We start from the raw sequence: 72,089 nt of genomic DNA on the forward strand, positions 1-72,089 counted from the left end.
AGCTGTTGCTTGAGCACCTTAATGAGAGATCCACATGGATTAGCTTTGACTCTTATTTTTGTGTTGCAGTTAAATACATGCTCCCTGCAGCTTTTCTTAGTGGTATGCAAAATTGTCGTAATAAAGGAATGTATCTGTTCAGGTTTGAGCTCTAGATGATAACTCTGTATTTTGTTGCCCAGTGAATAGGTAGCTTGGAGCGTTGTACTGTATGCTGGAATCATAGTAATCATTAGAGCCATTGAGTTTGTAGTATAAGGGAAACAGACTCGTGCTACAAGTTGTACAGAAATGGTCTGGATGAGAAAAAGTTGTCCACCTTACCGCCAGTGTGATAATCATACCTTTCCAATCCATTCCTCACTTGTGACACTTTTGTAAATAAAACTGAGACAGTTTGCTTTTTGCATGTAAATATGCCATAAACTGCCAGATGCTATAAGCACAGGAATTGTTTCTGTATACAGCTACTTGTGACCAAGTATATGTGCATGCGTCTTTAATGCTATGTTTCTGAATTTAAAAGATAATAATGCACGCTCTTTATATAAAACATGTAAAAGTCCCAGTCTAAGGCCATAAGTCCTGTTATTCAAAATTTCAAAGGTTGCTGCTGCATGTGACAGCTTGAAATGTGCTGGTTTGTCTTCCTCTCAGTGCTCCCATCAATAATGTGGACAGAGCTCTTATTATGTGAAGAGTGATCAACCCAATTTAATTGAATCCAGTCCAAGCCAACCTCGCCCTATCCATATCACCCACCGTCCTTTGTAAGAATAGCTGCTTTGAAGAAAGGTAATCATTTGTGCCCCACTTTGCTTAGCATAAGGTTTTGCCTACCTCACCCTGCCAGAATTTAAACGTGTAATTTTAATCAGTCAGGATTGCCTAAGGGCAGCAGTTTTAAGTAAAGTGCATTGACTATGTCCTGTTTATCCAGGACTAGAACAGTGTATGATTTTGATGAAAATCTATTTGCATCTATCGAAAATCCTGGTCCACTCCAAGTTACATGGGCTAGACTAGCCAATGGGCATTATACTGCTGGTGTCCTGTCCCTGTGAACTTGAATCCAACACCCGGCATTCCTCACATTTGATTCCACCCCCAGTTATTCTAAGTAATTGAATGCTCTGTATAATGCTTTCTAGTACTAAAACTGTATACTACTTCTGGCTGGGCAGGTTGTGCATCAGGTGAGCCCTGTTCGGTTTATATGAAATTAGATGTATTGAAAGAATCTACGTGGATCCACATTTTGCCCCTCACCCTGGCTGTTTCTCAGTCACTTTTAGCAGCACTTTCTCTTTTATCTGAAACTGTGGTAGGGTAGTCCAGAGTCTAAAGTTAGTGATTGGAACTTGTGACTTTCTAAGTGAGAGCTCCAAGGCTGCTACTTTTGACCCAAAGCATCTATTTCCCTGCAAACCTGAGATCTCACTTTTGTCATAGTGCATTTGATAAGGACACGGGAGTCCACACCGAGTGAGAATAAAGAACTTTGGATTATTTAGTTACATTATATACTACTCTCGGTAAATCCCAACCGGGTCTCTCCACGGTCGGTGCCTTGCTGGTTAACTTTTTGTACGTAGCTGAATGGAATTCCCCGTCCCTCAGCGGGGGAGCTAGTATTCTGCATGAGCTATGGGGAAGATAATCATTCCCACCCCGTAAGTTCCATGAGAGATATGGCAGTACGGTTGATTATTGTGGGGTTATTTATGAACTTTTGTCTGTATGGCTACGGCACACCACAGCAGGAGGCCAGCAACCTCCAGTGACGTTACTTTGCATATCGGGAACCACCTTCGGGGGAAGGGATCCATTGAAATGTCACTGGTGTTAGACCCAGCAATGTTTCCCAAATAATAAAAACACTTTTAGAATAAACAAGCGTATAACTAGAATGGATCTTTCCCAGCATATATCAAATGTGCAATTCCAAAAACTACAGTTAACAATATTTACTTTGAGGAAGCATGTATTAGATTTTTACAGTCTTCCTTTTTGTATCCTAACAAAATCTTTTGCTGTCCATTTTTATATTTTGTGCTAGATTTATTTCATAATTCACCTTTGCTCTTTTTAATACTTTTTTTGTAACATTTGTTTGGTCTTTAAAAGTTTCCCAGTCCTCCAGCCTGCCGTTGACTTTTGCAGTATGGTATATGCTATTGATTTTGCCTTTGTGTAATCTTTAACCTCCATGCTTAGCCATAGATGTATTTTCCCCCTCACAATATTTCTTCCTCTCTGGAATATATTTTAATTTGGAGAAATGAAATATCTCCTTGAATGTCTGCCACCATTCGTCAACTGTCCTACCTTTCAGTCTTTCTGCCCAGTCGACTGAGGAAAATTCTGTCCTCATGCTTATGTAATTACCATGGTTTAACACCACAACATGTATGTGGGACTCAAGTGTATTGCCCACAAACTGAATTTGAAATTCATGCATGCAGTGATCACTCTTCCCGAAAGGAACCTTTAGTACAAGGTCATTAATTCATCACATATATTTACACAATACTAAATCCAAAATATCCTGCTCTTTTATTGGTTTATTGGTTGGACAACATATTGTTCCAAGAAACAATATTTAATACACTCTATGAAATTTCCCCTTAATGTCTCTTAGGTTAGCAGGGTTATGTGGATAGGGTAGGGGAGTGGGCATAGGTAGGGTGCTCTTTCAGAGAGTCGGTGCAGAACTGATGGGCAGAATGGCTTCCTTCTCCACTGCAGTGATTCTATGATCTAGGATGATAGATTGGCTATAGCAGTCAAGAACACAGTTCACCACTGCTTTCTCAAGGGCAATTAGGGATGAGCAACAAATGCTGGCCTTGTAAGCAATGCTCACACCCCATGAAAGAATATGAAAAATTTGCTCATTAGATTGTCCTTGGATCACGCGATTAGGATAAATAGACATATCTGAGGTGGATAGCTTTAGTTTCCCAATGGTCAATTAACCAGTCTCTTGCCTCTTAATATAATGCTGGTACCTGGATTACCATACACTGAGTGCATCATGGCAATTGTCAGGGAAACTAGCATTGACATGCATGCTCCACTACTATCAGGGATCTGCTGTAAATTCTAAGAGTGGAACCAACTTTTCTTCATGGAGAGAGCAACACTGAGTTAGGAACTTGTATGCTCACATGCAGGCACTCAATAATGCCCTGCTCTTTGGAAAATTGTAATCATTGTTGCGTGACACTGCGTGTATTGCTACGTGTTTTCCATGTGGAACAGATGTGTTCTCTGTCTCAGGCAATGATCATCCGCCTGCCGGAGAATCACAGTTCCCGATCAAATCGGGGGAGGCTCCGCTTTCGCGATGCTCCGCCCCTCCAAAACAACGTACTCTTTGAGTACTCCACGCGACATATCGACGGCCTCAGGACATTGCCTGAGGCCAGCTCCCGATGCTCCACCCCCGACCGCCGAGTTCCCGATGGCATCGGTCGCGTGTGGTCTCATCCATCGGGAACTTGGCATGGCGGATGCGGAATCAGTCCGGCGCTGCCACAGTCGGGGGAGGGACGATCTGCAGGCAGGGGGACTTTATCAGGGGCTGGGGCATTGTGGGGTGTGGTCCGTGGTAAGCAACCGGCCAAAGGGGGGGGCACTATTTTGTGGGCCGGGTCTGCGAGCGGCCGCCACCATGTAGCATGATGCGGTCACGGACTCAGCAATTCTACAGGCCGTATCGGCAGCTAGAGCCAGGTGCTCTATGCTGCCGGCATGCTAGCCCCCAGCCAAACGGAGGATCGATGGCCATTTTACACCATGTTTTCTGTCATAAAACACCACCATTCCCACGCCAGCGTGGGGACATAGCCTCAGAATCGTAGAATCCTGCCCCCTGCATTTTGGCTTGGGTGGTTTTGGCAGATAGCACTTGGTGTCCTCTACCATAGAAACTGCAAATTCACTGTTGCTTAAAACTTTACAAAGAAGTTCAGGGCTTACTTTGTATAAATTCACCTTTGTAGCATAAAACTGATGTTAGATGTCAGATTCCTGCTCTGGAAACTGCTCAATTCTCTTTCCACTGACATTAACAATGCTTTTGCTGTTTGTTGAAAATTATCCAAGAGCCTCGTCACTGAGAAAAACCTAAGAATAAGGATTTCAGTAACCAAAATACTTTAATGTGGTTAGTGGTATGAATTTGATCATATTCTTTCAAATAAAGTTTGTTCAAGGCCAGTGTGAAGTAAAGCATATATCACTGCGAACAAAGTCTTGTCCAAAGAACACTCCCTCATGTAATCTGTCTCAATGGTTTCATACATCAATATTCTAGTTTTAGCATTGTAATACTTTATTATTTTGACATCTTTCTTCACACCAAATATGTTAAGTTCAAAACTAAAAATGTAACTAAGCCTTGTTAAACATTGCCATTCCTTTGAAAACTTCATGCAAAATTGAAATCAGAAAATCAAGGAAGTGCCATCGTAAAAGACTTTATTGATTTAATGAACTAATATGATGTACAATGTCAAGTTTATTTAAACAAAAATCAACAAAATTGTTTTTTTATGATTATTTCAAATATTGGCTATTTCATTTATTGACCCACTGAGAACTAGATCTAAAACCAAAAGTACGTTCAAAAGGGCTGTTACAAAATAAGAATTGTTGTATATAGATATATAATATATATATATATGTGTGTGTGAAGCTTACTCTGGATATAAAAGAAACCCTGTAAAAGTACTATCATCGTCATTGCTGGCAAAAATACCATTCCAGTCTCGAGTTATCATCAACCAGATTTCATCATTGGGTTCTAATTTAAGAATAACCATCCCAGATGCCTGATCTATATCTTGACCAAAAATCGCATCTCTGCTCTTCAAGGTCCGATTACCATTTTTTACCAGACTAACTCTTATAGGTCTACTTCTCACAGTCAGATGGTATGAAAACAAATAAACACCTCCAATACTGCAGTGGAATTTTCCAGTTTCTGGTTTGTAGGCATTTTGGTCATTGTAGAACATTTTTTCAAATTTTATTGGGGTACCAACTGGAGGAAAGGACTTATTTGGCAATAATCCCACGCTAAATGCAGATGGTATGACCTTTTTATCCTCACCTTTGTTTCCTGGCAAACCCCTTAGTCCCCTACCACCCTTTCGCCCACGAGGACCTCTGCTGCCATCTTTTCCTTTTGGCCCGACTGATCCTTTTGGTCCCAATTGCCCACTATCTCCATTGTCACCTTTTTCTCCTTCATTCCCCTTTTCCCCATTCAATCCGTCATTTCCATTAATACCATCATTCCCTGGCTCTCCTTTTTCTCCTTTGTCACCTTTCTCACCTCCTTCCCCTGAATCTCCATGATCACCCTTCTCACCAATATCTCCACATTCTCCTTTTTCTCCTACATCTCCTTGCTCACCTTTCTCACCCTTTTCTCCGGTAAACCCCACTTTGCCAATATCTCCCTGATCCCCTTTGTCTCCTTTGGTGCCATTTTCACAGGGGCCTCCCTTATCTCCTTTATCTCCTTTAAATCCTGGAAAACCAATGTTCCCTTTATCGCCTTTTGCTCCTTGCTCACCTGAAAACAAAGCAAAAGCATAAGTTAAGCATATTTCTGACCATTCATTTGCTTTTTTTATTCATAGAATGTGACACCACTGATAGGGCAAGCATTTATGACCTGCTGCCCTTGTCCTTCTAGATCAGACCCTGACAAACCACAATCCACAAGAACTTTTAATCCCACCACTGCTGCACAGGGGAAAGAATACAAGGTGTGCAGCTGCCACAATGAGAGCCAAGTACACATAATTGGGTACTCTAAATTTAAAAAAAAATATTTGCTTTTTGGTTTTGCAAGTATATGCAATCTAATTTTAAAACTTCAACCTATTTTTCACATAGGTTTTAATACTCATTCTGAAAAGTCAAGTCAAGTTATATAGTTTAGTTTTCTTTATTTATCATATTCTCTCACTAATGGTTCTAATTCTTGCAGAGATCTGGTCTCTGGTGATCTGGTGATGGAAGTCCTGAATTTGAACCTGGGACCTTCAGGTTTGCATTAACCTAGTATTACACTGAAGAGTTCCATCACTCACTTGAATGGCTATGCATCTATAATCTAGGAAACATACCTTGTGACTGTGTATATGTCCTGTCAATCTTTTATGTGGCAAATTGCTATAGAAATATTTAGAATGATACCAGCGATGTGAAACTTCAGTGCTATGCTCAGCAAAGGCATGTCATATTTGTAACTTTACACATGGGTTGAGGTTTGTACAGAAGCGTCTGGAACTTTCTTAGTCATTTAAAATGGACACTAATGATCTGCTAATATGGCTGCCAAATGGTCAAATAACCTTTACTTATTCAACACAGCCTATCAAGCTTCCAGAAAATTCTAAGTTGAAAAATCTGGAATGGGATACAATCTGGTTGGGCCTATGAATATTATCTGTGGAATTCACACCTGCCAGCATTTGTAGCTTACTCAAAAAAGTCAGTGGACTTTTCATTTAATTTCATTTCATGTCTCCAGGTTTGCAATTCAACAAAAGGAATTAATCCAGTTATCCACAAGTTCCACAAGTTAAGTGTGAAAGACCACCAACTCTCTCCTATTGTACATCACTGAACTTTTAGCTTAAAGCCACTCTGAGTAAACAATGGGTGTTGACCATGTGACTGAAACCAGCTTCTGATATTGAGATCCTTTATTATCCAAATACCCAGAGGAGACCTGGGCAGACTGAAGAAGAATGCCGGCAACTACAGAGGAAGGCTGTGCCATCATTGTTTTTTCAAAGCCAGTCTCCAGCCAGCCTGAGAACCAAACTCTGAAACTTGTTCCAGTTTCAAAGTTCACCGGAGAACCAACCTCCTAGATATTCAACTACAAACAATTTTACAAACTACTTTGGATGCTTCATTTTTCAAGGTCACCATTTTAACTTTAAATCAAGGAATTCAATCAAGAAACCACAGACCTGTCATGTAGGAGATGAGAAAACATAAATTATAGACTGAATTAACTATAATCTGTAAAAGCACACTGGGCTGGATTCTCCCAAAATGGGACTATGTCCCCACACCGGTGTAAGATCACTGGCGTTTCACTCTGGAGTTTCCTATAAAAAAGATTCACGCACCTGTGGGGGGCTAGCAGGGACCCGGAATGTTTCACGCAGCTTTAGCTGCGGTTACGGACCCCCGCACTTCCGGTTTTGAGTCCGCGCATACACACGGAGGCGGCCTCCAGCGGCCACGCCAAGCGTCATGGCGGACTCAGACCACGGAGGCAGCTGCAGAATGTAGGCCCCAGATCGGCCGCTCGCCTGAAGATCCGACTGGCCCGATTTGTCCCCTGGCCACCCATAAGCACCCCCCCTTCCCCCTGTGTCCGATCCCCCTGCCCCCCACCAGGGCAGCCGCGGACTGAGTCCGCAGCCGCCACGCGAGCTTCCCAAACGCGATAGGTGGTTAGAACCACGCCGTCGGGAACTCGGCCGGTCAGAAGTGGGGGATCACAGGGCGGGCCCCTGGCAATGGCTCCCCCAACAGCACGGAGTGCTCCGCGAACGCGTCGATTCTCGGGTCTCGGAGACTCGCCGGACACCAGGCCCGATTTTGGCGTGAAATTGGATTCTCCGCCCCCATGCTAAACGACAGAGGTTGAGGGGCGACCTGATAGAGGCCTACAAAATTATGAGGGACATAGACAGAATGGATGGTCAGAGACTTTTTTCCAGGGTAGAGGGGTCAATTACAAGGGGGCATAGGTTTAAGGTCCGAGGGGCAAGATGTACGAGGCAAGTTTTGTACACAGAGGATAGTGGGTGCCTGGAACTCGCTACCGGAGGAGGTGATGGAAGCAGGAACGATAGTGACGTTTAAGGGCCACCTTGACAAATACATAAATAGGATGGGAATAGAGGGATACGGACCCCGGATGTGTAGAAGATTTTAGTTTAGACGGGCAGCATGGTCAATGCAGGCTTGGAGAGCTGAAGGGCCTGTTCCTGTGCTGTACTTTGCTTTGTTCTTTGATTTTGGGGCGGGGTTACGGAGAATCCAGCCCACTATCTTTATCTGTATCAATCTTTGTGTGTGATGTGTATATTTGTATGTGAGCGTGAAACTGAGTGGATTACCTTGCGTTAATTTGTGGTAAGTGTGTGAGAATGATCAACCTTCCTTATTTTAAACTCGCAAAATCATACTGCCGTATTATTTGATTGGAGTACGCACTCCAAGGGGAAGAAAAGCCACAACTGTTTCCATACAAAAGTACTGATTAGAGCCAGTAAGAGAGCAAACACTTGTCCATGACATCAGTGAAATTGGAGGTGATGAAGCTGGGTTATTCTCCTTAGATCAGTGAAAGCTAAGTGTAGATGTAACAGGAGTTTTCCAAATCATGAAGACTATTCATTGGGTAAATAAGGAGAAATTGTTTCTGGTGGCAGAAAGATTGGTAACCAAAGGATGCCAATCTAAGGTAACTAACCAATGAATGAGAGGGTAGAGGGTTTGTTGACCCAATCAAACATGGGCGGGATTCTCCATTAGCCAACAGCAAAATCAGGGAATACGATTGGGCAAAGAATAGCTTCCGGCGCCAAAATCGTGGCAGGCGCCGATTTGACGCCAAATCACGATTCTCCGACACCTCTAAAATGGAGTCAATTTGTTTAACTCCGCACGTACAGTAGGCACCATTTGAATATCATTTGCGGGTCTGACCCGGTATTCTCCAGGGCTTCCGCGATTCTCCGCCTCCAATGGGCCGAGTTCCCAATGGCGTGGTGGCTGCTGAGGGAGAGAGAGGGAGTATGGAAGGTGCCCAACATCGCCATAGTTTGCAGACTGTTGTGCCACTGGCCGGGGGGATTCTGCCAGGGCTGCGGGAGTAGTGGGGGGTGGACAGGGGGTGGGCTATGGGGTTGGAGTGAACAGGTATGGAACACCATTGCTGCAGCCAGCAAGGCAGCCATGCAGCTGCGCATGCCGCTGACAGCCCACTGTAAACTTGATGCCACCATATAGGTGTCCCCCAGCGCAACCCCTGAGTGCCCTCTGGCCCCAGATGACACATCAGCTGTCTGGTTACACTCCAGCACAACCAGTGCCATCTTTTTGGCTGGGATAAGTGTGTGTGGGGAGTGTAATGTGTATATGTGGCTGCAGCTTGTCCGCAGCCAGATTGTCAATTCACGGACCCGGCGAATCCCGCATCGTTTTTCGTTGGAATCGATTGTGATCCACGCGACACTGGTACGAGCCCCTCAACAGTAGCGGAATCGGTCCAGGTGCGGCGCCAATTTTTCTATCAATGGAAGTCCACAGATTCTCTCTTCGTGTCAGCACTTAGGGCGGGATTCTCCATTTTACGACGCCGATTTCATAATCGGCGATCGGGCAGAGAATCTCATTTTACGACGAAATAGGGGCTGCGCCTGTTTGACGCAGGTTTCGCATGCTCTGCACCCTCCAAAACAGCGCCATCGCGGCACGCGCTACACGCTGTTGGGACGGCCTCATGACGTCACCTGAAGGCCCTCCCCTGATGCTCCGCCCCGGATGGGCCGAGTTCACGACGGCACGGGGAACCCGACGTGGCGGCTGCGGACTGTGTCCAGCGTCACCACATTTGGGCGGGAGCCGTGCTGCTGGCCGGTGGGGGGAGGCTCGGGGAGACTTCCGCGAGGGTTAGGGAGACTTGGGGCGGGGGGGGGTGGCGAGTGGATGTTCAGGGGGTCACTATCTGGCAGATCGGGTCCGCGCACGGCCGGCGCCATGTTGTATGGCGCAACTGCTGCAGGTGGTCGCTGTGCATATGCACATCCACGGACCCAGTAATTCTCCGGCTGTTTACTTCGTAGAGCTCGGACATTTTACCTGGCACGACTGCTAGCCCCTCACCGGTCGCAGCATCGGTGAGGGGATGGCGTTGATTTGTTTTGGCGTAAAACACCACAGATCTTCCGCAGTTAGCCTCAGAATCAGAGAACCTGGCCCTTAGTCTCAGAAATGGAGAATCCAGCCCGTAATCTATTAATCTGCAGGTGGGCAAGAGATTGAAATATCGAAACATAAATGCTACCACATGTACAGTGTCTTTTTAGAAAAAGGGGGTGAATGTAATAGAAAGTGTAGAGTGGCTGGTTTTACATTAACATCTGTGCTTTGAAAAAATTGTAAATTCTTCCAAGGATGTGCAGGTTAGGTGCATTAGAGCACTAAATTGTCCCTTCGTGTCCAAAGACGTGCAGGTTTCAGGGTTATGTGGATAGAGCGTGGGAGTGGGCTTAGGTTGGTGCAGTCTCGAAGAGCTGAATGGCCTCCTTCTGCATTGTAGGGATTCTATGTTCTATTGTAGGCACGTTTTCCCCAAGGTGGTATACAGTTAATGAAAGCACTCAGTATTTTACAGATTATTGTGACAACACAGGATTGTAACAGAAGAGTTTGCTTCTTCTCAAAAAATAAACTATTATACAGGTGCAGAGTGCTGGAAAACTGCCCTTTACTCGCTGATGCTGTCGAATCACAATTGTTTTACATTGTAATCTAATCTGAAGCAGTGGAGTTATTCTTCAATGGTCTGTTGGTCCCTGTGCTCGCCTGTGTTTATTTCCTGTGAAAGAAATGCTTCATGTGAATTTTTTGTTTCTAATGAGCAAAGTAAATCCAATAATCTGTGGATTTTCTTGAATTAAATAAAAGGTAAGACATTTTTTCTGAAGCTCTTAAGCTTTGTTGACTTTTTCCACATTGGCTTCCATCTAATACAAATATTTACCATTAAGGATTTGCATGCTTCTTCATTAATTTAGTATCCCAGAATCACAAGTTACGCTCAAAAGGAAGGGATAAGCTGTTATTTTCACATTGATGCAATTAGTTAAGGTGGCTTTGACTCCGTGGTAGCACTCTCCTCTGAATTAGAATGTTGTTGGTTTGCACATCACTCCCGAGATTTGAGCATGTAATCTAGGCTGACAAGTCAATGCTGTCCTTGAGGGAATGCTCCACTCTGACATTTTGTGCCATCTCTTGCATAGGACCTGTCAGCCTCGGGTTCATCCAGGTTCAATTCTGAACTTGGGTGACTGTCTGTGTGGTGTTTGCACGTCCTCCACTTGTCTTCATGGGTTTCCTCCGGGTGCTCTGGTTCCCTCTCATGGTCCATAGATGTGCAGGTTATGTGGATTGGCCATGATCAATGCACAGGGTTATGGGATTGGGGCAGGGTATGGGCCTCGGTGGGGTACTCCTTCCTAGGGTTGCTGCAAACTCGATGGGCCAAATGGCCTCATTCTGCACTGGAGGGATTCTATGATCAAGTGTGTAATAGATTCCAGATACACTTTGTGGCAGCTTTTTAAAAATGTGCTGTGAGGTTATTAAATTTCAGCTCCAGGAATGAGGGGTAGAAAGTGAAGAATTCTGCTTCAGATACCATGAAGTAGGCGTTGTAGCCTTGAGTATATAAACAGCAAGTCTTTATGAACAATTGATATTTACTGTAGAGGGTACAGGTATGGAGCTGACTCCAGTCTATATTTCTATCCTACTCTGCCCATCTCTAGACTGACTCTGGTTCTGGGCCTTCTTGTATTCCTGCATGGGTGATTCTATACTCAGTTCCACATTAAACCTTTATGTACCAGACTCTTATACTACACTACCCTCCCCAAGTCTTTGCCCCATGGATGTAGAGTTACTTTAGTTTACTCGAAAGTCTTCCCTTATTGGGCGGCCTGGTAGCACAGTGATTAGCACTATTGCTTCACTGTGCCAGGGACCCGTGTTCAATTCCGTCTGTGTGGAGTCTTCACGTTTCTCCCCGTGTCTGTGTCGGTTTCCTCCGTGTATCGGTTTCGTCCCACAAGCCCTGAAAGACATGCTTGTTAGGTGAATTGGACATTCTGAATTCTCCCTCTGTGTATCCGAACAGGCGCCAGAATGTGGCGACTAGGGCCTTTTCACAGTAACTTCATTGCAGTGTTCACAGAATCATAGAATTTACAGTGCAGAAGGACGCCATTTGGCCCATCACGTCTGCTCCAACCCTTGGAAAGAGCATGCTACCTAAGCCCACACCACCATCCCATCCCTGTAACTCCAACTAACCTTTTTTGGGGATATTAAGGGCAATTTAGCAAAGCCAATCCACTTAACCTGCACATCTTTGGACTGTGGGAGGAAACCGGAGCACCCGGAGGAAACCCATGCAGACACGGGGAGAAAGTGGAAACTCTGCACTGACAGTGACCCAAGCCGGGAATCAAACCTGAGACCCTGGAGCCATGAAACAACTGTTTAACCACTGTGTTACCGTGCTGCACAATGTTAATTGTAAGCCTACTTGTGACACTAATAAAGATTATTATTATTGTTATAAGCCTTGTGCTTTAACCTTATTGTGACAACCTTTTGTGCTATTCTAACGTTATTACTATTAAAGTATTAACAACGTTCTCATTACCCCATCTTCCCCTTTCAAGTCCTTGACGTTCGAGGTTTAGGTGGTGTGAAGGCCTTATAACCCTTCCACACCTTGTTGTTGTTCTGTCAGGTGAGTGGTGGGCTCTGACCTTGCTTGTTCTTGTTGTTGCGTGGAGGTTGGACTGGGGTTTAGGTATGGTTCATCTATTTCTTTTATTGCTTGATGTTAAACCACACCGGGTTGGTCTGACTGGCTTTGTGGGGTATGATTGCTGTTACTCTTGATCGATTCTTGCAGGGTAGATGAAAACATTATTCATCTACTTGGCGGTGTTTTTTCGATATAGGTCTTCTGGAAACTCTCTCAAGCTGAGGAAGAGCATTTTGTGGTAAGAAGATTGAGTAACATGCTCATTTCTGTCTTTTGTTGTTGATGGCACGCAACTGCTACCAGGTTCCAGAATCACTTATTTGGGCATGCTGGCTGGAAGTTGCTGTGAGTCCACCAAATGTATCATCATCATAGTTAGAGATAGTGCGTCCTCAGATTGTTGATCCTTCTTCGGTGTCACTTCCACCAGAGCTGCAATGGCAATGTGTGAGGTAGGTTGATCTGACCTTTGGGGACATTATGGGGTCTGGAATGATGACAGTCTTTAATAATTGCTACACAACGACTCTGCTGGGTATTCTAATTGGGGTTTCACTTGACTTCTCGCACCATTGCAACAAACCGGTGTTTCATGTTGGGGTACCCTTGCAGAGACATCAGCGTGGTTCATGAAACTGCACTCACATTAAACAATTCTTAGTTTGTCTCTGATCTTTGACCTGTAGCTCTTTCTTTCCCTTAACTCTCTTTTATTGTCCGAATGCTAAAAGGGAGGGAACATTTCAAACTCACTTCCTGCGTTTTGAGTATGTGTAAAATAAAGAGTAATCACAGGGGATTGAAAGATACGAGATGAAATATGCAATTATCTTCCTTTAGAACATTTTGGATTACAGGGCAATTTAGCAGACTATATTTTTCCTATGAGATTGTATGAGCATAGTTAATGTTAATGGAGATTATTTTGTTGATTAACTTTGCATAAGCTATACGTGATCTGCTAATGTGCAAATGCTTGTGCGTGGGTTGAGGAAAATATGCCACCACTTATTAAGGGGAAGTCAAAAATCAAAACATCTTTCAGTTAACAGAATGGTGGTGAGGGAAGAAATCAGAGCTGTTTTAAATTAAACCCCTCCCTGTCCATAACAATATGATACAATAACAATGATCATTCAGAAATTCACTATAGAAAGAATAATTTTACCTCCGTTACAAACAAAAATGCATATAATTTAAGCTGAAGTAAAGGAGCAGTAGTAAGCTATTCAGTCACACACCGTTGGTTGAATGTTTATTTACATTAATGCTCTAATTTAATTTTTCACTTACCTACATTATCAAAAATTGCACTAGAGATCTGTGGCATTAATAAAGGAGAAAACAATATGACAGCAAATACAACACTTAAACTATGGATATAATTATTTTGAGACAATGTTAGGTGGGAAGGAACAATTAAATGAAAATTGGAGAGAGAAAAAAATAAACTTGCACGGAAGCACATTTTGTTTAACTGTTCTCTATGACGGTACTGTTGAAATAATATTAACCAAGTCAATTTTCTTAAGGGGGCTTTTTTGCCTAATAAACCTTGCAGATTTTTTTATGTCTGTTGATTGGTCTCTAATTTACTGAGTTGCTTTTTTTCTAAAGGAATTCCTAGAATATAAAGAAATTACTATTACATATTGTTAACCTTGCTAGTTGGTATGTCTTGTTTGACACACTCACAATGCTGTTGAAAGCATCCATTACTGATTCTAACAAGAAACCTTAGGTTAATCATTCTCGAGCATTTTCACTTTAGCAGAGCATTTTCAGTTTATACAAAGTTAATCAACAAAATAATCATTCATTGTGGTCAAGTATAGTCCACTAAAAAAAAAAGTATAGTCCACTAAACTGCCCTGCAATTATAAATATTCTAAAGGAAGATAATTGCGCCTTTCATCGAGTATCTTTCAATCCCCTTTGGTTACTGTTTTTATGCTTCAAAATCTGCTTCTTGTGTAAGGAGCCCTGCAGAAATGCTATCCTCTTTCATGATGCCGCTGAAGCAGAACTTACTGTTGTTGAAACTGGGGAATCTGTGCGGATGTGGGTCCTAAACAAAATGTCCGCTTTCAGGGCACCTCTCACCAGCAGTTGTATCATTGGCATCATAGATTATCATAGAATTTACAGTGCAGAAGGAGGCCATTCAGCCCATCAGGTCTGCACCGGCTCTTGGAAAGAGCACCCTACCCAAGGTCAACACCTCCACCCTATCCCCATAACCCAGTAACCCCACCCAACACTAAGGGGCAATTTTGGACACTAAGGGCAATTTATCATGGCCAATCCACCTAACCTGCACATCTTTGGACTGTGGGAGGAAACCGGAGAACCTGAGGGAAACCCACGCACACACGGGGAGGATGTGCAGACTCTGCACAGGCAGTGACCCAAGCCGGAATCGAACCTGGGACCCTGGAGCTGTGAAGCAATTGTGCTATCCACAATGCTACCGTGCTGGTAGCACTGGCTTTCTCGGTGAAAGGATACATTGAACTTTCATTCACTTGTATTTCTTCACAGTGTTTTCAAAAGTATGATTCCAGATCACCATTTTTGAAAGTTTAAAACGATTTAAGTTAGAAGACCAGAATAAAAGCGAATTGCTGCGGATGCTGGAATCTGAAACAAAAATAGAAAATACTGGACAATCTCAGCAGGTCTGACAGCATCTGTGGAGAGAGAAGGGAGCAAATGTTTTGAGTCTGGATGACTCTTTGTCAAAGTTAGGAGATAGCTTCTCTTTCCAGAAAGCTGGGGCGTCATTTTCCGACCCCCCCCCGCCGGGTTGGAGAATCGCCGGGGGCTGCCATGAATCCCGCCCCCGCCGGTTGCCGAAGTCTCCGGCACTGGATATTCGGCGGGGGCGGGAATCGGGCCGCGCCGGTTGGCGGGCCTCCCGCTCGATTCTCCGGCCCGGATGGGCCGAAGTCCCGCCGATAAATTGCCTGTCCCGCCGGCGTGGATTAAACCACCTTTTGAACGGCGGGACAAGGCGGCGTGGGCGGGCTCCGGGGTCCTGGGGGGGGCGCGGGGCGATCTGGCCCTGGGGGGTGCCCCCACGGTGGCCTGGCCCGCGATCGGGGCCCACCGATCCGCGGGCGGGCCTGTGCCGTGGGGGCACTCTTTCCCTTCTGCCTCCGCCACGGTCTTTACCATGGCGGAGGCGGAAGAGACTCCCTCCACTGCACATGCGTGGGAAACTGTCAGCGGCCGCTGACGCTCCCGCACATGCGCCGCCCGGGGATGTCATTTCCGCGCCAGCTGGCGGGGCAACAAAGGCCGTTTCCGCCAGCTGGCGGGGCGGAAATTCCTCCGGCGTCGGCCTAGCCCCTCAATGTTGGGGCTCGGCCCCCAAAGATGCGGAGCATTCCGCACCTTTGGGGCGGCGCGATGCCCGTCTGATTGGCACCGTTTTGGGCGCCAGTCGGCGGACATCGCGCCGTTTCGGGAGAATTTTGCCCCTGGTTCTTGTATAATGTGCTTGTTAAAAAATCCAGTTTTGCTGCCCTTGGTTGCATTCAAGCTGTGATTTCCTACATCTCATTTCAGTTACTTATATCAATAGATAAATTTAGGTGATTCTCTTTCTCCCCTAAATATACTAACCGGCACAAATTAATGATGTTAAATAATTGTAGTTAATTGTTTAAATACCTATGTGGAAGCCAAATAGGTTGCTCAAGCTACCAATAACATCATAATTACACATGCATATTCTGAAATGTATCATTTTATATAGAGGTCATTAAGGAATACATCCTTACATAAATAAAATAGCTTGAATCTATGTAATGTTAGAATCTAAGGTGTTATATGTGGTGTTTAGATCTAGAAGTAATATTTTCACTCATCTTTACTGATAGTTCAATACATAAAAATTATTAAGCTGCTCTTGAATGTTATTAAATGTTAGTCCACCAGTTGAGATTCATGTTTTCTTTAACGTTGAATCTAATACCTTGAGGAGTCTGGCCTTACACATGAACCCAAAGCATCATTGAAGTTTTAGCTAACAGTCAAACAAAAAGTCAAGGTGCTGATACTGGAAAGATGAGGATGCATCCAGCTATCCCACTGAAGCCGTTCTGTCAGTGTTGGTGTTCCTAACACGTGGCTGAATTTTAAATGCAGGTTGGGATCGGGATCAGAGGACAGGCCCACAATTTTGTACCACTGAAGGTGTGCCAGATCCCAACCACAAACCTTTTTTGGAGAGGCCAGGTTTGGTTTGGAATCATTACTCACCTGCAAGCAGTGGTTGGCCAGTTAAGAGAAATTAGAATAAATAGGTCACATTTCCATTCCAACTGGGATTTCCAGTCAGCAGTGGGGGCAGGAGATAGCATCCTGGATCAGGGCATCAAAGCCATGCAGGGAGGGAGATCGTTATGTGTGCTAGGAAGGAGGCCCTGTGAAGAATGTTCCAGAACTGATTCACCTGGTGCTTCTGTAATCTGCAGCCCAACAGTGTAACTGAGAGTCATTTTGGATAATTGCCAGCAACTTGCCCCAACACTATGGACAGTTTTCAGTGCAGAGTTTCCACTCCTTCTACCTCCTGCAGCAAACCTTCTGACTCCATTGCAAATGAAAAACAAGATGGTAAGGAATGCGTTCGGAACTACAATGAGACTTTCCTTGTGTATGTGTTCATGAGTGCTTCAGACAAATCTGGAGAAAGGCTTAAAATGCCTCATTCATCTCAAGTGCTGCGTAGCAAAAGCATGAAGCCAAATAAGCTTCAGCAACACTTGGAGATCATTCACAAGGATTATATCTGGAAACCACAATTATTTTTCCAACATCGAAATGAGGAGCTTTTGCAGCAACACATTCAGTTTAAGAGGTGCTTACCATCTCTGAACAAAGTGAGTTTTCAGAACGCATAGGCAAAGAAGCCGCACGCCACTGCAGAAACTTCGATTTTACCTGCTCTCATCAATATAGTTGAAATAATGTTTGGGGAGGTGGAGGAAAATAGATTTTCAGCTGTGCCATTGTCAAACAACACCATAAAGCAAAGAATCGAGGCAATTACCCAGTTGTTCATAAATCCTTGCTGGCGGAGCGCCTGAGATACACAGCTGCTTTTGCCCATCAAGTTGATGTGAGCACTGAGGGATGTGGTGCACATTGCCTTTTATGCTCTACATGTGGGAGAATAGTATTCTTGAGGACATTCTCTTGTATCTCCCACTACTTGATCACAAAATGGTGCAGGGAATATTCAGCGTGTTACAGGGGCAAATGGAGCCCCCTCAGCACCAAATACAAACAAAGAACAATGAACAAAGAAAAGTACAGCACAGGAATAGGCCCTTCGGCCCTCCAAACCTGTGCCGACCATGCAGCCCGTCTAAATTAAAATCTTCTGCACTTCCGGGGTCCGTTCCCCTCTATTCCCATCCAATTCATGTATTTGTCAAGATGACACTGAAACGTCACTATCGTCCCTGCTTCCACCACCGCCTCCGGCAGCAAGTTCCAGGCACCCACTACCCTCTGTGTAAAAAAACTTGCCTCGCACATCCCCTGTAAACCCTGCCCCTCCAGCTTAAACATATGCCCCCCAGTAATTGACTTCTCTATCCTGGGGAAAATGTCTCTGACTATCCACTCTGTCTATGCCCCTCATAATTTTGTAGACCTCTAACACGTCGCCCGTCAACCTCCTTCGTTCCAGTGAGAACAAACCAAGTTTATTCAACCTCGCCTCATAGCTAATGCCCTCCATACCAGGCAACATCCTGGTAAATCTCTTCTGCACCCTCTCTAAAGCCTCTGCATCCTTCTGGTAGTGTTGCAACCAGAATTGAACACTATACTCCAAGTGTAGCCTAACTAAGGTTCTATACAACTGCAACATGACTTGCAAATTTTTATACTCAATGCCCCGGCCAATGAAGGCAAGCATGCTGTATGCCTTCTTGACTACCTTTTCCACCTGTGTTGCCCCTTTCAGTGACCTGTGGACCTGTACACCAAGATCTCTCTGACTGTCAATACTCTTGAGGGTTCTTCCATGCACTGTATATTCTCTACCTGTATTAGACCTTCCAAAATGCATCACCTCACATTTGTCCGGATTAAACTCCATCTGCCATCTCTCCGCCCAAGTCTCCAAACAATCTAAATCCTGCTGTATCCTCTGACAGTTCTCATCGCTATTTGCAATTACACCAAACTTTGTGTCATCCGCAAACTTACTAACCAGACCAGTTACATTTTCCTCCAAATAGCAAAGTTCCCAGCACTGATCCCAGTGGAACACCACTAGTCGCAGCCCTCCAATCAGAAAAGCACCCTTCCATTGCTACTCTCTGCCTTCTATGACCTGGCCAGTTATGTATCCATCTTGCCAGCTCACCTCTGATCCCATGTGACTTCATCTTTTGTACCAGTCTGCCATGAGTGACCTTGTCAAAGGCCTTACTGAAGTCCATATAGACAACATCAACTACCTGCATCAATCATCTTTGTGACCTCCTCAATAAACTCTATCAAGTTAGTGAGTCATGACTTCCCTTTAACAATATGCCTCTCACGAATGCAACCTCTTGCTCCAAATGGGAGTAGATCCTGATGTGTTGGGTGTTCTGGATCACATCCAGGTCACCAACACTTGAAATAGTGCAACACTATTTTATTAAACTATTAACTGTTTAAACATACTCAAACTGTTGGTTAATACAATACTAGCTTTAACTAAAGACCTTTGCCTTGTCCTAACGAGTTGATGCACTCAGCACATGGTGAATGTCTGTGTTGCAGGCTATGAGCTCTGTCCTCCTAGCTAGCTGCTACTCGAATGAGCGGGAACTCTGATGCCCCCTGTCTTTATAGTGCGTGTGCTCTCACTGGTGATTGGCTGCGGTGTTGTGTATGTTGATTGGGCCCACTGTGTCCATCAGTGTGTGTTTGCACCATGATATACTGGTGTATATTATGACATCCCCTCTTTTATAAAAAAATGTACCTGCGTGACAATAAATAGTGTATGGTGAATGTTCCTGACTATGTGTGTGCAAAATATTTACAGGACAATGTACATAAAAACTAAGCTATTTACATGGGAAGGTGCCTGGTGCAGAAAAACCATGTGTCACAAGAATAACAAGATGAACACTATATACAAATCACTTGAACGATTGAATGGAAGAACAGAACAGATCATAAAGTCCATAAGTCCACAAATTTAGTCTCTGAGGTGGGCGACAAATTCTGGTTGACCGCCTCAAGGGTGGGTCGGGAGCCGCCGGCTGAGGAGCGGGCTGGACTGCGTCAGAGTGAGGAGGATGCAGAGTGACTGGAATCTCTGCATAGTCCAGGTCAGTGGCAACAGGCGGGCGTGGCAATGGTGGAGGATCACGTAGCGAGCGCGGAACGAGACGAAGGGCACGTCGATTGCGGCGCAGAATGGAGCCATCCTGCAGGCGAACCAGGAACGAGCGGGGAGCCACCTGATGAAGAACCACAGCGGTTGCAGACCAGCCACCATCCGGAAGATGGATGCGGACGTTGTCACCTGGAGCCAGAGCAGGGAGATCAGCTGCATGGGAGTCGTGAGCTGCCTTGTGCTGTGCACGGGACAGTTGCATTCCTTGAAGGACCGGAACGTGGTTGAGGTCTGGGACGTGAATGAACGGCACCATCATCCTCAGGGTGCGACCCGTGTGCAGCTGGGCTGGCGACAGGCCAGTGCACAGTGGGGCCGAGCGATAGGCCAGCAGGGCGAGGTAGAAATCGGACCCAGCATCGGCAGCCTTGCAGAGGAGCCATTTTACTATGTGGACGCCCTTCTCCGCTTTGCCGTTGGACTGGGGGTACAGGGGACTGGATGTCACGTGCACAAAGTTGTACCTCCTGGCAAAGTTGGACCATTCCTGGCTTGCGAAGCAGGGGCCATTGTCCGAATCACAGTGAGTGGGATGCCGTGTCGAGCAAAGGTGTCCTTACAGGCACGGATGACTGCAGACAATGTGATGTCGTGTAAACGTACCCCCTCCGGGTAGTTAGAAAAATAGTCTACAATCAGAACATAGTCCCTGCCCAGCGCATGGAAGAGGTCGATGTCGACCTTGGACCAAGGGGACGTAACCAACTCATGGGGCTGTAGGGTCTCACGTGGTTGGGCCGGCTGGAAACGCTGACAAGTGGGGCAGTTGAGCACTGTGTTGGCGATGTCATCATTGATGCCGGGCCAGTACACTGCCTCTCGGGCCCGTCGGTGGCACTTTTCCACGCCAAGATGGCCCTCGTGTAGCTGTTCCAAGACGAGCTGGCGCATGCTGTGCGGGATAACAATGCGGTCCAGCTTCAGGAGGACACTATCGACTACCGCCAAATCGTCTCTGATGTTGTAGAACTGCGGGCATTGGCCCTTGAGCCACCCGTCTGCTAGGTGGCGCATGACACGCTGTAGCAGGGGGTCAGCCGCTGTCTCGCGGCGAATTTGGACGAGGCGTTCATCCGTGGCAGGTAAATTGGAGGCCACGAAGGCCACATGGGCGTCAACTTGGCAGACGAATCCCGCTGGGTCACATGGAGTGTTGACTACCCTGGAGAGAGTGTCGGCAATGATTACGTCTTTGCCCGGGGTGCATACCAGCTGGAAGTCGTATCGCCGGAGCTTGAGCAGAATGCACTGGAGGCGAGGCGTCATGTCGTTCAAGTCTTTTTGTATTATATTGACCAGCGGGCGATGGTCGGTCTCGACAGTGAATTGGGGAAGGCCATACACATAATCATGAATCTTGACGACACCGGTCAACCGGCCCAGGCACTCCTTTTCTATCTGCGCGTAGCGCTGTTCTGTGGGGGTCATGGCGCATGACGCATATGCAACGGGGGCCCTTGATGAGGCCTCATCGCATCGCAGGAGCACTGCCCCAATACCAGATTGGCTGGCATCGGACAAAATTTTTGTCTCTTTCGCTGGATCAAAAAACGCCAATACCGGGACAGTGGTGAGTTTCGTTTTGAATTCTCTCCATTCACGCTCGTGGGCAGGAAGCCATTGGAAGTCTGTCATCTTCCTGACTAGGTTCCTGAGAGCCGTGGTATGAGAGGCGATGTTAGGGATTAACTTCCTTAGGAAGTTGACCGTGCCCAGAAATCGGAGGACCGCCTTCTTGTCCTCTGGCGTTTTCATGGCTGTGATGGCAACTACCTTGCTCGCATCCGGCTGCACACCCAACTGGGAGATGTAGTCCCCGAGGAACTTGAGTTCCGTCTGACCAAAGGAGCATTTGGCTTTGTTGAGGCGTAGGCCCTGCTCCCGTATGTGTTTGAACACGTCCTGGAGGCGACTGACATGCTCCTGAGGGGTGGTGGACCAAATGATTGCGTCGTCAACATAGATGCGAACACCTTCAGTGCCTTCCATCATTTGTTCCATGATCCTGTGGAACACTTCTGAAGCCAATATGATCCCAAACGGCATCCTGTTGTAACAATATCTGCCAAAGGGGGTGTTGAAGGTACACAGTTTCCTGCTGGATTTGTCGAGCCGGATTTGCCAGAATCCTTTCGAGGCGTCAAGTTTGGTGAAGAGCTTGGCGCGAGCCATCTCGCATGTGATCTCTTCGCGGATGGGGATTGGATAATGCTCCCTCATGATATTGCGATTCAGATCCTTGGGATCAATACAAATTCGGAGCTCGCCGGTAGGCTTTTTTACGCACACCATGGAACTGACCCAGTCGGTTGGTTCCGTAACTCTGGAGATCACTCCTTGGTCTTGGAGGTCCTGCAGCTGCTGCTTGAGGCAGTCCTTGAGGGGTGCTGGGACTCTGCGAGGTGCATGCACCACAGGCGTGGCGTTCTGTTTGAGTATGATCTTGTAAGTATATGGGAGCGTGCCCATGCCTTCGAAGACGTCGTGGTGCTGGTCGATGATGGCGTCGAGTTGCGCCCTGAAGTCAGCATCCTGGAAGGCAAACGTGTCATCAGGAGAGAGAGAGTGGACTCTTTGAACGAGGTTCAGCAGCTTGCACGCCTGTGCGCCAAGCAGGGAGTCTTTCGAGGAGCCCGCGATCTCGAAAGGAAGGATGGCTTTTCGTGATTTGTGCGTCACTTCAAGTTGGCACGAGCCGGTAGCAGGAATGAGGTTGCCATTGTAGTCCAATAGCTGGCAGGCCGATGGAAGGGTGGGTGGTTTGACACAAAGGCTTTGGAAAGCGGACCACGCCATGAGATTGGCGGAGGCACCAGTGTCCAGGCGGAATTGTATTTGGGACTGGTTGACCGTCAGGGTGACACACCACTCATCGTCTGGATCGATACTGTACACCGACAGCGGCTGGAGTCTTTGCTTCGGGGACAGCCTGTTTTTCGTTACGACACCGACTCGAAAAGGCGCCTTCGGGTCCTCGGTGTCACTGCTATGTGGGAGGTCCGCATCGGATTCGGTGACCGTGGGTTGAATTGCCCGAACATTCCTGCGAGGCTGGCTGAAGCGATATCAGTTGGCAGGCTGAGCTGCTCGACAGCAGGCAGCATAGTGGTCAAGTCTTCCACATCGTAGGCATTGTCGAGATTTTGCGGGGCATTGCCGCTTTAAATGGGCGGAGCCACAGTTGTGGCACGTCGTGATGTCAGCACGTTCATTGCGCCACCGCGCATGCGCGGTGCGGTCGTGCGTGGTGCGCGCCTGCGCATTACGTTCCTCAACGTCGCCGTCCTCTCGTTTGGTGCACGCAAGCGCGGGAGTCTGCGAAAAGCGCGCGAAATGGCCGCCCGCATCCAGGCTGAGGCCTTGGAGGTACTCAAACACATAGACCCGTTCCGCCTCGTGGGGACCTTGCCGCGCCGTTTCAGCCGCTTGTATATAGGAATACCGACTCGTGGCGTTTTCATGTAAGACACAGGTCTCGATGGCGGTCGCTAGGGTGAGCTGCTTTACTTTGAGGAGCTGCTGACGTAGGGGGTCCTGCTGGAACACCAAAAACGATCTGGTCGCGTATCATGGAGTCGGAGGTGGGCCCGTAGCTGCAAGATTGCGCAAGGATGCAGGGACCTTCAAGCAGCTATTGGATAGGTACATGGATTACGGTAAAATGATATAGTGTAGATTTATTTGTTCTTAAGGGCAGCACGGTAGCATTGTGGATAGCACAATTGCTTCACAGCTCCAGGATCCCAGGTTCGATTCCGGCTTGGGTCACTGTCTGTGCGGAGTCTGCACGTCCTCCCCGTGTCTGCGTGGGTTTCCTCCGGGTGCTCCGGTTTCCTCCCACAGTCCAAAGATGTGCAGGTTAGGTGAATTGGCCAATGATAAATTGCCTTTAATGTCCAAAATTGCCCTTGGTGTTGGGTGGAGGTGTTGAGTGTGGGTAGGGTGCTCTTTCCAAGAGCCGGTGCAGACTCAAAGGGCCGAATGGCCTCCTTCTGCACTGTAAATTCAATGATAATCTATGATTAATCTAGGACAAAGGTTCAGCACAACATCGTGGGCCGAAGGGCCTGTTCTGTGCTGTATTTTCTATGTTCTATGTATGTATGATGCGCAGGTGCATTAGCAAGGATTGGAAAGGTTCATCCTTACCCTGGAAACACTGCTGGAACACGTAGCGTTCAAAACTTTCATTCACCTCTACGCTGCAGTGAGTGTCAAACTTGAGGAGGACCGTCTTGAACTTCGTCTTGTCTTTGTCATCTGCAAAGGTGAGAGAGTTGAAAATGTGGATGGCATGGTCCCCGGCCGTGGAGAGGAGAAGAGCAATCTTTCTGGTGTCTGAGGCGCCCTCCCTGTACGTGGCTTCGAGGTAGAGCTGGAAGCGCTGTTTGAAAATCTTCCAGTTGGCCCCAAGGTTGCCGGCGATGCGGAGAGGCGGCGGCGGGCTTATGTTGTCCATGTTGCAGGATGACGGAATGCTGGCGGAAGGCAGATCACTTGCAGCTAGGTCTAAGAAGTGCTAGTATCCCACCACCCCTGGTATCATGATGTGTTGGGTGTTCTGGATCACATACAGGTCACCAACACTTGAAATAGTGCAACACTATTTTATTAAACTATTAACTGTTTAAACATACTCAAACTGTGGGTTAATACGATACTAGCTTTAACTAAAGACCTTTGCCTTGTCCTAACCAGTCGGTGCACTCAGCACATGGTGAATGTCTGTGTTGCAGGCTATGAGCTCTGTCCTCCTAGCTAGCTGCTACTCGAATGAGCGGGAACTCTGATGCCCCCTGTCTTTATAGTGCGTGTGCTCTCACTGGTGATTGGCTGTGGTGTTGTGTATGTTGATTGGTCCCACTGTGTGCCCATCAGTGTGTGTCTGCACCATGATATACTGGTGTATATTATGACAGATCCTGGCTCGAAGAATTCTCTCCAGTAATTTCCCTACCACTGACGTAAGGCTCACCGGCCTGTAGTTCCCTGGATTATCCTTGCTATCCTTCTTAAACAAAGGAACAACATTGGCTATTCTCCAGTCCTCCGGGACGTCACCTGAAGACAGTGAGGATCCAAAGATTTCTGTCAAGACCTCAGCAATTTCCTCTCTTGCCTCCTTCAGTATTCTGGGGTAGATCCCATCAGGCCCTGGGCACCCCCTGCCCACCCCCGGCCATACTAGTTTAAACCCTTCCATGTGATACTAGCAAACCTCGCAGTTAGGATATTTATGCCTCTCCAGTTTAGATGCAACACGTCCTTCTTAGATTAGTCACACCTGCCTTGGAAGAGCACTCAGTGGTCCAGATAACTGAAACCCACCCTCCTACACCAGCTGTTTAGCTACATGTTTAGATGCTCTGTCTTCCTATTTCTAGCTTCACTGGCACGTGGCACAGGGAGTAATCCCAAGATTACAACCCTTGAGGTCCTGTCTTTTAACTTTCTACCTAGCTCCCTGAACTCCTGCTGCAGGACCTCATTCCCCTTCCTGCCTATGTCATTAGTACCAATATGTACCACGACCTCTGCCTGTTTGCCCTCCCCCTTCAGGATGCCCGCTGCCCGTTCTGAGACATCCTGGACCCTGGCACCAGGGAGGCAACATACCATCCTGGAGTCTCTTTCATGTCCACAGAAGCACCTATGTGTGCCCCTGACTACAGAGTCCCCTATAACTATTGCTCTTCTGCGCTTTGACCCTCCCTGCTGAACATTGGTGCCATTGCACTGGCTGCTGTTTTCCCTGATAGGCTATTCCCCCCGACAGTATCTAAAGGGGTATACCTGTTCAAGAGGGGGACAACCACAGGGAATTCCTGCACTGACTGCCTGCCTCCTCTGGTGGTCACCCATCTCTCTGCCTGCACCTTGGGTGTGACCACATTTAAGCAACTGCTATCTATGATGCTTTCCGCCACCTGCTTGCTCCTCAATGCATCCAGCTGCTGCTCAAACCAAACCATGCGGTCTGTGAGGAGCTCCAGTTGGGTGCACTTTCTGCAGGTGTAGCCATCCGGGACGCTGGAAGCCTCCCGGATCTGTCACATCTCACAGTCAGAGCCCTGCACCCCTCTAATTGACATTGTGTTAATTAATTAGTAAATTAAATTGAAAACTTTTTTTTTAAAAGGTACTTTTAACTATATGTTTCCTAGTACTCGATTTCTACTATAAATGTAAATGCTAAATACAGTACTCTCCAATCTCTGGCTTAGATACCCCTCTAAATTATGATTAAGTAATTAATTAATTATGTTTAATTCGTTTAACAATGTTTAATTTTTTAATTTAGTGCAGATTCCCTATCAGCCAATCAGGTCACAGGTTTCCTGTGATGTCACTTTTCAGCCCCCCCCCCCCAAGTCGGATCACTCAGAATATCTATCACTTACCTGTTCCAAAGCTGCCCCCCGGCTCTCTCTCTCTCTGTCCCGAAAATGAAGGCAGCTGGAACCTGGGGGGAAGATTTTATATCACCTACCTTCCCAGGGTGCTCCCTGGTTTTCTCCCTGCTTCCCGGAATGCACTCTGGATCTCTCCCTGCTGATTACCAGTTACAAAGCCAAACGAAGGAAACAGAACAAAAAGGGAAACAGCACCTCCTCCCACTCCGCGCCAGATTACCACACTGCACAAATTACCAAGTTCCAATTCCCACTCTTGCTGTGCCTCACTCACTCAGGCTGTGTCTCCTTCACCTGCGCAAAGCCTGAATCCAAAGCCACGAGGAGACTGGTCTTACGCTTGAAACCCAAAGCATCATTGAGAATTTATTTGACATTCAAATGCAGTAAAAGTCAAGAACATTCTTGATGATGCATCCAGCTACCCTCCTGCAGTCATCCTGACAGTGTTGGTGTTGCTCACATTGGGCTGAATTTTAAAAGCGGGTTGGGGTCAGGATTGGAGGATATTGCTCCAGCTGTGGCAGGCCACAAATCGGGCCTGCGTGTCTTGGTGAGGAGAGTTGATCGGTCTGCTGTTTGGACTCACTGCATAATTCATCGGGAACAACTAGCAACTAAAGAGCGGAACAAATAGCTAGGTGTAGTGTAGCAGCAGGTCACAGAATTGTGAACTACATTCGATCTCCCCCACTTCATGCCTGTCCATTTACAAAACTGTGTGAAGACATGGGAGGGGGTATTTTCCGGACCCTTCGCCGTGGGCGCAAATCTCGTTGTGGCCGCTAACTTATGTGAGTGGGCGGGGAGATCTCAGAATGAAATCTCCCCGCCCCCAACCCTCCTCCAGCTGGCAGTGTACAGGTTGATGCCCAGAGAGAGCATTAACCCAATTACCATCAATTTGCATTCATTTTAATATGACGCCATATCTTCCAGGGACAGATATGGGGCGAAATTCTCCTCCCCGCCCCGCCACATTTCTGCCCCGACCGGCCGGCGGGAGTCTCCGTAACACCGGCCGGTCAATGGGGTTTCCCATTGTGGGGCAGCCCCACGCCGTCGGGAAACCCCCCGGCGCCGGCAAAACGGAGACTCCCGTCGGCGGAGAATGACGCCCATGTTTCCTGCTGGCAGGAATCACTACTGCACTCCAGCAGTTGGAATGACCATACCAGGGGCGTGGTGGCCAGTGTAGCCCCGGGTGGTCAGGGACATGGCATGGCAGTGTCCTGACACTGCCGCCTTGCACCCTGACACTGCCAAGTGATCAGTGTTGGGGGGGGGTGGGGGGGGTGGCACTGAATCGCCAATTCTGGCAATGGTGATGGGGGGAGGGGGGTCACTGATGCCGGCGATGGTCGAGTGGGGGGTGAGGGGCACTGAAGACCCAATGCCGGCGGGGTAGCCCTTTACTCCCACTTTGAGGTCGGGGTACCCTTTAAAAAGTGTTCCCCGATCTCTGCAGTGCTGGCTTGCTGGCTCTCTGAGGTCCTGTTCTGCCAGAGTGACAGTGTAAAACACGTCCCCTGCTTTTTCTGACAAAGTGTCAGAAGGTCTGGAGAGAAAACCTGGCCGAGTTTCAGTCAGAACCTGACAGTTGGCCATTTTGTGGGAAATTTCCACACATTGGGTCTGATCATGATGTGTTATTGTTTCACACTGAGATACATTGACTTTCTAGAGGATGGGCACTGCAATGGTTTTTTGAACTGAAGGATCATCAGTTGCTTGCATTTGCAATGGCAAGCAAACAAACAGGGTTCATTGACTTTCTCTGTGACCAAACCAGGGGCAAAATTCTCCGTTATCAGCGCAAGGTCCGCCGATTGGCGCAAAAAACGGCGCAAATCCGACTTGCGTCACGTCGGAAAAATGGGTCGAAAGTCTCCGGCCCGAAATGGGCTAGCAGCGACATAATGGGATCCGCGCTTGCGCACATATCCCCCCCTCCCCCCATATCCCCCATATTCCCCCATATCCCCCCTCCCCCATATCCCCCCTCCCCCATTTCCCCCCTCCCCCATATCCCCCCTCCCCCATATCCCCCCTCCCCCATATCCCCCATATCCCCCTCCCCATATCCCCCATATCCCCCCTCCCCATATCCCCCCTCCCCATATCCCCCATATCCCCCCTCGCCATATCCCCCATATCCACCCTCCCCCATATTCCCCCTCCCCCATATCCCCCCTCCCCCATATCCCCCCTCCCCCATAACCCCCTCCCCATATCCCCCATCCCCATATTCCCCTCCTCCATATCCCCCCTCCCCCATATCCCCCATATTCCCCCATAACGCCATATCCCCCCTCCCCCATATCCCCATATCCCCTCCCCCATATCCCCCTCCCCCATATCCCCCCTCCCCATATCCCCCCTCCCCCATATGCCCCCTCCCCCATATACCCATATCCCCCCTCCCCCATATCCCCCTCCCCCATATCCCCCCTCCCCCATATCCCCCCTCCCTATATTCCCCATATCCCCCCCTCCCCCATATCCCCCCTCCCCATATCCTCCCCTCCCCCATATCCCCATATTCCCTCATATCCCCCATATCCCCCCTCCCCCATATCCCCCATATTCCCCCATATCCCCCCTCCCCCATATCCCCCCTCCCCCATATCCCCCTCCCCATATCCCCCCTCCCCCATATCCCCCCTCCCCCATATTCCCCATATCCCCCCCTCCCTCATATTCCCCCATATCCCCAAGTGAATCCAGCCCTAACCTTAACCTCTGCAATGCACGCGCAACCGATGGCGTGCATTCATATACCTGCCTAACAGTGTTGCCTTTTACACCTGCCACCACCCCCAGCCCCCCCCCCCCCACAGGAGAAGCACGCACACAACAATAGGGAGCATGTGAGGACTGGAGGAGGCCCCGCTGATGAGAGGCCACTGACCGAACACGAGGAAAGGGCCCTGGAACTGGCTGGCGGACCTGAGGACCGGGAGGTTGCTGATGCAGAGTTCAGGGGTGTACTAGCAAGTGAGCCACCGATAGCCTGTCCCCATATCCCCCCTCCCCTATATCCCCCTCCCCCTTATCACCTGATCACTGCCTGATGTCTAACCATGCATGCTTTATTTTGTTTCGCAGGACCAAACGTCCAGGCACCCATCCCCGCAGATGCAGACCGCCCGCAGGATGCCCCTCGGAGGCCACGGGAAACGGAGAGACCCGGACCCTCCAGCATGCGACGCCCGCAGGATGCCCCTCGGAGGCCACGGGAGTCAGAGAGACCCGGACCCTCCAACATGCGACGCCCGCAGGATGCCCCTCGGAGGCCACCGTAGACAGAGAGACCCGGATCCTCCAGCATGCGACGCCCGCAGGATGCCCCTTGGAGGCCACGGGAGACAGAGAGACCCGGACCCTCCAGCATGCGACGCCCGCAGGATGCCCCTCGCACACCACGGGAGACGGAGAGACCTGGAGCAACAGGGAGACAAAACCCCCGTCACGTGCGGGAGCGACCACCCAGCGACGAGGGGGGCAGCCACAGGACCCCGTCACATCCGAGCCAGGACACCACTACCCAGGACACCACTACCCAGGACACCACTACCCAGGACACCACTACCCGGGACAGCACTGCCCAGGACACCCCTACCCGGGACAGCACTACCCAGGAAGACGAAATACCGGACAGTGACTCAGAGTGGATGGGTGGAGACGAACCCCCACCCCAAAGTGCCATGGACTCAGAGTGGGACGAAGAGCACGACACAATGCCACTGCTGTCACCAACACCCTCCACCATCGCAGAAACACTCACCTCGGTTGGGCACTTTCGTGATGAGGCGTCTGGTACACTCACTGGTGCGCACAACACAGCCGTCCCGGTACAGCAGGTGGAGGTAGGAGCAGCAGAGGGGCCGGGCGGTCGGAGGGCAGCCCAGCCCAAGCGAACATCTGCCGCCCAGATGGATCCCGGGTTCCTGGAGTTACCACACCCACACATAGATCCGATGCAACCACCGACCCGGAGACGAGCGAAGAGGGTGACGGCCAGCTTGCGGCGGCTGCAGTCGCAGGTGGAGGAGTCCACCCACGTCCAGGAGCTGGAAGTGGTGCCGGTCATACGTGCCACCCAGGCCGACACCGCACGGGTGGAGTCCGCGGTGGAGGCAATGGGTGCGACGGTGTCAGACATGGGGAACGGTTTGCGAGGCCTGGGGCTTTCCGTGCAGGCGGCGTCTGTGGCCCAGGACATGGCTGCCTTCTCACAGGAGGCCATGAGCCAGTGCCAGCGCCAGATGGCAGAGGCGCTCAACGCCATAGCCCAGTCTCAGCAGGCCATAGCCCAGTCTCAGCAGGCCATGGCCCAGTCTCTGCAGGCCATGGCCCAGTCTCAGCAGGCCATGGCCCAGTCTCTGCAGGCCATGGCCCAGTCTCTGCAGGCCATCGCTGAGGGCATCGGCGCCAGTGGCCATGTGCGAGCCGGCATCGAACTGTCACAGACAGGGTTTGCCAACCCCCTGGGCTCCATGGCTGCAAACCTGCAGACCCCTGTCGATACCAGCACGGGCCTCCAGGACTGGCAGCGCCAGATGCCGGGGTGGTGTCGGATGGCCAGTCCGTTCGCATCCCCCACCCATGTAGAGGCCTGGGGGCCATCGGGCACCCCGAGGGAGGAGGAGGTGGTGTGGTCCGTCCCGGGTCCCCCTGGAGGGGAGGTCCGGGAACACCGCGACACCTCGGACTCCCCCCCTTCCGTCCCAGGTGCATCGGGTGGGCAACGGGCAGGACAGGCTGGCAGCTCGCCATCCCAGTCGCCCAGGCCGCAGCCTGGCCCATCTAGGCCAGGACGCCCCAGGAAACGGCCGCCAAAGGGATCCAGTGTCAGAGGGCAGGAATCACAGGAGTCCACCTCCAGTTCTGCTGTACCATCTGGGGAACCACGTAGACGTAGTCAAAGGGACCGTAAGGCCAAACAATTAGACATTGAGTAAGTTGGCACGGGTGCAGGGCACAGTTGAGTTTTGGGAGCTAGGGCACGTGCATGAACTCGTTTGGTTATTAAAGTCAATGTTACACCTACAGAAGCTGCCTTTGTGCTCTGTCCAAAGCGTGCGGGGGTGTCAGGTACATTGAGCGCAAGTGTGTGTGTGAGGGGTGGTCTTACCTCAGCCCCAGGTGAGTCTGCCCCCTTCCCCCTGGGCCGCCATCAACATCCCCCGGGCAGAGGACGGGACCGTGCGCTGCAGTGTCACAGCCGCATGCAGGGATGGTCCGGGTGGATGGTGGTACTGTGGCCATGGGTCAGACATAGTCCAACGATGTGGAGCCAGGAGCTCACCGCAGGGCGGGTTGTCATCATCCTCCATGGCCTGCAATAGCCACGCGTCCACCCGCAACTGTGTGAGCCCGGCCCGTTGTGCCGCAGGTGGATCGGCAATGGGGGGGGGGTGGTGTGCATGCGGGTGGGGTGGGTGGGGTTGGGGAGGGGGGGTGAGGGTGCTGGGTGGGTGGATGGGTGAGGGGTGTGGGTGGTCGGCTGTTGCCATGGTGTGCCGTCTGTGGCCATACTACCCGATTCCCACGCCCATCTAGTCAGTGAAGCGGGCGGCTATCAGTCTGTCCCGTGCCCGCTGGGCCAGCCGGTAACGGTGGAGAGCCACCCGCCTGTGTCTACCCCGTCTGCCCTGACCATTACCCCCATCCCCTTCATCTGGGGAGGACTGCGCCTCTTCCTGCTGCTCATCCACTCCGCCCTCCTCTGCCTGCGGCACATCGCCCCTCTGCTGGGCTATGTTGTGCAGGACGCAGCACACCACAATGATGTGGCCGACCCTTTCTGACCGATACTGGAGGGCGCCCCCAGAGAGGTCCAGGCACCTGAAACGCACCTTCAGCACGCCAAAGCACCTCTGTATCACTCCCCTTGTTGCTACATGGGCATCATTGTAGCGGTTCTCCGCCACATTGCGTGGCCTCCGTATAGGCGTCATCAGCCACGATCGCAATGGGTAGCCCCTGTCGTCCAGCAACCAACCCCTCAGCCGGGGATGGCGTCCCTCGTACATGCCGGGGATGGATGACCGCGACAACACGTATGAGTCGTGTACACTGCCTGGGTAATGGGCGCAGACGTGCAGGATCATCATGCGGTGGTCGCAGACCACCTGTATGTTCATCGAATAGGTCCCCTTCCTATTGGTGAACACGGCCCTGTTATCTGCAGGTGGCCGCACAGCGACGTGCATCCCATCAATCGCGCGCTGGACCATGGGGAACCTGGCCACGGCAGAGAAGCCCACGGCCCGGGCATCTTGGCTGGCCATGTCCACAGGGAAGCAGATGTAGCGGTGCGCCATGGCATATAGGGCATCTGTCACTGCCCGGATGCACTGATGCACCGATGTCTGCGATATGCCGGACAGGTCCCCACTCGGTGCCTGGAATGACCCCATTGCATAAAAGTTCAGGGCCACCGGAACCTTGACGGACACGGGGAGAGGGTGTCCCCTGCCAGTGCCACGCGGTGACAGGTGTGCCAGCAGGTGGCAGATGTGTGCCACGGTTTCCCGCCTCATCCGGAGTCTCCTCCTGCATTCCCGGTCCGTGAGGTCCTGGTATGACTGCCGGGGCCGGTACACACGGAGCGCCCTCGGGTGCCTCCGTTGTCATGGGGCCGCGACGTCCTCCTCCCCCTCCTCATCCTGTCGGTCAGGTGTCCCTCCAGCCTGGCGGCTGCCGCCTGTCCCTCTGCGGCAGCCTGCACCGCCTCTCTGGCACGCTCCTCCTCCTCCTCCTCATCCAGGGCAACATAGACATTAGCGGCTGCCGCCACGGCGGCCAACATCGCTGGATGATCGGAAAACATGACGGCCTGGTGGGGGGGAGGGGAACGACGACATCTCATCATTGCCCATATCCCCTCCTCCCCCAGCAAGGTGGCATGGACCGCATGGGTCCAACTGTTGGAGACTGGCACCTGGCCAGGTGGACCAACTCACTTGCCCTCGCATCCCCCTCTCCGGCACGGACCCCAACCTCCTCCCCGGCACGGACCCCCCAACCTCCTCCCCGGCACAGACCCCCAATCCCCCTCCCCGACACGGACCCCCCCATCCCCCTCCCCGGCACGGACCCCCCAACCACCTCCCCGGCACGGACCCCCCATCCCCCTCCCCGGCACGGACCCCCCATCCCCCTCCCCGGCACGGACTCCCCAACCTCCTCCCCGGCACGGACCCCCCCATCCTCCTCCCCGGCATGGACCCCCCATCCCCCTCCCCGGCACGGACCCCCCCATCCCCCTCCCCGGCACGGACCCCCCAACCTCCTCCCCGGCACGGACCCCCCAACCTCCTCCCCGGCACGGACCCCCCATCCCCCTCCCCGGCACGGACCCCCCCAACCTCCTCCCCGGCACGGACCCCCCAACCTCCTCCCCGGCACGGACCCCCCATCCCCCTCCCCGGCATGGACCCCCCAACCTCCTCCCCGGCACGGACCCCCCAACCTCCTCCCCGGCACGGACCCTCCTCCTGGCACTCCCCCGGAGCCCAGCCCACTCTAACCAACCCCCCCGCCGCACACACACACACACATCCCGAGACACACCTCTCCCCACACATTCAGACTGCGGCCACGCCATCGCCTGCCCAGAGCCAACCCCCCAGGCCGTCACTCACCTCCACGCTGGTCGGCGTGAACCGGGAGCACCGGGTCACGCCGATGAAAAGGAGGTTTAATTTACGTCGACGTGAACGGTCATCATGTCGACGGGACTTCGGCCCATCCGGAAGGGAGAATATCGGCAGGCCGAAAATTGGCTGCCTTGCGCAGACCCGTGCCATTCTCCGACGGCAACGGCGCCATTAACGCCCCGCCGACTTTTCTCCCTTTGGAGACTTCGGCAACCGGCGGGCGTGGGATTCACGGCGGCCAACGGCCATTCTCCGACCCTCTGGGGGGTCGGACAATGACGCCCCAGATTTGTCACCTTGCTTATGCCACAGCTATATTTGGAATACTAAATGAGATGAATGCAAATACGCAAAGAAAGAGGACAAACATTCTTCAACTGGTTGGTCCATTCACAGCAATCATGAAAAACATTACATTTTAGAACACTAATATACTAAAGTTAAACTCTAAATCTTTGCTCAATTTTTCAAGTTTCTGTCTGACAATGAAATTTAACAGTGTGCATTTCATGTGATGGCCAATCATCTTAGCCACCTCGGGGGCACAGTTTGCATCCTTCTACCCCAATTTGGATGCGACAAAGTTCGAGTGGGTCCAAAATTCCTTTTAATGTCAGCTTGATGACCTCGATTTGCCTGCCGCTGAAATCAAACAGCTTTTTGAAATGTTCTGCTCTAGGGCGTCATTCTCCGACCCCCCGCCGGGTCGGAGAATGGCCGTTGGCCGCCGTGAATCCCGCCCCCCGCCCCCGCCGAAGTCTCCGAAGGGAGAAAAGTCGGCGGGGCGTTAATGGCGCCGCTGCCGCGGAGAATGTCACGGGTCTGCGCAAGGCAGCCGATTTTCGGCCTGCCGATATTCTCCCTTCCGGATGGGCCGAAGTCCCATCGACGTGATGACCGTTCACGTCGACGTCAATCAAACCTCCTTTTCATCGGCGTGACCCGGTGCTCCAGGCTCACGCCGACCAGCGAGGAGGTGAGTGACGGCCTGGGGGGTTGGCTCTGGGCAGGAAATGGCGTGGCCGCAGACTGATTGCGTGAGGAGAGGTGTGTCTCGGCTTGTGTGTGTGTGCGGCGGGGGTGGGGGGGTGGTTAGAGTAGGCTGGGCTCCGGGGGAGTGCCGGGAGGGGGTCCGTGCCGGGGTGGAGGTTGGGGGTTGTGGAGGGGGTCCGTGCCGGGGTGGAGGTTGGGGGGGGGGGGTCCGTGCTGGGGTGGAGGTTGGGGAGGGGGTCCGTGCCGGGGTGGAGGTTGGGGAGGGGGTCCGTGCCGGGGTGGAGGTTGGGGGGGGGGTCCGTGCTGGGGTGGAGGTTGGGGGTTGGGGAGGGGGTCCGTGCCGGGGTGGAGGTTGGGGGGGGTCCGTGCTGGGGTGGAGGTTGGGGGTTGGGGAGGGGGTCCGTGCCGGGGTGGAGGTTGGGGGGGGGTCCGTGCTGGGGTGGAGGTTGGGGAGGGGGTCCGTGCCGGGGTGGAGGTTGGGGGGGGGTCCGTGCTGGGGTGGAGGTTGGGGGTTGGGGAGGGGGTCCGTGCCGGGGTGGGTGATGGGAGGGCAAATGAGTTGGTCCACCTGGCCAGGTGCCAGCCTCCAACAGTTGGACCCATGCGGTCCATGCCACCTGGCTGGGGGGGAGGAGGGGATATGGGCAATGATGACATGTCGTCGTTCCCCTCCCCCCCACCAGGCCGTCATGTTTTCAGACCATCCAGCGATGTTGGCCGCCGTGGTGGCAGCCGCTCATGTCTATGTTGCCCTGGATGAGGAGGAGGAGGAGGAGGAGGAGGAGCATGCCAGAGAGGCGGCGCAGGCTGCCGCAGAGAGGCAGGCGGCAGCCGCCCAGGCTGGAGGGACACCTGACCGACAGGACGAGGAGGGGGAGGAGGACGTCGTGGCCCCACGGCAACGGAGGCACCCGAGGGCGCCCCGTGTGTACCGGCCCCGGCAGTCATACCAGGACCTCACGGACCGGGAATGCAGGAGGAGACTCCGGATGAGCCGGGAAACCGTGGCACACATCTGCCACCTGCTGGCACACCTGTCACCGCGTGGCACTGGCGGGGGACACCCTCTCCCCGTGTCCGTCAAGGTTACGGTGGCGCTGAACTTTTATGCAACGGGGTCATTCAAGGCACCGAGTGGGGACCTGTCCGGCATATCGCAGACATCGGTGCATCGGTGCATCCGGGCAGTGACAGATGCCCTTTATGCCATGGCGCACCGCTACATCCGCTTCCCCGTGGACCGGGCCAGCCAAGATGCCCGGGCCGTGGGCTTCTCTGCCGTTGCCGGGTTCCTCATGGTCCAGGGCGCGAGCGATGGGATGCACGTCGCCGTGCGGCCACCTGCAGAGAACAGGGCCATGTTCACTAATAGGAAGGGGACCTATTCAATGAACGTACAGGTGGTCTGCGACCACCGCATGATGATCCTGCACGTCTGCGCCCGTCACCCAGGCAGTGTACACGACTCATTCGTGTTGTCGCGGTCATCCATCCCCGGCATGTACGAGGGACGCCATCCCCGGCTGAGGGGCTGGTTGCTGGGCGACAGGGGCTACCCATTGCGATCGTGGCTGATGACGCCTATACGGAGGCCACGCAATGAGGCGGAGAACCGCTACAATGATGCCCATGTAGCGACAAGGGGAGTGATCGAGAGGTGCTTTGGCGTGCTGAAGATGCGTTTCAGGTGCCTGGACCTCTCTGGGGGCGCCCTCCAGTATCGGTCAGATAGGGTCGGCCGCATCATTGTGGTGTGCTGCGTCCTGCACAACATAGCCCAGCAGAGGGGCGATGTGCCGCAGGCAGAGGAGGGCGGAGTGGAGGAGCAGCAGGAAGAGGCCCAGTCCTCCCCAGATGAGGGGATGGGGGCAATGGTCAGGGCAGACGGGGTAGACACAGGCGGGTGGCTGTCCACCGTTACCGGCTGGCCCAGCGGGCACGGGACAGACTGATAGCCGCCCGCTTCACTGACTAGATGGGCGTGGGAATCGGGTAGTATGGCCACAGACCGCACACCATGGCAACAGCCGACCACCCACACCCCCCACCCATCCACCCACCCAGCACCCTCACCCCCCTCCCCAACCCCACCCACCCCACCCGCATGCACACCACCCCCCCCCCCATTGCCGATCCACCGGCGGCACAACGGGCCGGGCTCACACAGTTGCGGGTGGACGCGTGTCTATCGCAGGCCATGGAGGATGATGACAACCCGCCTCCGATGAGCTCCTGGCTCTACATCGTTGGACTATGTCTGACCCATGGCCACAGTACCACCATCCACCCGGACCATCCCTGCATGCGGCTGTGACACTGCAGCGCACGGTCCCATCCTCTGCCAGGGGGATGTTGATGGCGGCGCAGGGGGAAGGGGGCAGACTCACCTGGGGCTGAGGTAAGACCACCCATCACACACACACTTGCGCTCAACGCACATGACACGCCCGCACACTTTGGACAGAGCACAAAGGCAGCTTCGGTAGGTGTAACATTGACTTTAATAACCAAAGGAGTTCATGCACGTGCCCTAGCCCCTAAAACTCATCTGTGCCCTGCACCCGTGCCAACTTACTCAGTGTCTAATTGTTTGGCCTTACGGGCCATTTGACTACGTCTACGTGGTTCCCCAGACGGTACAGCAGAACTGGAGGTGGACTCCTGTGATTCCTGCCCTCTGACACCGGATCCCTTTGGCGGCCGTTTCCTGAGGCGTCCTGGCCTAGATGGGCCAGGCTGCGGCCCGGGCGACTGGGATGGCGAGCTGCCAGCCTGTCCTGCCCGTTGCCCACCCGATGCACCTGGGACGGAAGGGGGGGAGTCCGAGGTGTCGCGGTGTACCGGGACCTCCCCTACAGAGGGAGCCGGGACGGACCACACCACCTCCTCCTCCCTCGGGGTGCCCGATGGCCCCCAGGCCTCTACATGGGTGGGGGATGCGAACGGACTGGCCATCCGACGCGCCCCCGACATCTGGCGCTGCCAGTCCTGGAGGCCCGTGCTGGTATCGACAGGGGTCTGCAGGTTTGCAGCCATGGAGCCCAGGGGGTTGTCGAACCCTGTCTGCGACAGTGCGACGCCAGCTCGTACATGGCCACTGGCGCCGATGCCCTCAGCGATGGCCTGCTGAGACTGGGCCATGGCCTGCAGAGACTGGGCCATGGCCTGCAGAGACTGCGCTATGGCCTGCTGAGACTGGGCCATGGCCTGCTGAGACTGGGCCATGGCCTGCTGAGACTGGGCTATGGCGTTGAGCGCCTCTGCCATCTGGCGCTGGCACTGGCTCATGGCCTCCTGTGAGAGGGCAGCCATTTCCTGGGCCACAGACGCCACCTGCACGGAAGGCCCCAGGCCTCGCAAACCGTTCCCCATGTCTGACACCGTCGCACCCATTGCCTACACCGCGGACGCCACCCGTGCGGTGTCAGCCTGGGTGGCACGCATGACCGGGACCACTCCCAGCTCCTGGACGCGGGTGGACTCCTCCACCTGCGACCGCAGCCGCCGCAAGCCACCCGTCACCCTATTCGCTCGTCTCCGTGTCGGTGGTTGCATCGGATCTATGTGTGGGTGTGGTAACTGCAGGAACCCGGGATCCATCTGGGCGGCAGATGTTCGCTTGGCCTGGGCTGCCCTCCGACCGCCCGGTCCCTCTGCTGCTCCTACCTCCACCTGCTGTACCGGGACGGCTGTGTTGTGCGCACCAGTGAGTGTACCAGACGCCTCATCACTAAAGTGCCCAACAGTGGTGAGTGTTTCTGCGATGGTGGAGGGTGTTGGTGACAGCAGTGGCGTTGTGTCGTGCTCTTCATCCCACTCTGAGTCCATGGCACTTTGGGGTGGGGGTTCGTCTCCACCCATCCACTCTGAGTCACTGTCCGGTATTTCGTCTTCCCGAGTAGGGGTGTCCTGGGTAGTGCTGTCCCGGGTAGTGCTGTCCCGGGTAGGGGTGTCCTGGGTAGTGGTGTCCCGGGTAGGGGTGTCCTGGATAGTGGTGTCCTGGGTAGTGGTGTCCTGGCTCGGATGTGACGGGGGCCTGTGGCTGCCCCCCTCATCGCTGGGTGGTCGCTCCCACACGTGACGGGGGCGTCGTCTCCCTGTTGCTCCAGGTCTCCCGTGGTGTGCGAGGGGCATCCTGCGGGCGTCGCATGCTGGAGGGTGCGGGTCTCTCCGTCTCCCGTGGTCTCCGAGGGGCATCCTGCGGGCGTCGCATGCTGGAGGGTGCGGGTCTCTCCGTCTCCCGTGGTCTCCGAGGGGCATCCTGCGGGCGTCGCATGCTGGAGGGTGCGGGTCTCTCCGTCTCCTGTGGTCTCCGAGGGGCATCCTGCGGGCGGTCTGCATCTGCGGGGATGGGTGCCTGGACGTTTGGTCCTGCGATACACAATGAAGCATGCATGGTTAGACATCAGGCAGTGATCAGGTGATACGGGGGAGGGGGATATAGGGGAGGGGGGATATGGGGACGGGCTGTTGGTGGCTCACTTGCTCGTGGGGCCCCGACCTCTGCATCAGCAACCTCCCGGTCCTCAGGTCCGCCAGCCAGTTCCAGGGCCCTTTCCTCGTGTACGGTCAGTGGCCTCTCATCAGCGGGCCCTCCTCCAGTCCTCACATGCTCCCTATTGTTGTGTGCGCGCTTCTCCTGTGGGGGAGGGGGGGGTGGCAGGGGTAAAAGGCAACAGTGTTAGGCAGGTATATGAATGCACGCCATCGGTTGCGCGTGCATTGCAGAGGTTAAGGTTAGGGCTGGATTCACTTGGGGATATGGGGGATATGGGGGAGGGGGGATATGGGGGAGGGGGGATATGGGGAGGGGGGGATATAGGGGAGGGGGGATATGGGGGATATGGGGGAGGGGGGATATGGGGGATATGGGGGAGGGGGGATATGGGCGATATGGGGGAGGGGGGATATGGGGGAGGGGGGATATGGGGAGGGGGGATATGGGGGATATGGGGGAGGGGGGGGATATGGGGGATATGGGGAGGGGGGATATGGGGGAGGGGGGATATGGGGGAGGGGGATATGGGGGAGGGGGGATATGGGGGAGGGGGGGAATATGGGGGATATGGGGAGGTGGGATATGGGGAGGGGGGATATGGGGGAGGGGGATATGGGGGATATGGGGGAGGGGGGATATGGGGGAGGGGGGGATATGGGGGAGGGGGGATATGGGGGATGGGGGATATGGGGAGGGGGGGATATGGGGGGGATATGGGGAGGCTCACCCTGCCTGCTCTGACGAGGTCGTTCACCTTCTTGTGGCACTGGGTGCCTGTCCGTGGTGTTAGGGCCACAGCGGTGACGGCCTCTGCCACCTCCCTCCACAGACGCCGGCTTTGGCGTGGGGCAACTCTGCGGCCGTGCCCGGGATACAGGGCGTCCCTCCTCTGCTCCACCGCGTCCAGGAGCGCCTCCACATCGCGTGACTCGAACCTCGGGGCTGAGCGACGGCCAGCCATCAAGTCGGGTGTTGCGGTCGGGTGTTCCGGTCGGGTGGGGGGGAGCTGCGCGGCCTTATGAGCCGTCACGCCGTGCAGCGCGTATGACGCTGCACGGCGTGAACCACTGCGCAAGCGCGGATCCCGTTACGTCGCTGCTAGCCCATTTCGGGCCGCAGACTATCGGCCCATTTTTATGACGTGACGCAAGTGGGATTTGCGCTGTTTTTTGCGCCGATCGGCGGAGTTTCCGCCGATAACGGAGAATTTCGCCCCTATTTTCACATAAAACAAATTTCTAGATTTTGCTGACAAAATTCTGATTTGCTTTGAAAATTAGCTATTCTGACATTCCATTACACATGTTGAAAGTGTTGGTTCCTTTACCTGGCATGTACTTGTGCAAAGCTAGATTTCGAGCACTTGCCTGCATCAAATGGCAATATGGATCAACCATCAACCCTGGATGTCGCATTGGTATATCAACCACATTGCCAGATTTTGAGAGACTGGTGCAATATGCATGTCGATAACATAAGTGAGTACATAAATTAACATTTTCACAAGAAAGTTTAAAAATACAGATTTTCACGTGTTTGATGTATTGTATTTTTATCTTTAATGTGTGAACATTACTAATTAAATACTGAATGTTACTATGCTGCTGTATTATTCTTGTTGGCATCTGGGGCCATGGCAATTTTCAAGCATTAAAATGGGGGTCACAATCACATTGGTAGTTTGGGAAGTGCTGCTTTAAAGGTCTTGGTGGAAGAGCAGGTTTGGGACACGGAACTATTCTGACTTTGGATTATTGAAGTTGGATTGAAAATTGAGCCACTTGTCTCCATGTGATGTGGTGTGTTTGTCTGATATCAGAAATAAATCACAGTGCCCAAATTCTCTGGTCGTTGCAATTCAATTTTCCTGCTGGCGGCGTAGCCCCGCCAGTGAATTTCACGGCGGTGTGGGATGGTGGGGGGGGGGGGGGGTCTCAATGGGAAATTCCATTGACAAGCGGCGGAAAGATAGAATCCTGCTGCCAGCGAAGAGCCCGCGGCTGAGAAACACGCAGCTGGCGGACCGGAGAATCCCTGTGTCCCTTGCCACGCAAGAAAGCCGACAATACCCTTCTGCGTATGTGCACTTGTCCCCACATGCGCAGAAAACCTAAACCTCTTGCCAACAATGCAAAATAGGGACACAATTTTACACAACCACTCAGAATTTAAGGTTGAATAAAACATGATCTATATCATTCATATCCTCATTGATTTTTTTTAAATTGGTGCAAATGTTTGTGCTCCTAACTTGGGTATGTTGAATCATCCAGGAACAGAGGGCACGATTCTCCACTCCCACGCCGGTTGGGAGAATCGCCTGGGCCGCCAAAATTTCCGGGGACGCCGGTCCGACGCCCTCCCGCGATTCTCCCAAGCGGCGGGAAGGGCCCGGTCGAGTTTCGCGGGCCGCAGGCCGGAGAATCGCCGGAGACACCCAAAATACCGATAAGGGTATTAGCCAATTTCCCAGCCTGCTGGGAAATAGCTGCTCTGTAGGATTCTAAAGGGAGTCTGAAGTCTCCAGCCTGTGTAAACACGCGATTGTTTGAACTGGGTGCATGCCATAGTAAAGAATACAGCTGTAGGAAATTTCCGAGCAAAAATTGGTATTTTATTTTGTTCTGAATTAAATCACCCTATTTGGTTCCAAAATACCAAAAAAAAACAACAAACTAAATGGAGAAGATGAATAAAACACTGAGATTCGAGGAGTAAGACACTGAGCGGGATTCTCCCCTACCTGGCGGGGCGGGGGTCCCAGCGGGATGGAGTGGCGTGAACCACTCGGGCGTCGGTACGCCCCAAAGGTGCGGATTTCTCCGCACATTTCGGGGCCAAGCCCTCACCTTTAGAAGCTAGGCCCGTGCCGGAGTGGTTGCCGTCCCGCAGGCTGGCGTGGAAGGCCTTTGGCGCCATGCCAGCTGGTGCCGAAGGGACTCTGCCGGCCGGCGGAAGTCCGCGCATGCGTGGGAGCGTCAGCGGCTGCTGACATCATCCCCGCGCATGTGCAGAGGGGGTCACCTACACATCGGCCATCACAGAGACCTACATGGCCGACGCATAGTAAAAGAGTGCCCCCACGGCACAGGCCCGCCTGAGGATTGGTGGGCCCCGATCGCGGGCCAGGCCACTGTGGGGGCACCCGCCAGGGCCAGATCGCCCAGCACCCCCCCCCCCAGGACCCCGGAGCCCGCTCGTGCCGCCAGGTCCCGCCAGTAAGGGACCTGGTTCAATTCACGCCGGTGGGACCGGCATAGCAGCAGCAGGACTTCGGCCCATCGCGGGCCGGAGAATCGCCGGGGGGGGGGGGGGGTCCGCCGACCAGCGCGGCACGATTCCCGCAGCTGCCGAATCTCCTGTGCCGGAGATTTCGGCGGCCAGCAGGGGCGGGATTCACGCCGCCCCCAGGCGATTCTCCGACCCGGCGGGGGGTTGGAGAATCCCGCCCCGATCACTATCATTCACAACCACCCCAAGGAGTGAAGAAGTACAACTGTGCATACACCGTATTGCAGCTGAGAAAAACTCAACATGATCCTAATTCTCACCTCCGTCAGGTGCCCATGTGGAAGCAGCAATTATTCAATGGCAGTGGCTAGTTACCCAAATCCCTGTTAAGGTGTGCCAGATCAGCAGGGTATTCAATGTAGTATTCAGGACAATACAATGCCAATACATATCACTGAAAGCAAAATGTCCACTTCTGCAGCCAAGCAACCATTGCCAACAATGCATGTGAAGTTAAACACGGTATCCAGCTAAAGCAAGTGGCTTGCACAAATGCCAAGCAAAGTAATAATCCAGAAGACTGGGAGAAGTACAAAAAACAATAAAGACATACAAAGGAAACAGTGACTTGTCATTTTAAGTACCACACATGAATTAATTTGTAGTAGGAGTTCCAAGCAGGACAACTGAAATAGAATATAAAAGGCAGCAGAAACAGCTGGGGTGCATCTTGTTAAATAAAAGCAGGGCAGAGAATAATCTGTTCCTTGAATCAGCTGGGCAGTGGCAGAATCAGCTGTTGTGAATTGTGTATCAGAGGAAAGTGTTCAGAGAAAGAGAACAGATACAGAAAGCAAGAAAAGTGAATGCGGAAACTGCAGGGGGAACAGCAGAAGTGAGTTCAGGAGAGTGAGCAATGAAAGGTAGCAATTATATTCAGAAAGCAAAATCAATGCAGTGAGTGAGTGCACAGAGCTTAATAACTAAGAAAGTGCAAGATTGATTATAAGTAGATATTAGCTGGGAGAAAATGTTATATAGGAATCAGAGAGGTAATCAAGAAGGCTGAGTGCGGGGAAGTTTCAGGAGGCGAGCTCCAAAATGGGACAGAGCAGGCTACCATTCGGGTGTGCTTGGAAATCTAAGAGAGTGCGGCAGATATATAAAAGTAGCCAAGGTTGAGAAACAGCCAAACAAGGACACAGCTGAGATGATTTTTGCCATGGTACAGAACTTCTGTGAGTTACCCAGAGGCCACCAAAAGCGTGACCTCTGGGGGGCTGAAAATTCAAGTTTATCGCATCGTTCTTCACCAGCAGGTATTGAATTACAGTAACAGATTCAGGGAAATACCAGAACATTGAACCAGATATAAATAGATGCCAAATTAACAATTTATTTTTATTATTCATTGAACGTTGGCGTTGCAGGCAGCATTTATTGCCCGTTCATAATTGCCCTTGAGGGGGCTGTCTGGAGTCACGTGTAGGCCAGACCAGGTAAAGAAGGCAGATTGCCTTCCCTAAAGGACATTAATGAATCTGATGGGTATTTACAACAATTGACAATGGTTTCACGGTCATCATTAGACTTTTATTTCCAGATTTTATTGAATACAAATTTCACCATCTGCAGTGGTGGGATTTGAACCTTGGTCTCCAGAACATTACTCTGGATCTCTGGTTAACTAGTCCAGTAACAATACCACTACTCCACAGCCTCCCCAATATTAATTTGTAAACTTGTTAATCTTATTTCTGTATTATTGACGGCTTTAAATTATAAGATTCTCAATTGTGAATTGAATATTTTGTTTGCATCAGGAGCTAATGATGGTACATTTTGTACAAAAATACTGTTTTGTTAATGGCAAAATATAAATAGATGAAGCAAATGTCCTAAATAGCCTTTTTAACAGATTTAATATGTTGCCATCTATTGCAATCAAAATACCACAAATGCAGCTACTGGCATTATTTGGAATTTTACATGTTAATACTGCCTATTATTAGACTATACGAGCAGATCATTAAAGACCTGGTTATGTGTAGGTAACATGTACCTCACCATACCTTTTTCCCCTGGCTTCCCAATAAATCCTGGAAGTCCATCAAATCCATCGAGACCACGGTCCCCTTTTGGTCCTGAACAGCAAAAATGATTCATTTTAAAATGTACATTAAGTATCAATTTTTGAAAAATGTTATTTGTCTTTGTAAATTGGATAACGTAACCTAAGGTCAACAGTAATATGTTATAGTAACTTTAACAAAATCCCAGCCTCAGTATAGGGGAATAGCCATTCCAGCTGGAGATAAGAAGAAATGACTTCATTCAAAGGGTTGTGAATCTTTGGAATTTCTCACCTCAGAGGGATGTGGATGAGAGTAAGTAAATCAAGACTGAGATCAATAAGGGAAGCAGGGATACGGAGATCGGGCAAGAAAATGGAGTTGCAGTCAAGGATCAGCCAGGATCTTATGAAATGGAGTAGCGGGCTCAACAGGAACCAATAGCCTACTCCTGCTCCGATTACTTCTACTCTTTTGCTGTTTACTTTCTATGCGTATTAAACATGCATTAATATTGGTTCCCTCTTTAAACAATACTGTGTTTAAATTGGTCACATCATGTTCCGAGAGAATAATATCCAGTTTACCTTTTTCTCCGATAGCACCTTTTATACCAGCTGTTCCTGGAGATCCGGGGAGACCTGCTACACCCGCGTCTCCTTTTTCACCTGGAGACCCTACAAAAGATGAAAAATAGCAAACGTTTAATTGATGTCATTAAATTCACATTGAAAGTATTTTTTAGCTCATCTGCAAACAGACTAGGGAGAGAATTTTATCAAACCAACAAAATAGTGGCAGATATGATCATTCAATTACAGTGTTGGATAAGACACCAATGAGATACCAATACTGCTCCCTACACATTAGAAATAATCTCGCATTAAATTTATCTGACTGCTTTTTCATGACTTTCTTGAAAGTTTGAACGGCCTGCTCAGCCAGACCGTTCGACGCTGGGTGATAGGGGACTATTCTTGTGTGTCGTATGCCATCTGCTCTCACTAAACGCTGGAAATCATCGCCAATGAACAATTGCCACAGGAAGCCCATGAATGTGCAAAGCCTCGACCGTGGTCACCGAGTTAGTGGTCCCCATCTCATGGGCCGACAACCACTTTGAGTGGGCATCAAAAATACCTTGCCCCAAAATGGGCCCGCATAATCCACGTGAACACTGGCCCATGGGCAACCTGGACATTCCCAAGGGTGAAGTGTGGCAGAAGGCGGCAAAGATTGCTGCATTTCTCAAGGGTGGCACTGTTGTGTGAGCTCATCAATGGCCTTGTCTATTCCTGGCCCCTCGACGAAGCTGCACACCAACATATTCATCTTTGTCTGCCCTGGGTGGGTGCTGTGTAACTCTTGAAGGAGGGATCCCCGAGCCTGAGGCGAGACGACCACCCATGATCCCCAGAGAATCATACCATCTTCAGATGTCAACGTGCCTTGATGAGGGAAGTAGTGCCTCAGCTGTTTGGACTTCTCGTATCGCTAGCCAGACTGTTTCGTTTACTTTTGAAAGAATAGGGGGCGGGATTCACCGAGTGGCTGTCCATTTTTGGCCAGTCCCGCCAACATGAATCACTCACCTCACATACTGGCGGGACCTGGCAGGTAAGTCGGTGGGGGCGGTCCTCAGGGGGGGAGGAGGGGGGCGCGGTGGGTCTGACCCCGGGAGGGGGCCCACATGGCCTAGCCCGCGATCGGGGCCCACCAATCTGCGGGTGGGCTTGTTCCATGGGGGCACTTCTTCCTTTCGTGCCGGCGCCTATAGGGCTCCGCCATGGCCACGCGGAGAAGAGAAAACCCCGCCCACGCGCCAAAATACGTCGGCCTGTCTGTATATGTGCGAGATCACGCCGGCCCTTCAGCGCATACACGGACCCGCACTGGCCCTTCGGTGCCGGCTGGAGCAGAGCCAACCCCTCCGGCATCCACCAATAGCCTAGACAGGTGAGAATTCCTCACTTTGGGTGGCCGTTGACTCCAGAGTCGTTGGCGCCGGTTTGCCCGCTGGCGTGGCGACTTAGTCCCCAGAAGAGAAAATCCCGGCCAGGGTCTCTGAGTCCAGCTACGGATATATCCCTTGGACACCAGCAGGTTCTCTAAGAGGTTTAGGGCTACGATGATTCCTGGGGTACCGATGGCAGCGGAATGCTCTTAGGAAGGGGCAGGCAACTTAGCACATCCACATTAGCAATTTGTGTCCCAGATCGGTGCTGAAAAACATAGTTGGAAGCTGCCAACTGCAGGGCCCAATGCTGCACCCTCGCCAAGGTTTAGGGTGATATGGGCTTATCTTCCCTTAACAAGCCCAGCAATGGTTTGTGGTCAGTCACTATGTCGAACTGATGATCGCACACATACTGATGGAATTTCTTCACACCGAATATAACCGCTAAGCCCTCCTTTTCAATCTGGGAGTCGTTTCATTCTACTTCAGAAAGGGTCCTTAAGGCAAAGGCGATAGGGCATTCTATACCATCTCCTTTTTGTGGGATAAAGCAGGCCCTATACTGTGAGGGGCTGATCATACTGAGGAAGGACTTAAGCTCACTGACATTTTTGGGTGCAGGGACAACTCGTATAGCCTTGACCTTTTCTTACAAAGGACGCATCGCTGTTGCAGCGATGCAAAGTTGTAGGTACATCACTTCAGATGCCTGGAAGGTACAATTTTCGCACTTTGGGCAGATCCCAGCATCACAAAACCTCTTTAATACTTCCTCTGGGTTGGCCACATGTTCTTCTGGTGTAGTGTTGGTGACTAGCACATCATCAAGTTAAACCATCACCTTGGGAATCCCCTGGAGGAGATTTCCATCGTGCACTGGAAGATAGCGCAGACTGACGAGATGCCTGAGCAGCAGTCCGGTATACTGAAAGATGTCTTTCTGGGTCTTCATTGTAGCAAACACCTGTGACTCTTCATTAAACTCCAGTTGTAGATTGGCATGACTGAGGTCCAATTTTGAATAGGTGAGTCCATTTCCAATCTCATTAGTACTGCAATGCATATGGTACTGGCCTGGCTCTAAAGAACGTGGGTGTTGAGTCTGGATTGACTTATTTCTTGACTTTTACGCCTTTAATTTGTCGCAACTTGGTCCAATTCTTCACGGAAGACGTCTTCTTACTTCCTCAAGACATTCTTGTAGGACGCTGTCAGATATTTTGAAGATTTCCAGCCAGTTGAGCCTTATATTCTGCAACATTTGTCTTCCTAACTCTGAACTGGTTACGTGGTTAGTGGAGCTCGCTCCCATAAAAGGGTCACGCAACAATTTTATAATATATATTTTTTTTAAATTTAGAGTGCACAATTCCTTTTTTTCCAATTAAGGGGCAATTTAGCATGGCCAATTCACATCTTTGGGTTGTGGGAGTGAGACCCATGCAAACACCGGGAGAATGTGCAAAATCCATACGGACAGTGACCCGAGGCCGGGATTGAACCTGGGTCCTCAGCGCCGTGAGGCAGCAATGCTAACCACTGTGCCACCCCATTAACAATTTCACAATATAAATTATTTTCTTAAAATTTAAGAACAATTTCCTCAGAGGAACCCGATCATAAAATTAGAAATATACCTGAACTGCTCCTTGCTTTGATCATTCTGGAATGCACTTCTATGTCGTAATGTGAAAAATCAAAAGTGCCATTTGTAATTTAGAATTACCCTGAACTGACTGCAAACTGGTGCTTCAGATATCTCTAGCAGTGAGTTGACAGTTGCATTGCCTATGCCGCTCTGTTCATATCAAGCCTCTGCTTCCAGTGACCGTACATTTTTTTTGTAATTGAGAACATTGCAAACACTGAAAGTGATCACAAAGATGGGCAGTCTCAAGGTGGGAAAAATCTCACTGCAGTAGATGATGCTGTTCTGAAACTGAGGAGAGTAAACAATCACACTCAACTGGTGCTTTATCTGAAATGGAAAAGCTTGACACTAGGTAGCAAAAATGGAAAAAAAACAGATGGGCTTCATCACACTGAGCCTAAAAGATCAATCGATTTTAGAAATGGATTCTCAGTTGCACTGTTAACTTCCTAAATAACTTCCTGATTTAATGCTCTCATCTTTTAATTTGAATTGAAAGAAATTGCCGTAACTGGGAAAGTTGCATTTGATCAGGTATCAATGTAATGTTATTGCTCCATGACAAACCGAATAGTTAATATTAATTAAATATTTAGTTTTTTTTAAATGGGGCTAGTAGTACAGCCTAGGTACAATCATGCTGGGACCACCTCTTTAGATATCCGGCACACCCATTGCTTTGTGCCGACCTCATTAGCTCAAACATATATTTGACATAGTTGACACATGAAGCATTGGTGAGTTGAACAGGGGCAATGATTTTGCTACCTTGTATCAGCAATTCAGAGAAAGACCAACTGGTTCCCCTGAAAGAGAAATAGTTTAAAAGTTTGAAAATGTTCGGTCAGATACAGAGGCAGCAAGGGTCTAACTGTAGAAGCAGCGAGTGAGCTGAATTCATACAAAGCATTCATAAAGTTGCACATATTGACCTGTTAACTGGAGAACAGCAAAGAATAATAAATGTAGCTACAGAGGAGCTACAAAGCAGCTCCTGGCACCAAATCAATCCCAAGAAACTATGGTCCAGAAATAGTGGAGCAGATTTCCCTTGCATTACAAAATTCATGTGTGAGATGTGGTTGGCCCACTGTTCAGACACTGTTGATTATATTAATTAAATATTACAATATGCAGCTGCTTGCTGGCTGTCAGGAATACTGTGCAACAATGGCTTATGCAAGCCTTAGTACCCCATAATTATGAACATTAGTGAACATAGCAATGCAGTGCTATTAACACCAAGGTTTTGATTATTGCTCCATGTGTTTTCAGACTGTTCCCTCATATATTTTCATGAGCTAATGACAATGACCATGATCGCGGTGATACTGCACCTGTCATATTCAGGTAAACATCATGGTGCAAACATACATACATACTGATGGACAGATCAACGGACCAATCAATACACACACAACACCACAGCCAATCACAGGCAAGAGCATACACACTATAAAACGGGGAACACAACACTTCCCGTTCATTCCAGCAGGAGACAGCTCAGGGCACAGAGCTCACAGCAAGCTACTCAGACATCCACCATGTGCTGAGTGCCACTCCAAGATAGTGTTAGGGATAGGTCCACAGATTCAAGGGTAATGAACAAACCACAGTAACCAGTTTACCATTGTAAATATTGTTAGTAATAAAACTGAGTTGTACCATCCGCAACCGTGTTGGTTCGTCTGTGTAGCAGAGTACCAACACGACAGCACCAAGCTCCGAAAATGAATCAGAGTGTTCATTGTACAATTCATCTATTGTGTCAAATTTACCTGCTTCTCCAGGTTCTCCCTGTTCACCCTTTTGTCCTGGTACGGGGGGGCAGCAGTCGCAGCAGTTAAAAAGGAACTCAGCAGAATCAATAGTAAAATTTCCATTATCTTCAAAAGGAGGCACAGTTGGGAAGGTGTCAAATAAACGGAGAGATGTTGACTTCAGTGTGGAACTTTCCGATGATAGACCTGAATTATCAGTAGCAAGTTCTTCTGCAGGTACAGTCGAAGTTGGAAATAGAGCTCCTGTAAATACTTCTTCTTTCTTAAATTCAGCCTTTGGCGGCAGTGTACTTTTTGCCACTACTTGTGCTATGAAGAGGAACAACAGAAGGAGCTTTGTGTGCCATGGAAGGCTAAACATCCTTGCAGCTGCAAAAGATGAGTCAATATTTTAACAGTACATGGAAACAATAGATAAAAGAAATTACAATCCTATGCCAGGTATCGTAATAAAATCCACTTTCATTGCATTGTTAGAAGAATTTCTTATGGTAAAAAATAGTTTATTTGTGCATAAAATATGCATCTATGATGCTCAAAAGTTCAATATTGTGACATGATCTATGGGGTTCTGCAACACATCCATCAAGCATGCCACGTTCAGAGTTCCAACATAAATATTGCGGTCCTCCGTACAGACATGTAGTAACCAGCATGGACATGATGGACCAAATGACCTCCTTCTGTGTTGTAACCATTCTACTTGCTGCATCTATATAGCCATCTTCCAAAACCATGCAGGTCTATTCATGATCAGAAAATACAAAGAAAGCAGTGTTTAAATATGACCATAATTGAACAATGAACAAAAGTGTAGCTGTGCCATCACAACAACAAAAAAATGATCATATTTTTGTGATGGTGGGGTCACAGGTGGGGGCATGCATTATACATTATGCTCCCAGAAGGCATCATTAGATGCCAATGCCTCCGGAAAGTGAAGCAATTTTTAAATGGAAGGCAGGAGGGGTGATTCAGGAACCCACACATCTCCAATTAAGTGATTGTTGAACTCGTTGATAGGCTCATTAAAAAACTTCAGAGTAGCAGTTTTAAATTTTCAATTGGGAGGCAGGGGAGAAGGCGGCATCTGGAACACGTCAGGGTGCAGCTGCTGTGGGCACGTTGAAGAGCTTTGGGGGCGAATGGAGACACAGGTCAACGTTCTTATGAATCGGAGAACAATGCTCAGCTGCTCACTCAGTGGCACAGAGGAGCAGGGCGGTTTGCATTTGTGAACAGTGAGTGATCGGATTCCTGAGAGGGAGATGAGACTGCTGGCATGACTTGAACAGCAGAGGTTGGCAGGGGAAGCTTCTGGTGAATAAGCCAGTGCCAGTTGACAGACTTAAAATGGGAGTCAGCTACTCAGACATTGGACAGATGAATGAGGAAAAGTTTCAACAGATGCATCTTATTGGTCAGGAGGAAACCAGAGAAGCACAGCAAGGGGCTGCAAACGAGAGAAGGCACTACCCTCGCCATCAGGTATACCAGCCAAGCGGCAGCTACTTGCAAGCGGCAGAATGCCAGTGCCATAGGAGACTGTATCTATCCAGGCAATTGTGCTGGATATTTGTTCTCTGGTCTAAAATGACCTTATCCATCATGGCTTCCATGGCAGGTCCCTACATGCGACAATCATGTTCACCAGGGCTCTGAATATGTATGTATCCAGGATGTACCAGGAATCGGCTGTGGATTTGGGTGCTTTCTCACAGTCAGCAACTCATCATGCCATCAGGCAAGTGATTGATGCCCTATTGGAGTGGGCATGAGACTACAGTAGTTTTGAAACAGATGGGTCAGTGCAGGCACAGGTGACATTGGGCTTTGCCACTATCAGTGGACTCCTCTAGCCTATGGGGTCATCACCCTAACTGTCCATCACCTCGGAGGCCGGTTTAGCTCATTTGGCTGGACAGCTGATTCTTGATGCAAAGGGAGGTCAACAGCCTGGATTCAGTTCCCATACCTGTAGAGGTTATTCATGAAGGCCCACCTCTTCAACCCTACCCCTTGCCTGAGGTGTGATTATCCTCAGGTTAAATCACCACCAGTCAGCTCTCCCCTTCAAAGGGGAAAGCAGCATGTAGTCATCTGGGATTATGGCGACTTTACTGTTTCCTAATATGTAATATTTGCAAAATGGAACAAGAGCAAATGTAAAAGAGAGAGAGAAAAGGTATTTTCAATTGCTTCACCATAGAGGAATTACATGTTGCAGTTAGCGTATTGTGGGGAAATAATGATGTTTGATAAGCAACAATGAGTTGGAAGATGTGGCACCTCTCTCTGGTCGTGTTCGTTGAAAGAAAAATGATGGTCAGAACATCAGAAGGTATTGCATGTGACATGTGACCTTTAATGTCCACCTGAACCACTGTAACAGAGAGAGAGAGAGACATGGGGCTTGATTTTTAGTGCCTGTCAGAGGACAGCGGGTTCTAAAACTAACTCCAATGATTAGAATGCTGGCTCGCCAGCTCCATCCTATCCCTGGGCCATTTATGTCGTGAGGGGATAGAGAGGCAAGTGGAAGCAGGGCTACCCATCCATAGGCGACAGGTAGCCAACATACTTTGTTATGATTTGTCAGTCAGCCTCCTGGCCACCCCATGTGGCAGGGGCCAGTTTAGGAGCCTGGAGTCAGCCTCCCAGTGGCAAACAAGGGAGCCAGTGCTCTATACAGGCCTCAGGGTGCATGAGCAGTTGCAGGACACCCTGCCATCAACATTGATGGCCTAGTTGTGATCCAATTTTTAATTTAAGTTTATAAAGATGGAGAAAAGGAACCTCTGTTTTGGAGCACACTCTCCCTAACTTGCAGCTTGCCATTGCTTTCTGACTGACAAGCCTCTGATTGCCTTCCAATTTCAAGAGCAGGTCCACCATCCTCAAATCGATGGTGGGCATTGTTAATTAGCTATCCCGCTGAAAATAGGGACCTGTTACTCTTCCCTCCCGATGGTGGATCCAGGACCTAAAAGCAGTCCCGGCCTCATTTCCTATCCCCGGAGGGGAAAACCTTCCTATGATCTTAAGTTAATGCTTTCCTTGAAGGATCCCACTTCTGACAACAAAGGACACTCCTTATACTGCAATAGAAACTCCTCAATGTCTTCAAGTCCTGCAATGTGTCTCCAGCTCACAACCTACTCACACAGTTGCAAGAGTGTTGCCTATAGAACAACCTTAGTAGAGCAGATTTCTATTGTTGTCTGTTTGGCCATCAATTATTTTTTTCAGGGCCTGAGAGAGCAAGTAATCATCGTTACATTCCTAACCGTGACTTCAACTGTTATCTTGAATTATGGGATTGCTGTTATTTCTCACAAAGGTTACTAATGAAGAATTACTACCTTTCAGCGGTGATTGGTAAGATGCTGTCACAACTAGTATTTTTACCTTACTGCAAAAGCAATGAGTCCTTAGGACAAATCAACAACTTCAAACTCATATTTCAGTACGCAGAGGGAGAATTCAGAATGCCCAATTCACCTAACAAGCACATCTTTCTGGACTTGTGGGTGGAAACCAGAGCACCCGGAGGAATCCCACACAGACACAGGGAGAACGTGCAGACTCCACAAAGACAGTGAACTAAGCCGGGAATTGAACCCGGGTCCCTGCCGCTGTAAAGCAACAGGGCTAACCACTGTGCTACCGTGCCACCCAATGTAATGATTTAAACCTGGTCAGCATTATTTGCTGCTGATTGTTTCATTCATATTACAATCTAGATTATGAACAACAAACTAGTTTTATGTGGCAACATTGGTAGGGGCGAGTGTACAAGAGCAAGGAGGTTATGCTGAACTTATACAAGACAAGCGTTCAGCCTCAGCTGGAGTATTATGTGAAAATATTGGAGAGAGTGCAGAAGAGGTTTATAAGAATGGTTCCAGGGATGAGAAACTTCAGTGTTGAGAATAGATTGGAGAGTTTGAAACTGATCTCCTTGAAGAGAAAAGGTAAAGAGGAGATTAGATAGAGATGTTCAAAATCATGAAGGGGCAGGACAGAGTAGATAGGGAGATACTGTTCCGGCTCATAAAAGAATCAAGAACGAGAGGGCACCGATTTAAAGTGATTTTCAAAAGAAGCAAACATGATATGAGGAAAACTTTTTCACACAAGGAGTGGTTCGGGTCTGGAATGCAAGGCCTGAAAGTGTGGTGGGCGGCAGGTTCAATCGAGGCATTCAGGAAGGCACTAGATGATTACTTGAAAATAAATAATGTGCATGAGGTCTGGGGAATTGGCAGGGGAATGGCACTCAGTCCTGATGCTCATTTGGAGAGCCAGTGCAGAAACATAGGACCCAATGGCCTCCTTCTGAGCGATTCCAGGATTCTGTGAACAGTGCAGAAAGATAAACAGTACAATGAACCATTTCAAAAAGCAAGTCATGATAATTAACGTCCATTGGTCTTCCTTTTCACAAGTGATAAGGAGGAAACTAAATCTTTGCTATTTTTCAACGATTGTTGGGTGATGATCATGATTCTTGCAAAAGAGCTCTTTTAGACGTACTTCAAAGCAATAGTCCAACCTGGGTATCACTGACCCGTTCACCGTTCCGCTTGTATAAATTGCATTAACAGGGCAGAAACACAGTGACTGTTGTTTCGAGCACTTACCGGTGCTGTATATCCATGCTCATGCAATATTTTAATGACAAAGGTTTTTTTTTGCATCCATCAAGGTAACCAAAACCCAACAGTTACCAAATAACAACTGAAGTCTTTGTTACAAGATGTAACCTAAGGATGTTGGTTCTGTAAAGCCACTGAAACAGAACGTTTGATGCCTCTTTAACACAGTAATAGAGTTGAATGATTCTTATCACTTCCGAATATATTTCAATGTTGTTAAAATATTAAAAGCCTCAGGTTTTAATTGCAATCCTAAAGTGGTATTCACAAGATAACGAGGGGAAACATTCATACTTGGGTAAAAGTCCCAAATTAGTGAACATTTTTTGGAATACTTTCCAAATGCCCACATGTCTACCCCACCACGGAGGTAAAAAAAGATCAAAAGTAAACCTTAGATAGCATTATGCAAGGTTTTAAAAAGCCTTTCAACGGGCAGCACGGTGGCGCAGTGGGTTAGCCCTGTTGCCTCACGGCGCCGAGGTCCCAGGTTCGATCCTGGCTCTGGGTCACTGTCTGTGTGGAGTTTGCACATTCTCCCCGTGTTTGCGTGGGTTTCACCCCCACAACCCAAAGGTGTGCAGGGTAGGTGGATTGGCCACACTAAATTGCCCCTTAATTGGAAAAAATTAATTGGGTACTCTAAATATTAAAAAGAAAGAAAAAAAAAAGCCTTTCAACGGAGATCTCGAAAGGTGCTGACTGTCTCCAATATTAAAACTAATTTCAGAAATAGCTTATGAAAATACCATACCTCAACATTTTATATCTGCGCCAAATACATGTACTTAAATTTAAAATTTAGGATTATGTTTAACAAAAGCTTTTCCCAATAATAATGTTAGGACTAAAGTAAGTAATTTACGATTTTGTGTCCTGTTAAATCTGATTGTTTTCTTGATGTTAGCAATTGCAACACTAAAGAATATATCTTAAAAACTAGACATCAATTTTGAAACAATGCACATGTTAACATTGATCGGATCTGCCAGCGCTAACAATTATTTACCATTGATGGTAAAAAGTACTAAAGCTAGAACCATCAAGTTTATTGGCATACCTGTTGTAACGTTTCCTTTACCATTTATCCCAATCATCCAGGACCAATTTGACCAAATGAAATACATGTCTCCTGTTCCCTCATTTACTTCTTTACTACTTTTAGCCCAGAACCAATAGCAATGTGTGAAGTAGTTGCGGGTGCAGGGGATTGGTTGTTTTTTTCTGAACTTTCTTCCCACACCAACTGCAGTGAAAAGACAGGCACCAGCCTTATTTTCTGCTAATGTGTTTTTTTTTGCAGTTCAATGCCGTATGAATGAAGGCTCTTTTTAAAAAAATCTGCTGAGATGGTTCAATTATTTACACAATTCAGTGGATAATTTTAATATAGCATATTTATAGGTAGAAAAAGTACTGAGGGGAAAATAACCCCACAAACTCAACCAAAACTTTTGTTGTCCAGGTACACGTTTTAAATCATGCTTCATGATTATATAGCACTTCCATCTCATGGGGTTACTTTTTCTTCCCGTTGCAAACTTCAAGCGATTGATATCCAAGAAAATGAATTTGGTGCCTAATTTGACAACCATGCCTTGTAATCAAGATCGGCTCGTTTCGCAGTTTATACCAAGATCTTCCCAATTTTTGACCATGTTGTCGGATCAAAGCCAATTACCCCTGAATTGCCCCGGGGTTCTTTGCCAGTTCGAACAGTCGTGAAAAATCAGAACGGAATGGGTAACTTTGTGAGTGAAACATGGAAAACGTTGGAAATACTTGTGTGTCTGGCAGTGTCTGGAGAGGAAAGTAGAGTTAGAGTTTCCGATCCATGAACGTTCATCGCATTTTAACTCTGCAGTTATATATATATATTCCTGCTGAAGACTTTGTGAGATTGGATATTGACATTGAGATCTAAATTCTAAAGGGACATCTTTGATGTAATGTGAAACAATAAAAACTTATTTTGAAAATAAGAGTAGGCCATTAAACCCCTCGAACCTAATCCACCACTCGACCGGATCTGCAACCTAACTACATATATTTGTCCCAAATATCTTCATACCTTTGGTTAACAAAATTTAACAATCTCAGGTTTAAAATTAACAATTGATTTTGCATCAATTGCCGCTTGCGGAAGAGAGTTCCGAACTGATATCACCGTTTTTGTGTGCTTTATAATTCCACTCCTGAACCATTGGGCTCTGATTTTGATTATGCCCTCTCGTCTTAGACTCCCCATCCCACAGAAATAGTTTCACTCTACCTTATCTATTCCGTTTTTCGTTCCAAAAATATACTTTATTCATAAAATATTTGAAAGAACATTACAAACATTTCAAAATGGCCATCATGGAAAGTGCAATGATATTTAGTTCTCCATATAAATGTTTGGTGAGATGTCGGCCAATGCTGGTATCATGAGACGTGTTTGAGCAGAGAATCGGTTCCAATGCCAAAATCGCGGCATGCACTGATTTCACGTCAAATATCAATTCGCTGTTGCCTCAACAGTGGTGACAATGCATTCCAGAATGCATGTACAGTGAATGCTGTTGGCATATCATTAGCGGGCCAGACCCGGTATTCTCCAGGGCCTCTGAGATTTTTCTGCCTCCAACGGGCTGAAACCCCGGGCCGGGGTGGGGGAGTAGCGGGAGATGGCCAAGAGGTGGGCTGTGGTGTTGGGGTGGACGGGCATGGAACACCATTGCCACGCCCTGCAAGGCAGCCATGCAGCTGCACATGCAACTGATTGCCCACTGTGAACGTAGGGCCACAGGTCGTATGGGTGTCCCCCCAGGACATCCCCCTAGGTACCCTCTGGGCCCAGCCGATCCATCAGCTGTATGGGCGAGCTCGAGTGCAACCAGTGTCATCTTGTTGGCTGGGATGGTGTGTGTGGGGAGTGAAGTGTGTATATGCAGCTGCAGCTTTTCGGCCTCCTGAGTGTCAATCGCGAACCCGACGAATCCGGCACCGTTTCTCATTGGAATCGATTGTGTTCCACATGATGCCAGTGCTAGACCCTTAACAGTCGTTGAATTGGTCCAGGAACGGCGCCAGTTTTGCTGTCGTAGAACTCCGAGAGTCCTGCCCCTTCGTCAACACTTAATCTCAGGAACGGAGAATCCAGCCACTTATCTATTGCATTTACTGTTTTGGAAAATGTGATCAGATCACCACTTATCCATCTAAAATCTAGCATTATTCTGGTAAACCTACACTGCACTTCCTCCAAGGTCAATATATTCTTCTTAAGTTGTGTCTCAAAATTGCTCACAGTGCTCCAGGTGTTGTTCATCCAGTAGAACTGATCATGATTTCCATCCCATTGTATAGTGGTCCTCTGGATTTAAAGGCCAACATTCTTTTGGCCTGATTACTTTCCGTACCCGCTGTTGACATTTTAATGATTTATGCGCCTGAATGCCCAAGTCTCCTTGGACCTTCTTTTCTAGCTTTTCACCAGTGTTAAAAATACACACTTCTACCTTTTGATGTTCACAGTGCATGCCCTTCCATTTGCCTCTATTGAAGTGCATTTGCCAGTTTGCCCATTCACTTGATGTATCAATATGTCCAAAAATGTAACATCAGAAGAAGCTGAATTGATGAAGTATCTGAATCAACATGGATATCCAGTTATTTGTCCTGCATTGATTTTTTTTTTCTGTAGCACAATATTTTTTGCTAAATTCCAACTACAGCAAGTATGAAATTCCATCAGAAGTCGTAGTTGCAGGCATATCAGGAACCATGTAGAACATGGTGTGTATAAATGTGACAGTTATTTTACTTATTTTGAGCACAAGTCCAATGCCTGTGGAGAGGCAGTGGTATTGTCACTGGACTAGTAATCCAGAGACCCAGAGTACTCTGGGGTTCCAGGTTCAAATCCCGCCACTACAGATGGGGAAATTTGAATTCAATAAAAACCTGGAATTATAAGTCTCATGATGACCATGAAACCATTGTCAATTGTCGTTAAAAAACCCATCTGGTTCACTAAGGAAGGAAATCATAGAATCATAGAATTTACAGTGCAGAAGAAGGCCATTCAGCCCATCAAGTCTGCACCGGCCCTTGGAAAGAGCATCCTACTTAAGCCCCACGCCTCCACCCTATCCCCTTTATCCCTGTAACCCAGTAACCCCTCCTAACCTTTTTGGACAGTAAGGGCAATTTAGAATGGCCAATCCACCTCCCCTGCCCATCTTTGGACTGTGGGAGGAAACCGGAGCACCCGGAGAAATCCCATGTACACACGGGGAGAACGTGCAAACTCCACACAGACAGTGACCAAGCCGCGAATCGAACCTGGGACCCTGGAGCTGTGAAGGAAATGTGCTAGCCACTGTGCTAACATACTGGTCCTCACCTAGTCTGGCCTCACCTAGTCTGGCCTATCTGTGACTCCAGACACGCAGCAATGTGGTTGACTCTGAACTGTCCCTCAAGGGCAATTATTGATGGACAATAAATGCTGGCACTGCCTACGATGCCCACGTCCCATGAATGAATAATAAAAAATAAATAAAATATAATTTGTATGGTCAATGCTGAAGTGTGGCATTAACTTGGACACTGATTGCGAAGCCACTGTAAACGTGATGTTCTGTTGGGATGTGATGGGTATGTGTGATTTCTTCATAATATTGCATTTAAAGCCCATTTGATGTAACGGCTTTCCAAAGATACACAAGTGGCCTGGTATGTAATGGCTTGCGCAATGCTTACTTTTCATTAACCTTATATTTACTAAATAATGTGGAATAATGGAGTGAACACACACATTCGAAGATTAGCTGCCATGCATATCCAAAAATGTCAACTTTATAGTGGTGTGAAAAATGTCAATACTTCTAAAAGGCGTCTTCATAAACACAATGTGAATTATCGGAATATAGTGGTTATTTAAAAAGAAAAACCACGCCAAGAAATTATTTGGGAGCTGGTATTGAGACCTAAAGTAGGTGAACAAAAATAAACAAGTTTTGGAATTTTATCGTTGTATCAGAGGTTTCTGCTCAGATTTAAGGACGAATAATTTTACAAATAAGGAGCCGTTAATCGCAATCTGAATAAAATCACCTTGATAGTTGAGATCATTGCACACATTCAACCATCAGCAAACTTGCTTGCCTCTGGAAATGAGAATTCAACTCAGGCCGGAAAGATGGTATTAATGGCCTTTCCTCTTCTCAAAAGCTCTTTTGCAAAATTAGATCTGCCAATGCTAATTTAGTTGCAACAAGCATGAAAACTATCTTTAAATTGAGCACTAGTTAATTTAGGTGATGTGGCAGAGGAACAGTGAGATGTACAGCATGTGTTCCCTTGAAATTAGGAACACAGCAAATGTTGGGAGAGGAGAGAATATTGGTCCAAAAAGAAAAATACTAAAATCCACTTTTCTATGTTAACAAACTTTCAGGATTGGAAACTTTCTGGGGCAATTGATTAAACCAATGCATTGGGTTTGAAGTCCCAGAGTTTACATAATGAACATAAAGGGGAAGATGGGAAATTATTTAGCACCGTTAGAACTGCAATGCTCAATCTTCATAAAGCAATTGCCTGGCCTCAGCTGAAGTCTTGCGTCCAATTCTGGGCACCACACTTTAGGAAAGCTAGAACAGCATTGGAGAAGTGAGAGAAAAGATTCAGGAGAATGGTTCCAGGGACGAAAGACTTCAGTTTTGTAGAAAGCTTGGAGAAGCTGAGACAGTTCTTGATGGAAAAGAGAAGGTTGGCAAATGGAACATCATGTGGGCAAATCAGAAATTGTTCATTTTGGCAGGAACAATTAAAAAGAAATATATTATCTAAATGATGAGAGATTGCAGAGCTCTGAGAGTCAGAGGGATCTGCGTGTCCTAGTGCATGAATCATAGAAGGCTAATATGCAGGTACAGCAAGTACACTAACAGAATGTTATTGTTTATTGGGAGGCCAACTGATTACAGAAGAAGGAAGGTTATACTTCAGTTTGATACCACATCTGGAGCACTGTGTACCATATTAAGTCTCCTTATTTAAGGAAAGATGTAATTGCATTAGAAGCAGTTCAGAGAAGATTTACCAGACTAAGACCTGGAAAGGGTGGATTGTTTTATGAGGAAAGATTGGAAAGGTTAGACTTGTATTCACTGGAGTTTAGAAGAGCAAGAGGTGACTAGATTGAAACTTTAAGACAATGGGACTTGACACAGTGGATTCGGAGAGGATGTTTCCTCTTGTGGGAGAATCGAACTAGGGGCCACTGTTTAAAAATAAGGGCTCACTCATTTAAAACAGAGATTAGGAGAAATCATGAGTGGGATTCGCCGTTGCCCGACGCCAATATCGTAATCGCCGACCGGGTGGAGAATCGACTCCGTCGCTGAAATCGGGGCCGTTGAAATTATTGGCGCGTCATCAGCCGGCCCTTCCGCGATGCTCCGCCCCCAATGGGCCGAGTTCTCGATGGCGAGGGACACGGGTGGTCTCAGCCATGCCGGAACCCAGCGTGGCGGCTGCGGACTGTGTCCAGCATCGCCACACTCAGCCGGGATCCATGCCACTGGCCGGGGGCTTCTGCAACGGCTGAGGGGGCTGGTGGGGGGTGGCTATGGGGTGGCCGGGGGTGAGCGGTGGTGTCGCGGATGGCGGGTTGTGTCCGCGCACAGCCGGCACCATGTTGTATGCAGGTCGTCAGCCGTGCGCATGCGCGGCCAGGGATCCGACCTTTCCCTGCCCGTTTTCGGTGCGAGAGGTGGGAGTTTCACCCGGAGCCGTAATCGGTGAGGGTTTAACGCAGATTTTCTGGTCGTAATTGACAACACTGGCAATGGCACTTAGCCACTGAAACGGAGAATCCAGCCCCATTTCTCTCAGACAGTTTCAGATTTTGGAATTCTCCTCCTCAAAAGGTGGTGGAAGCAGAGGACGGGATTCTCTGATCCTGAGGCTAAGTTCTGACGCCGTCGCAAACGGTGTCAAAAGGCTCCCAGGAGTAGCGATTCCGAGCCCTTCATGAGGCCCGCAGGGCAGTGGAGCGACCCAGGGTGCTCCAGCTGCCGATACCGGCCTCAAATGTGCGCCGCGGGTCTGCGCATGCGACCTGCGAACGGCGCGAATGCGTGCATGCACGGTCGCTTCCTTCTATGCGCCTGCCCCGATGCAACATGGCGTAGGGCTACAGGGGCCGGCGTGGAGCAAAAGGGGCCCCCAGCCCTAGAGGCCGGCCCGCTGATCGGTAGGCCCTGATCGCGGGACAGGCCACAGCGGAGGTCCCCCCCACCAGGCCGCCCCCCAAAAGGATGCACGCCGAGGCCCCGCCGGGTAAGACCACACGTGGACGGCGCCGGCGGGACTCAGGTTTTTATGGTGCCCACTCGGCCCATCATGGGTGGAGAATCGCCGGGGACCAGCGCAGCGCCGACCCCGCTGGCACCAATGGCGCCGATTCTCCGCTCAACGGAGAATAGGCGTCGAGGCGGCGTCACGCAATTCGTCCCCGGCCCGGCGATTCTCCGGCCCGTCGTGGGCTGATAGAATCCCGCCCAGAATCTTTGAATGTTTTTAACGCAGAGCGAGATAACTTGTAGGTTAATAAGGGTGTGGAAAGTTATTGGTTGTAGGCAAGATTCTGGGTTTGAGGTTACAATCTGATCAGCCATGATCTTATTGAATGGAGGAGCAGGTTGGAAAGGCTGGGTGGTCTATTCCTGCTCAATATTTGTATGTTCATATGCTCATAAATATGTTTCACAATGTAGACTATCGCTAAGCATGTTTTAATGGCTCCATAAAATACATCTGCATTGGAAATATGGGGTGGGATTCTTCGAGCCTCCGCACCAAAATCGCTTTCGACGGGGGGGCAGAGAATGGGCGTTCGTGCAGGAATCGTAACGGGCGCCACTAAAGCGATTCTCCGGGTCCCTGGAGAATCGCCGCGAATCGCGCGCACGCGGTCTACGTGGTGCGGGTAGGGGACCGGAGAGCCCCCCCCCCTCCCCCACAATTCTCTAAGTGTAACTGGCCGGGTTCCCGATGGCGTGGTTCTGACCACATATCGGCCATCGAGTACCTCGGGTGGCAGCTGCAAACTCAGTCCACGGCCGCCCTCGTAAGGTGCGGAGGTATCCTTCACCGGGGGGGGGGGGGGGGGGGGGGGCCTCACGGACGGAACGCGATCGGGCGGCACCAATCCTTGGCGCGCGCAATCTCGGGGGAGGCCTACTTCTTGCATCAAGGTCCACAGTGCGAGTCCGCCATGTCGCATGGGGCGGCTGCTGCCATGCGCATGTGCGGACTCCCGACCAGAAGTGCAGGGCCCCGTATCCGCAGGGGTTTTTTCTTAAGGAATGTCCAGAGTGAAACGCCAGCGTTTTGACGCCGGAGTGGGGACATAGCTCCGTTTTTGGAGAATCCAGCCCATGCTTTTTACTCTTGATTCAACAAAAGTAAATGTTTCAGGAGAAGTACAAAGAAGAACATTACAATATTATAAGGCCTGATTAAGAAAGTGTGTGTATAGGTCTGGACTATATTATTTGGAGTAAAAGGACCAAAAAGATATATTGAAGCAGTAAGCAAGATTTTATAAAATAGGTAATGTCTTCGTAAAACAGGAAATAGGGCAGAGAAAAAAATGTGAATTATACTTCTTTGCTGGCACAAAGATCATGGCCAGGATTATCCGAGCCTCTGCGCTGAAATCGCGCTCGGCATGGGGGCGGTGAATGGGGCGTCGAAACTGCGTTCGAGTCCAACGCCGGCACGCGAACCTCCGGCGACTGGAGCACCGGCGGCAGTCGCATGCACGCAGTCAGCGCAGCGCCGGTCGGGGACCTTTGAAAGAGGCCCCCGTGGCGATTCTCCGCAGGTCGACATGCCGAGTTCCCGCTGGCGAGGTTCTGTATGGTTCCACCAGGCGGGAGCTCGGCATCGCGGCTGCGGTGGCCATCCTGTTGGGGGGGGGGGGGGAGGTCAGTCTCTGGGGGGAGTGGGGGGCCTCCATGACAGCCAGGCCTGCGATCGGGGGCCACCGTTCGGCAGGCGCGTACGATCTGGGAGGGCCTACCTTCTTCCGCGCATGCACGGACCCGCGGCCAGAAGTGCAGGGCCGCGTATTGGCGGCTGGGGCAGCACGGAGCACTCTGCTGCCGTGCTGGCCTCCTGTGGGCCACGGAATCACTGGGCCAAGAGGCCCGTTGACACCGGCGTGAAACACTCCGGCGTTTACTCCAACGTCAACACTTAGCCACGTTTTTGGAGAATCCCGGCCCGTAGATAGAACTCTTTACCACATAAAAAAGTAAGACATCCTGAATCATATCTGCCCATAAGTGACCTGGGAGCAATGAATGATTTGTGGGACGAGATTGTGTGGAAAGAGCATCAGCGGATAATTGTTGCAGGTCAGTGTTGGCACTTTAACATCAGAATTTCCATTGCATTACTATCTAATAATAATAATCTTTATCATTGTCACAAGTAGGCTTACATTAACACTGCAATGAAGTTACTGTGAAAACCGCTAGTCGCCACACTCCGGTGCCTGTTCAGGTAGATTGAGGGAGAATTCAGAATGTCCAATTCACCTATCGTCTTTTGGGACATTTGGGAGGAAACCGGAGCACCCGGAGGACCCGGAGGAAACCCACGCAGACACGGGGAGAATGTGCAGACTTCACACAGACAGTGACCCACGCTGGGAATCGAACCTTGGTCCCTGGCGCTGTGAAGCAACAGTGCTAACCACTGTGCTACCATGTCACCCAGTCTACTGCTGTTGTAGGGAATTAAAGAAGACCAAAAGTGGGATTCTCCATTGGCGGGATCCTTCGCCACACCGGCAGCGCACCCACACCCATGTGTTTCCTGACGGTGTGGGGTAGCCCACAATGGGAAACCCCATTGACCGACTGCAGGAACAGAGGATCCCTCATGCCAGCGTGGCCACACTGTGCTGGAAAACAGGGCTGGCGGGACAGAGTATAGCACCACTCATATCTTAAAGCATTATCTAGTCAATCACGTACTTTCAAAATGGAGACCTGGGGTTGGATTTTATGGGGGAGAATGGGTGTGGAGGGGAGAGATAGTGGGCGGGTTGCTCGTCCATACGGAAGTAAGTCAGTTGGCAGCTGATGCACTTGAAAGCAGCCCACTCCACAGCCATAATGGTGGGCTAGACGAAGAAAGAGTGGGACCTCCACCCGTCAGTGAGAGGAAGTCCTGCACTCACGAGCTGCCAGCCAACTCAAGCAGTCCCAGCAGCACCAAAACTTGGTAATGGATGCTGTCGGGACTGCAATCGGGCCCACTAGAAAGGCTGGATGCTGGGGCAATTAAGTAGGGAGTAGAGGGATCGGGCAGCCTAGGGGATTGGGTTGGGATGCAAGGAGGAGGGAGGAAGAGGACAGGCTAGCTTTCAACATCAGTTGGGAAAGGACAAATGGTGAAATCACATCTTCGGGGGGGAGCCTCGATGTGCAGGGCACCCCCAAGTGATACGCCTTCCCTTTCCTGCCTTCTTTCAACTTGGATTCAAAAAGCTGATGCCCACTCCCACCCGCCTGCCCTTGACAGCTGTATTACGACATGGGCAGCATAATACTCCAGGCAAATGGTTCGGTTTCACGCTCAATTGACTGTTAATTATTTATTTTAAAATGGCAGGCAGGCTACTGATTTCAGTAGCCAACCCACCATATAATGGGGAGAGCTTAGAGTTGGGTTGGATGTTGGTGAGCTGGGCACTTCTCATATTTTATGTGCTCTCATGCCAAAAACATGCCCATAGAGTAAGTAAAATCCAGCTCTTGGGTTTTAACTCACCTGTCTTCTACACAGTGTGGAGTTGACAAGTTTTGTTTCCTGTCAGGTAGGGAGAGCTGTTCAGTTAAGTACAGCAGATACAGTAGGATTGTAGGTTGGGGAAGGTGATGGATGGTGCTGGATTGAGGGAAGGTAAAGGTGGTTCAGGGATGATCTTGATGGGGGAGAAAATTCAATCCAGGGAAGTCCATTGAAGGAGGCGCCAATCCAGGGGTGGAGAGGGGTTGTTATCAGTGAAAGGGGAGTGTAGGGGTATCTTGGTCCTGGTGGTTGGGAGTCAATCAGGGCCAGGCTACCAATTCCGGAGTCCCATGGAAGGGAGAGTTTGGGGGTTTGAGACAGGGATAAATTAAAGGCTTTGAAAGGGAATTAGAGCCTGCTTGGGAGGTCAGGTTGGGTGCCCAGTCACATGCATAGCCTAGGCAGCAAGCTAGTTCCAGCAAATAGTAATGGTTGGATCTGGTAGCCCTCACTTGAGTTTATTTGTTGAGTTCTCCAAAATATTGCTGTCTTTTAGTGAAGTTGAAAAGTTGACTAACAATGAAGCACACAGGCCTCTGACAGCAACGATAACTGGCCCTCTCTCCCATCCTGTTAAATCCAAAGGTAGGGAGTTGTTGTTGGGATTCTTATTTTTTTTTTTTTTTTGTCTGAACCGAATTACGCTTGAGAAGGCAGTGGTGAGATACCTTCTTGAACTGCTGCAGTGGACATGTGACATAGATCCACCCACGGTGCTGCTAGAGAACGAGTTCCAGAATTTTCACGCAGACACAGAGAAGGAGCAGTGATAAAAATCCAAGTTGAGATGGTGTGCAATTTAGAGGAGGACATGCAGATGATGCTGTTTCCATGCATCTGATGCCCTTCTCTTCCAGGTACTAGAGGTTGCAGATTTAGAAGGTGCTGTCAAAGAAACCTTGGTGAGCTCTTGCAGTACATCTTGGAGATGATGCACACTGTTGCCAGTGTATCAATAGTGGACGGAATGAATATTTATGTGGATGTGGTGAAAATCAAGTTGGCTACTTTGTTTTGAATGCTGTTGATCTTGAGGGTTGTTGCAACTACACACGATCAGGTAAGGGAAGATATTCCATTACATTCCTGACCTGTGACATGTAGGTGGTGGACAGGATTTAGAAAGTCAGGAGGTGACTTACTCACCGCAGAATTGTCAACTGCTGAACTACTCTCGTAGCCACGATATTTATATGGATAGTCCAGCTAGGTTTCTGGACAATCCTGACTCCCAAGACAATAATGGATTGGAGACTCAGCAATGGCTGAGCCGTTGAACATCAAGGGGGTGCGTTTAGATTCTCTCTTGGAAATGGTCATTGCCTGATGCTTGTGTGGTGTTAATTGCTAGTTATCAGCCCAAGCATGAATATTGTATGGATCCTGCTTCATCAATTCATGGCCTACCGTCATCAGCTGATTCATCAATGACCTTCCCTCCAACATTAGGTCGGAAGTGGGGATGAGAACTGGTGATTTCACAGTGTTCACTACCATTCATAACACTTCAGACACTGAAGCATTCCATGACGAGCTGAAGATTATATCCCTCGGACAAAATCCTGAGGATCTCCTGTAGCAACTGAGATAATTGGCCTTCAACAACAGTTCCTTGTTGTTGTCAGGGCAGCACAGCGGCACAGTGGTTAGCACTGCTGTCTCATAGCGCCAAGGATCCGTGTTCAATTCTGACTTTGGGTGACTGTGTGAAATTTGCACATTGTCTGCGTGGGTTTCTTCTGGGTGTTCCAGTTTTCTCCTACAGTCCAAAGATGTGCGGGTCAGGTGGATTGGCCATACTAAATTCCCCTTAGTTCAAAGGTTAGGTGGGATTGAGGCGGAGTGGGCCGAGGAAGGGTGCTCTTTCAGAGTGTCAGTGCAGACTCAAGGGCCGAATGGCCTCCTTCTGCACTGTGGGATTCTATGATTTCTTTGTGCCTGCTATGATGCCAACCAGTTGAGAGTTTCTCCTGATTCCCAATGACATCAGTTTTGCTAGAGCTCTTTGATACCTTAATGTCAAGGGCAGTGACACTCACCGCACCTCTTGAGCTCAGTTCTTTTGATCAGTTTGGATCATAATTGTAATGAGGTCAGGAGCCAAGTAGCCCTGGCTGAATCCAAACTGGGCATTAGTGAGCAGGTTACTGCTGTGAAGTGTCATTTGGTAACATTGTCGATGACACCGACCATCTTTTTGTTGATGATCGAGAGTAGACTGATGAGATAGTAATTGGTTAGATTGAACTTCAATTTTAGGTGAAAGCAAATTACTGCGCATTTTGCAAACTGACACAAAGCCAGAAAATGCTGGGCAATCTCAGCAGGTCTGGTAGCATCTATGCAGAGAGAAGGGAGCTAACGTTTGTATAACTCTTTGTCGAAGCTGGAGAGAACTGGAAATAGCGTCAGATTTATACTGCTGTCTGGCGGGGGGGGGGGCATGGAGAAGTGGGGATGGATAAGGGACCAGCGATAGGTGGCGATTGACAAAAATGATGTGGACAGAAAGACAAAGGGAATGTAAATAGGACTTGAATTTGAGGAATGGCTGCTGCTCCTGGCATGTTGTCCTACACTCATCATTGAAAGAAAACAAACATTTAAAAAATTGACTTTTAAACTTGATCAAAATTAAAATCAAGTTCTATGCATTTACTATGGACAGTCAGCGGTCTCAATTGTTGAGGCTAAATCAGTTCAAGTTATCCAAAAATGTCCCTGACAAAATTTCTGGGAGGTCAAATGTTATTGATGGTAATATATAATTTATTAATAATTGGCACTTTTTTATAGTTCCTAATCATATTGATTAATAGTTTCTCATTTAAACTTATTATGTGTAATGTATTTTTGTTGTCTTTTCTTAAAGCAGTAAGACTAGAGCTGTTCTGTTGACAATCTCTTGAAGTGGATGTCACTGATCTCAGCAATAAATTGTCCGAAACTTGTACCATACAACAGTTCTTCATTGATGAAAATCGTTTCGAGTCGATTTAGAATACCATGACCCGTTAGATCAAATGAAAATATTTGAGTATTTATGTTTTACAACCATCATAAACTCAAGTAGACATAAATTAAAATATAAATATTGTTCAAGGTTATATCATGGGGGAAAATACAATTTTATTATTACAACTGATCTGAAGATTCAATAGATTAATCAGTTTGAAAAAATATTGACTCAGATGCAGAAGTTATTTATCTCTCAACAAATATGCACCATTCCTTATCACATATGTGATGCAAATTGGATATCTTTATTTTGGTGAAATCCATGGAGCTTTCTTCTACATAGATCGGAAGAACAGCATTGTAAGCTTCAAAATATATAAAATATGAGAAATGTTCAAAAGTGACGAATTTAAAAATCATATACTACTTCACTACATATTGCATTATAACATGTCATTTTCAAGAAAAACCTTAATTGGGTTTGCACAGCTAATCAGAAGGATAATAAAAATCCTGAAAAGGTAGACATGATGCTCACTGTCATGTGTTTCCCTCCACAGCTGTTAACAAGTCCAAGCCAAATATCATCTGTATTTGTGAGATGCCAGATCAGAGATGCAGAAGCTGCATTATACAGGGCAACAGAAGGATTAAGAATGTTGTCACCATTCATAAAAAAGCCAACTCCCAGCTTCCTATCCGCAAATAATACATTGTAAGTAAATGAGTAGGTGCCACGAATCTTTGCAATACGTATTCCTGAACTTGAGTTATGCAGCTGCTCTTTATTAAAGAAGGTCTGGTGTAAAAAGTGTAATCGATCGGCAAAATACCTTTTCTCTCCTTATTCTTGGGAATCCATTTCTTCGGAAGAATTGAGAACCTCAGTTTCATCTTCTGAACCTTGCTCTTCCTGGAGTGGTTTGCTGTCAGAAAATGTATTTTGTGTGCTATAGTAATCTTTGTCACCTTCTTCCTTATCCAAAGTATCAGGATTATCCTTTTGACCAGGAAGCCCTGTTCCACTTGATTCGTTCGGTCCTCCATTTTCTTTTGAATCTTGTTTCTGTTCAATAATGTCATTTTCTTTGTTGTCTGGTTTGCCTGGCATCAATACACATAAATTATTAAAATTCAGGCTTTTGATAGAATCATAGAAAATCGTACAAATTTACAGTATGGAAGGAGACCATTTGGCCCATGATGTCTGGGTCAGCTCACAAGGACCCAGCCAGCTTAATCCCTCTTTTCAGCTCTTGGTCCATAGCCATTGTAGATTACAGTACTTCAAGCGCATATCCAAGTATTTGTGAGGATTACTGCCTCGACCACCCTTTCAGACAGTGGGTTCCAGATCCCTACTATCCTCTGAGTGAAAAACATCCCCTCACATCCAACCCTAAATCTATGACCCAAGTTATTTACGCCACTACCAAAGTGAAGAAACACTTTCTATCTACTCTATCTAAACCCATAATAATTTTATACACTTCAATTAGGTCCTCTGTCAGCAGCCTCGGTTTCAAATAAAATAATCCGAGCCTATCCAATCTTTCCTCATAATTAAAATTCTCCAGCCCAGGTAAAATGCTCATAATTCTCCTTTGTACTCTCTCTCGCACAATCAAACTTTTCTGAAAGCACAGTGACAAGAACTGCACGCAGCACTCCATCTGCGGGATAACTAATCTTTTATACAATTCCAGTACAACCTTTCAGCTCTTATATGCTATGGCTTGCCGAATAAAGGCAAGTATCCTATATGTCTTCTTCATCATCTTATCTTCCCCTCTGCCCAACATCAGGGATCTGTGGACATACGCTCCATGTCCCTCGGTTCCTCTGTCCATCTCAGTTGTGTTATTGCCCCGCCTTGTTAGTCTGCATTGCCACACGTTTCACCAGACTGAAATCCATTTGTCACTGTTCCACCCACCTGACTAGTCCATTGATATCTTCCTGCAGTCAATGGCTTTCTTCTTCATTATCAACTACACAGTCAACTTTGTTTGGTCTGCAAGCTTCTTCACCATACCCTCTGCATTCAATTCCAAAGGTATATTGATATACCACCAAAAGCAAGGAACCGAGTACTGAGCCCTGCGGATATCCACCAGAAACAGCCTTCCAGTCACCAAGCACCGTATGACAAATTAGCCTTTGCTTCCTGCCTCTGAACCACTTTTGAATCCAACTCACCATGTTACATTGGATTTTACTTTTGCAATCAGTCTGATATGTGGGACTTTATACTTTAGACCCATAGGCGATGTAGCCCTTGCTACAATCCTTATAGGCTACATCAAATTCATTACCCTCATTAAACTTTCATCTAACGTAGTCAGACACATCCTTCCTTAACAAACCCATACCATTTTAGATCAAACCATATATTTCCAAATGAAGATTTGTTCTGTATCTCAGAAATTTTCCAAAATGTTCCCACAACCGCTTCTTGGCATGTAAGTATCTGCTCTATGTTTTTCTCCCTTTCTAAGAAATGTACACCATTAGCTGCTCTCCAGTCCTCTGGCACCACACCTGTAGCCAGAGAGGATTGGAAAATACCGCTCAGACCCTTCCCCAATTTCTTCTCTTGCTTCCCTTAACAGACTAGAATACATTTCATCTGGCCTGGGCATTTATCCACTTTCAAAGAACATTAAAATCCGAATATTTCCTCTCTCACTGTCTTAATTTCATCTAAAATTTCAGACTCCTCCGCCCTGATTGCAATGTCTGTATCACCCTTTTCTTCTGTGAAAAGAGGAGCAAAGTATTTATTAAAAACCATACCAACATCATAAAAACCAAAGTAACATTCTTCACCTCCACAGAAGTTACTCTTCTTGTTCCTCATAGCACTTTTCTTTCTTTAGTTACCCTCTTCATAGAATGATAGAATCATAGAATCACCGAATCATAGAATTTACAGTGCAGAAGCAGGTCATTCGGCCCATCGAGTCTGCGCCGGCTCTTGGAAAGAGCACCCCACTTAAGTCCATGTCTCCACTCTATCCCTGTAACCCTGTAACCCCACCTAACCTTTTTGGACACTAAGGGCAAGTTACCATGGCCAATCCACATAACCTGCACATCTTTGGCCATCTGCACACCTTGCTCCATATGTACTGATAAAAACATCTTTGAATTTACATTCCCAATATGTTTTCATGCACTCTCTTTGCTTTCCTAATTCCATTTTTAAATTTACCCTTGCACTTTTTATAATCCTTCAGGTATTCTACAGTGTGATGGTAGTGTAGTGGTCTTATCACTCGGCTAGTATTCCTGTGTAAGGGCACCCAGGTTCAAAT

The 72,089-nt window shown here is 49.1% G+C and overlaps 1 protein-coding gene across 1 annotated transcript; it reads right to left on the minus strand.

Moving 5' to 3' along the window:
* Positions 1 to 4,523: 4,523 nt before the first annotated feature.
* otol1b (otolin 1b) lies at positions 4,524 to 50,657 on the minus strand. The gene is made up of 4 exons (XM_072474451.1): positions 50,294 to 50,657; positions 45,495 to 45,584; positions 44,908 to 44,979; positions 4,524 to 5,587 (listed from the first exon to the last, which is right to left on the minus strand). The coding sequence occupies exons 1-4, from the start codon at positions 50,655 to 50,657 to the stop codon at positions 4,704 to 4,706; spliced, it is 1,410 nt and encodes a 469-aa protein (XP_072330552.1). The 3' UTR covers positions 4,524 to 4,703.
* Positions 50,658 to 72,089: the final 21,432 nt, after the last annotated feature.

This window comes from Scyliorhinus torazame, chromosome 14 (assembly GCF_047496885.1).
Source record: "Scyliorhinus torazame isolate Kashiwa2021f chromosome 14, sScyTor2.1, whole genome shotgun sequence".
Taxonomy (NCBI): domain Eukaryota; kingdom Metazoa; phylum Chordata; class Chondrichthyes; order Carcharhiniformes; family Scyliorhinidae; genus Scyliorhinus; species Scyliorhinus torazame.

What these genes read in the sequence shown, in the direction of transcription:
- otol1b (XM_072474451.1), bottom strand. Translation starts at nt 50,657, where the DNA reads ATGTTTAGCCTTCCATGGCACACAAAGCTCCTTCTGTTGTTCCTCTTC. An exon ending in GGGAGAACCTGGAGAAGCAG is followed by an intron (nt 45,585 to 50,293) that starts GTAAATTTGACA and finishes CATCTTTTGTAG; the next exon opens with GGTCTCCAGGTGAAAAAGGA. An exon ending in TGGGAAGCCAGGGGAAAAAG is followed by an intron (nt 5,588 to 44,907) that starts GTATGGTGAGGT and finishes CTTTGTTTTCAG; the next exon opens with GTGAGCAAGGAGCAAAAGGC.